This window comes from Choloepus didactylus, chromosome 3 (assembly GCF_015220235.1).
Source record: "Choloepus didactylus isolate mChoDid1 chromosome 3, mChoDid1.pri, whole genome shotgun sequence".
Taxonomy (NCBI): Eukaryota; Metazoa; Chordata; class Mammalia; order Pilosa; family Megalonychidae; genus Choloepus; species Choloepus didactylus.
Window position 1 is genome coordinate 140988765 of NC_051309.1, and position 72089 is coordinate 141060853.

Here is a 72089-nt window from a genome sequence, read left to right on the forward strand (position 1 = left end):
GCGTCTCCCCACTGGGAACAAGACTGTGCGTTCTGTGTGGGGCTGGAGGAGCCACACCTGGGCTCCACAAGGATGCCGGGAATGGGTTGAAGTCAGGTCCAAAGGGCTGTAGGTCTTCAGGATGTGTGTTTCCTGACCTCTGTCAGTCAGCACGGTCCTACAGCACCCAGGTTGGCTGCACTGAAAAATGTCTCCCCTCACCTAACATTCAGAGCACTCCTGCACTGGAAAATTTGACCATTCTTTCCCAAGTAGGCTCCCAGCTCTGTTCTCTGATTCATTTAGTGGTTAATTATTTGGAATCCCTTACTCAGATCCTGCCAAAGAGGTGATGATGCTGCCTGTGGGCTCTCTCTCTGTCCTGTGTCTGACAGGAGGTGCTCCCAGGCTCTCTGTCTAGCCCAGGTCTTTGGTTCCTTGATATTTAATGTAAGAACCTGCATTAAGTATGTGGATTATTTCTCCTGATCTTCCTGAAGAGCTGGGTGATCATTAGATGACCTATTTTGTGCTCAGAGGAGAAACAGGAGTTATGATTGTCTGCTTCCATGAAGCATAACCGTGAGTACTGGGGCCAAGTTCCTGGTATTGGAATTCCCTGCCCTCGGAGTCAGATTCAGCCCAGCTCCACAGAGATGTTTATTGAATTTTTTCTTTCCTGTGTGGAGATTCTGATGATGACTTGGGGATTGCTAAAACCACAGGAGCCCGGCCAAGGTTTACAAAAGGGGAATAATAACTACAACTTCGAGCCCTCTCTTTACTTCTGCCTCCATCTGCCATTCACCCTCCCACCTGATAAAACTGTGACAAAGTCACGGCCAGTTCAAGAATCGGATTAATTTTTCATGTTCCATGGATATTTCCCTAAGTACTTGCAGGGAAAGGCAAAGGAGATTGAGATTAACTTTAGGTAAACCTCACTTTTGTACCTGGTACAGAGTAGTCTCTGAAGAAATGTTTTAAAAGGATGGCAGAGCAATAGATAATAAAACATTGAATTTTAAAATTCTAAAATATATCATAATACTCGAGAGAGAGGGAAGAGGAGAGAGGAAACAAAGGAAAAAAAGGAAGAGAAAGATATGTTCTTCTTTACAAAAGAATAGCAAATAATAGCTAACAAAGTAGAAGAGATGATAGGACTAGAAAAAAAAAATCACTGTTTTGTGATACCTGATTTTATATTGGTTCAGGCAAAATTATCAATAAATGCTGAAGTTATTGGGTAAGAGGTTGTTAGAATCAAGTCGTTCACAAGTCTCAAAGTACCAACTATCACATCACTTATTAATTTTTACTTACAGAGAAAAGACACCTTTATAATAGAGAAAAATAGTGAAAAACATCTAAACTAAACTATTATACAAAACATCACCAATAATGGGACAAAGTGACATTTTGTACCTCCTGATAAGGTACAATATGGAGTACATGATATCACCTATTAATATTCTTGTCAAAAATATTTAAACTGAATCTAATCAGGAGAAAACCATCACACAAATTTTAAATGTTAGACATTCTACAAAAGAAATGACCTGGACTTTTTGGAAAAAGTAAATGTCATGAAAGACAAACAATTAAGGGGATTATTCTAGATTAAAGAAGTTAAAGAGACATAACCAATTCCAATGTGTGAACCCTGAATGAGTCTTGGATTTAAAAAAATTATAAAGGACATTTGGGGGACAATTGGGAAAATTTAAATACATAACATACTTTAAGTATTTAGTGAGAAAGTGTCATGATGTGTTCAATTTATGTTCAAAGTTTCGCTGTAAAATTATACATATAGTGTGTATATAGAAAATGTGTGTCTATAGAAAAAAAGACAGTAAACAACTCTAGCAAAATGTTAACAATTGCTGAATCTAAGTGAAGAGTATAAAGGTGTTCATTGTACTTTTTTTTCAACTTTTCTGTGGGTTTGAAAATTTTCAAAATAAAACATTGTGGGGGTGGGGGACTAAAGGAAGTAGTGAAAAACAAACTGACTTTCACTTTTTGAAAGAACTAGAAAGATTGGGTAGTTCTTTTCCTTATAGATGGGAGGAATTAGAAAGTTAGTAATTAGTAATTAGTTAGGAATTAGAAAGTTCTATTAAACCAGTAATAGAATCATAGGATGTCATGAATTAAAGGGTCTTTAAAGTGTAATGTTTGGACCGGTTCTGAGAAATATTCCATAAGAAGAAGTTTTGTGGTTACATAAATTAGGGAAAGAATTCATGCTCATCTCCCTCTTGGAGAATCACAATGAATATTATTAGCACACTGAGGTTCCAAGTAAAGAGATGTTTAATTTTGCTCAATGACACAATTCCTAAATGTATTTGACGATAGAACATCTTTTTAAAAACGCTACACCTATTAATTTCCTTAGAAACAAGGTCCCCCAGAAAGACCTAGAGAAACCCTTACCTAGCCCGACACCCTTATTTCACAGGTGAAGAAACAATCTCTGACTAGTTGATTTTCTCAAGTCACAGAGGAAGAGCTGAGTCCAGAACTCAGGTCTGGAAAAAGGTGCTACAAAGACAATGCTTATTGGTACTCGCAGCAAAGGAGAAAACATTTCTTAAAAAGATCATGTGGATTGAAATATTCAACATCATTCAACCAACAGAAACCTCATATTTTATCCCATTTATAGACGTTCTACATATAGGATCTGTTTTGCAAACATAACACCTTTGTTTATAACCATGGAGACATATGTTGTTTGCTCCTAATATTGTACCGTACGTGAGAAAATGATATGCCTTCTCTATGGGATGCTAATTTAGTTTCATCCTGTTATATGGACTAAATATTACATTGATTTGTGATAGAATTGCTCTTTCTTAAGTCACACTACTTACTCTAACAGTTGTGATAGGCTAAGGGGGAAAAAGCCACATTTTGTTGCTTTACAAGCCAACCACTTTAAAAAAATTCCAAACTACACAATTTCTTTCCTAGTGCCCAAGCAGATTTGCTCTGGGCTCAAGCAGCTATCAAACCCTGGCTCCTTCTCTGAGAGCTGCCATTTGCATTCCGAGCATGCGCACAGCCCTGGTGCAGGACAGGCTGTCTCAGTCAACAGATGTCAACTCCCCTTGTAAACGCGGCTGCTCTGTCTCACAACTGGCAAAGAGAACTGAAGGAGTTCCCTTCCCTTTATGGCTTTTATCTCTCTGGTTAATAGGGGATGATGCTTCAAGGAGGCAATTCTTGAGCAATAAATCCAGACTGCAAGTAAAACAAGGGGAGAGGGAGGAAAATTACAATGTAAGAAGTTCCCTTTGTTTACTATATTTAATTGGGATTCCACACATGAATGAAGAAGAGATGTTCTCTCCCAGGGTGACTGGGGAGGGGAAAAAAAAAAGTGGGCTTCCTCTGTCAGTGTGCTTTTCAATGTGCAAATTAGCCTAAGTGTTTCACAACCCAAGAGAGTTTGTAGGTCTGAGTGCAGGGCCCAGGATCTCAGCGGCTGCTCAGTAAATATTAATTGAAGAAGATGATGGCATTGAGGGTTGGGCTTAATTCTAGCACATTGTCTCCGGCACAGTTCTCCAGTGATACACGTAGAGGTCACTCTGCCCCTTGCCCCAGGCATGACCCCAGTGACCCCTTTGGTTAACAAGAAAGCTCTCGGCTCTTTAATTTGTCGTCTGCCTTATCTTCAATTCTCCTGCCCAACCCACTTTGCCTCTGCATTAAGAGGTGGATGAGAACAAAACATGGAAGTGTGGAAGCAATGGCTGCTCCAGCCTCACTTCCTGTGCCTAGTCATCTTCAGTGGAACTCTTCATAGTACCCTCTTCGAGCTGGTATTGAAGAGAAGGGGTTTAAGGGAATGGACTGTAATTGGATGGAGGCTGCAGCAAGGAACAGGGGGTAGTAGATTATGTTATTATTTCCTGCAACTCATAGTCCCTCAGAGAGAGGAGTATACAACTTGGGGTGCCTTTTGTGGGGAAATACACAACTTCTGCATTTTTGAAATCAGGCTTGGGTGTGTGACTACTCGGGCCAAAGGTGTGTGGCAGAACTTGACTGTGCCTCATCGAAGAAAAAGCTTTAAGAGTCATTGTGTATTTCTATGGGTTGTCTTGCTGTTTTCCCTCCTACCACTAGAAAGCTATGTCCACCAATGGACTGCTCTTTCAGTCTGGATCCGGAATGAAGACATGAGGCTAGTTTTGATGCATATGTCTTCTTCATTCTGATCTCTTTGTGGTTGTATCTGACATGTTTGGAGTTGTTTGTTACTGCAGCAAAGCTGGCTGATTCACTTTAAGAGTGGAGTAGGAAAATAAAATTTGTTACTTGAGTATCCCACCAATACTAATCTTTACCCATCAGACTACTAACCTGTCATGAATAAATAATAAGAGCTCCTTCAGGCCTTGTATCTGTTGTTTTGAGACTGCTCCCAACAATCTCCTTGAACTAAATAAAGCACATGTTGTATGATATGATCTTCCAACTGCCAACCAAGCAAGCAAGGGATTTCTATGTAAGGGTGTCCAGTCCAAGCTTAGAGAAAACTCTCCTTCTCCAGAGATCCTAAAAGACATTATATCTTTCACTTCTCCAAGCAGCAATCCAGATGAACCTTAGTGCCTCCTCCAACATTGGAGGCACCAAACAACCTTCTAGGAGTAGAGAAGGGCCTGTGATAGGGTCGTTGAACGACATGTATAACCTTGAATCATTTATCCTTTGTCTAAGTATATATGATCTTCCCCCCAAAGCATATGCTTAATATAAATTATAACTAAATACTGACTTAGATGACTGTCCTGAACAGGAAGCAACTGCCTAAAAATAAAATGTTCATGAATTTGAATTCAATTACAGCTTTGTGTTATTGTTATTAAGGATAATTACTTGTTGGCTTAAGTTAGCTCCATGCCTTTATGAAGATGCTTATATGAAAATATTGAATCACACAGCCTTCTTTACAATTTTTCTTCAAAATTTTTATAATTTTGATGATAAAATTCCCATACACTTGTGAAATTTAAGTAGATTATATCAGATTCTGATAGCGATATAAAATCAGGAGTTCAAACCAACAGATGATCATAACTGACAACAGAAATATAACTGTGAGCTTTTAAAGTGTGCTAATGCTTGTCCTGGCATAGAAATATTAGCTTAAGTTCTTTCTATGACATATGTGTATGTGTTTATGATCTATTTTTGTAATAGGGTAAAAAAAAGTCAGCTCCAAAAATATCACTCTCCCCTCTGACATTTATCAGTGATAGCATTAATGTCAGGGAGTATTAGTATACTGAAGAAGTACAGAGATGCTGCCTAAAGCATATATTCAAATTTTATTTTAAAGAAATTTGATATATTTACTGATTCCTGACCTAATTTTAATGATGCTTTAGATTAAGTTCCTATACACTGAGGTCTGGAATCAGGTCCAATTATTCTTTGTGGGCTCAGGGCATTGCATAAAGCTCAAAAAATAAAAGGGTCTTTTAAAAATTGGTTTGACTGGATGGATAGATGAATGGATGGATGGATGGATGGATGGAGGAATCGATGGAAGAATGGATAAATGGATCACCTTTCCTCCCCAAAATTGAATAAGAAAATAAAAATATGTAATTGTTTTTGAATTTAATCTGTTTCAAAAAAAAACCATATTTTCTTCTAATATAGACAAGGGCATCTAAAAATTAAATTGTGATAATCATTGTTATCATAGTAATAAATCAGAATGCCTTTCTCAAGGCATCTTTTGCTTTTAAGGACCTGTCTTCTATTACTCCTGGAGGATCAATGGGGATGAATAATGTTCTTCAGGTCCTTAAACTTCTCCTTGATAGCCTTTCTCTAGTGACCCCCGGTGAGATATGGCTTCATCAACTAGGAAGGGCATATGGTTTGGAGTTCCTCAATTACTCTAACACAGTCAAAGGCTGGGGACAAAAGTAGGTGTCATATTCCTGCAAACCATTTTTTAAGGAAGAGCCAAGAAAATTGTGATTGGAATATGGTTCTCCTGGGGAGATGTGATAAGATTTATAATTTTCTTAATGAGAATTTTGTTCCCTTAGTCACTAGTCCCATTTGGTTTCAAGTATCAACTATTTATATAAAATCATCTGATTTTCCCTCCTTTGAAAATCCTATATTGACCTTGTACCCCTATCTGGCTGTTGTCCTAATTCTGTAGCATTCAACCTAATCACCACTCCATCCTTCTTGAATTTGACTCCTCCGTTGGCTTCTACGACTTCCTCTTTGTTCTCTACCTATTTATCAAACCATTCTTTCTCAGAGTCTACTGCTGGATCTCTTCCATTATCCATCCTTAAATGTTGACTTTCTTCAGGGTTTGTTCTCAGCCCTCCTCAATTTTCAATTCTCACTCTAAGCCCTCTTCGTTGGTGCTCTCACCCACTTTCATAGTTTTCTCGCCTCTACATGCTGGTAACTCCCGGCTGTATACATTGAATCTTGACCTCACTTTAGCTCCAGACCTATAGATTGCAGTGATTGTCAAACATCTCGTTCATCCTGTTTCTCAGTTGGTGAGCACTCTTCATCTCTCCTCCAAGCCTACAATCTGAAAGTCATCCTCCCAGAGCTCAATAAACGGTAAACCAATACTTTAAACATTTCAGTGCTGTGATGCTTTGGAGCTATATTACCCCAGAAAATATGCTTTAAATTTAAGCCATTCCTGTAGGTGTGAACCCATTGTAAGTAGGACCTCTGGATGAGGTTACTTCACTTAAGTTGTGGCCCAACTGAATCAGAATGGGTCTTAATCCTATTACTGGAGTCCTTTATAAGCAGAATGAAATTCAGATAGAATGAAAGCCATAGAGGGAGCAGCCAGAAGCTGACTATCAATGGAACCCGGAAGAGAAGGGAGAGGCTGGAAGAGGCTGCCATGTGCATTACCATGAGACAGAGGAGCCCAGGACCAAGGGTCACTGGCAGCCAGCCCCAGAACGACAGTCTTCGGGAAGAAAGCCTCACCATGATGACACCTTGATTTGGAATTTTTTCTAGCCTCAAAACCGTGAACAAATAAATTTCTGTTGATTAAGCCAAACGATTGTATGGTTTTTGCTTAAGCAGCCAAGGAAACTAAAACTTGTGTTTTGCTCATGTCAACCTTATGCTGGATTTGGAGATACACAGATGGAAAAGACATTTCCTACCATGAGGAACTTGCATCGTAAGGAGAGAGGACGACAAGCAAGCAAGCAAACAAACAAACAAAAAAGGCAATATAATGGCAGAGCAAAAGTGACATTTAAGAGGTAAAACACAGTGAGTGTAAGGAGGAGGGATAGAGTGATTCTCCATGAGGGCTTCAAGAAGAGGCAGTAGCAAGTTAGGCCTGAAAGATGAGTAGAAACTTCCTCAATAATTATGGGGTGGCAAGAGGGGATGTATTCCAAAAAGTGGGGAAAATATGAGGAAAGGCACAGGGTATAATTGCATAGCTTATTTCATTCCTTCATTCATTCACCTAGTTGGAGCTCAGAAATTGTTTTAAGCTTGGAGGAAAGGGAAAATATGATGTGCTTACAGCATTTGTGTGCATGTGTTAGTGTGTGTGTATTGAAGAGATGCAGAGTATAGTAGAAAAAACTATAAAAGTAAGTTGGGGCCAGTCCATGAAAGCAGATGTTTGTTTTATTCACTTGAATGAAATGTACTTTGTACTTCCTGTGAGAAAGGTAGGCCCTAAATTTCAAGGCTGACATCCACTTATGTATTTACAAAATAATCCGAGTTGACACAAAGTTGGAAAACACTACCATGTGACTTCCTCCCACATACCAGAGAAATTCATAGCAGTAAAATAAGTATTTAGTGAGCCAATAGGTTGTGGATTCTTTCCCAAGCCTCACTGTTCCCCTGGCCCCCCTGGACAAAAAGGCAAGTCAGGTTAAGAAAAAGAAAAAGAGAAGAGGAAAGAGAAGGAAGAAATGAAGTGGGAGGGAGAAGAAGAAGGGGGGAAGGCAAAGGAGAAGAAAAGAAGGAGAGGGCTAGCAAGAAGAAGATGATGACGACAACTCAAGTGTTCATGTAGAATGTTCTAATACTTAGACAATAATGGGGGGGGATATAAAATCTGCATGATTTTTCTGTCTCTAATTAAAAAAAAAACAAAAACAATTTGATGAACCAACATTCCTTCTCCTGCTAAGATTGTCTAAGTATGAAAACACCTTGCATTAGTGTGATATATTTGTTACAGTTGATGAAAGTATATTATTATAATTGTACCATTAAACTATAGTCCATAGTTTACATTAGGATTCACTGTATTGTACAGTACTATGTTTTAGTCTTTTAAATTTTCATCCTAGTAACATATTTAGAACCTAAAATTTCCCCGTTTAGCCACATTTAAATATATAATTCAGTGCTGTTAATTCTGCTCACAATGTTGTGCTACCATCACCACCATCCATTACCAAAACTTTTCCATTGCCCCAAATAGAAACTCGGCGCAATTTAAGTTGCCAGTCTAACCAGAGGCAAATTCTGGGCTTCTCAATCACAGGTGATAGTTTTTCCTCTGCTAGTCTTAAGGGGACATAGGAGCATGATCACCCCTCTATCTGAGAATGGCTGGAAAATGGCTCATTAAGGAACCTCGGCCATTTTTCATTGGATAAGGAAAGCAAGACAATTTTCTTTAAAGAACAGCACCAACAACAGCTTTTAAAGAGACAGTGCAGAAATTTGAAAACCTTTCTAAACCCAGACTATACATAGCACCGAATCAGAGCTATGTTTACAAAGAGAGATGATATACAACATCTGAAAGAATCGGGGTTCAAGAAAGGAAGCAGCTAATGCGCTGGGTGGTTGGCTGCCATTATGGGGATGAAAACCTAGGTGACAGAACTCTGTATTAGGTTAATGTCAGCTGAAGAGCAAGAGGAAAATAGAAGAGGAATCAGAGGTTGGGCTTCTATAGGTTGCTGCCCAAAAGGATGGGAATAATGTTTGTGTGCAATGGTTGCTGGTGAGCAAAGAAAAGTCATTTCCCCTTTTTGAGGTAAGTGGTTGTGGGATATAGATGAGAAAATACCTCCTATCCATAGTAATGGGGTTCAGGTGTTTGAATTGAAAAAAAAAAAAAAAAAGTCAGTTATAGGCTCGATAAATGAAGAAACTTGCACCTCAAAGGGTGCATAGGAGGTTGTAAGTAAGTCTCGGGAATTCCAGAAATTAACAGAATTTAACATGGTGTATTTAAAGAAGATGAAATCCAAGGTAATTTGCCAGATTCAAGAGGAACTACTCTGTGTTTTATCCAAGCTGAACATTCCATTTTTACAAGGGCTCCTTTGTTGTCATGTTTATACACAGACTAATAAATACTTGACCTTTTTTAGTGATGAAGGAACAATCTGTGCCTAGGAAGCATATTATTTCAAGAAGTACAAATGAAGAGAAAATCCAAACCCCTTTGGGACAGATGGACTAAACATTCTGATCTTGGAACCACATGGGGAAAGGCAGGGATTGGGAAACCAGAGGCCAGATAAGGGAACGTGGAAACGGCATCAGTCTTCTCGGATGTTTCCCGGGACTCTAGATATGTGAGGAACTAGACACCAACCTCGTGTGAGGTGGGGATCACAATGATCTAGCACTTATCTTAAAAAAAAAAAAGGATCAATAAATGACAAAAATATCTGTGGTCTGGTAAAAGTGTTGATTTCTCAGATTTGGAGGTCTATATAAAAATGACTAACATCCATCAAATATTTACTATCTACCTAGAAATAAGTGTTTTAGATGAATTAACTTATTTACTCATCATATCAACCCTATAATGCAGGCACTATTATTTCCACCCCCACACTTTTTCTTAGATAGAAATAGTGGCACTGAGAGGTTAAGTTACCTTCAAAAGTCAAAAGTCACAGTGTTGGAGTGATACAGAGCCTAGTTAGTCTGATGCATGCTCACAAGCTCTTATCCTGCCTCCCAGTGACTTTAGCAGTCACTAGATTCTTATTTTCCTCCCTCCCCCTAACCCTGCTTTGTCCCCCTCATTCCCTGTTCTGGACAAGCTCGGCTGTTAAATTAAAGGCACACTCTAGAGCAACCAAGGTACCTGGGTTGTTGTCCTTAAAGTACCCCAAGCACTTGTGCATTTCAGGAATCATCAGTGCCAGCGACCATTACAATGGTGTGGGGCTTAGAATACAGTATTTCTTTAATCCTTGTTCAATGTTATTTCTAACAAGTTGTTAAGAATGATTCGAAGAGCAAAGACACTAATTGACGATGATCAAAATTTTATTTTAACATTTTCATATTACTTAACTTTTAATTCACAAAGCCTCTACTTTGCAGGGTCAGAGACCAGTGAGGACATGTGGGACTCCAATTACAGAGCTGAAACCACAGGTATCTAAAATGCAGCGGAAAGGAGCCATGAAAATGTGAAAGCCCTAAGTAACGTGAAGCGATTGGTCTCGCTGTGGGACATAATGAACTCCTCCCTGCACTCAGTGCCACGCGATGCAGAGTTTATGGCCCCTCTGAGACCGTTTGTGGAGACAGTGTTGTGAGGGACTGATTCGGTTCTGCTCGAGGACAGCTCTGTGCTCTTTGAGTCGGGACTACCCTCCCCGACTCCCAGGCATCTAGGGGCTCCAGCCTTGCCTCTATCCTCCTCACTGCCCTCACTGAAGCCCTGTTTTCAGAAGCAATCAGATAAACGCATTCATTCTGAAAAGTTTAATGTGTGATTTCTCCAGGGGGAGTTCATTTCAACAGAAAATCAAGCCTCAGAACAAAGGATGGCAACAAGTATCCCTCATTGAATTCACTAGACTCAGGAGTGTGAAAAGCAAAAGGTAGCTTCTTTTTTTTCTGCATAAATGATCCGATCTTATTTCTCCAGACTTCCCCACACTGGGTGACAGGAGAGGAGGAAATTGTTTAAATTGCCATTTAAAGCTATCCCAGTTTCGTCTGGTTTAAGAAAATCTTATTTTGCATAATTATTCAATCACTTATAATTGACTCCCTGTATTAGTCTTCATTGCTGCTATAAAAACTGACCAGAAACTTGGGGGTTTAAAAAAAGGTAAATTTATTATCTTGCAGTTCTGTAGTTTAGAAGTCTGAAATAGGTCTCGCTACGCTAAAACAAAGGTGTTAACAGGGCTGTGTTCCTTTTGGCGGCTCTAGGGGACAATCTGTTTCCTTGCACTTTCCAACATCTAGAGGCTGCCCTTGTTCCTCGGTTTATAGCTCTTTTCCTCCATCTTCAAAACAGCCACAGTGGACTGAGGTCTCCTTACATCTCATCATGTTGACCTGACTCTTCTGCCTCCTTCTTCCACATTAAAGGGCTCTTGTGATTACACTGGGACCACCCATAAATTCCAGGATAATCTATTTTAAGATCAGTTGATAAGCAACCTTAATTCCATCTGCAATCTTAATTTCCCTGTGCTGTGTAAGGTAACGTATTCACAGGTTCCAGGAATTAGGACATGGAGCTCTTCGGGGGTCCGTTATTCTGCCCACTACACCACCTTTCTAAGTTGTTTTTCTTCCTCCTGCTGCTCCTCCCCAGGATCACTCCTGGGTGCACGGGAAGTAGGGGAGAGAGAGCCTTGGATCCACGGGCTGTCTGTCCTCTGGATCCTTGCTGGCTTCTACTACAAAGTGCTTGCCTGGGCTGGTAATGGATAGGCAAATCCCACTGGTGCAATCCGTTGCTTGTGAACTTGTGTTTGTTACAGTTTTCTAACGCTACAGAGCAAACCATCTCAAAACTTGCTGGCTTAAAACCACGAAGTTTTAACAATCAAAATAACTACTACTTCTCATGATTCTGTGGATTGACTAGGTTCAGCTAGGCGATTTTTCCACTCCACATGGTGTGGTTGAGGTCACTCATGCGGCCATGGGAGGCTGGCTGGGGCTGGAACATCCAAAATGGCCTTTCATCCTCTGAGGAAAGGACATCTAAGGCCTTTTTCCTCACGTCCTCACATCATTATTCTGTAGTGTAGCCTGAGTTTTCTTTTTTTTACAGCTTGGTGACTGACTTCCAAGAGAGCAAAAGCAAAAGCTGCCAGGCTGGTCTCCAGATTGGCACAGCCTCACTTCTTCCACAATCTGTAGGTCAAAACAAGGCACAGGTCCAGCTAGATTCAAGAGGAAGGCAGACTCCATGTCTTCCCAGGAAGAGTGGCATGCACATGCAGGTATGGCAGGAGTTGATAGCAGCTGTGTTTGCAGGCAAACTACCACATAGTCTGTTCTCTTAGCTTGATTCAAGAGGCACTGCCTCTGTGAATCCCGAGTCTGGCTGAGAATCTCAGTCTGTTCCCAACCTGGGTGGGGTGCCCTGCAGTCCTTTGCCATGGGGTCACTTCATTTCTTCCTTGGCAAGCTCTCCAATCAGCCCATCATTGACATTCTGGGCTCTTGTGAGTCCTTTGGGGCTGCAGGCTGTTGAACAAAGCTTGAGAGTGCTAACTCAGCCTTCTCTGACTAACTTGGATGTGCCCTTCATTTTCACTCTGCCTTCCAGTCACAGTAGAGGCACCTTGCATGGTGGTCTCCTCCAGTAGTTGGAGTTGGAGATGCAGCTTGCCTGCTGATGAGTGACACAAGTAATACATTTCCTGATCACAGGAGTGGGCAAAAACCCTCTCTGCTTTTTGCATTTCTCCTTAAATCCATCTTATTGCTCCTTGCTCTAGAATTTGGCCCCAGAAGGTCAAGTCAGGACACACAAAGATGACTGCTTCATTCTCATAGTCTTCCTGGACAAAATGACTTTTTACCCCTTCCATTTCTTATCTGATAGATGCTTTTCTTACATCATAACTCCTTCGTAAAAGGTAGCCTTTGTCTGGTCCATTATTTAGGCTATTGGGGATGATAATAGCAAAAGAGGGAGATTACAAATAAAATGACTCAAATTTTTAAAAAATACCAACCCCATTAAGAAATGAATCTCTAATTAGGACATTTAAAACATCAGCCATGCTCAAAGGGACATAGTTGAGACATAAGGAAAAGGAAATATAGAATGCAAGCTTTGTATCATCGTTGAATCTCTTGTACTTCTTAGCTGCGCTTGATGGGATTGCATAAAAGAATGTTCTTGTTCATGGGAATTGTATAAGAGAATTAAAGTGTTTGTTCAAGGATGTGTGCAGCTAGCTCTCATATGTCCAGAAGACAGAGCAATAGATGATGGATGATAGACAGGGAGAGAGGGAGGGAGGGAGGGAGGGAGGGAGGAAGGGACAGAGGGAGGAAAGGAGGGAAAGAAATAGCAGTGAGACAACATGTTTAAGTTTGTGGATCGGGGGGTATCGGGGGGTATCGGCGGGGGTCAGGGAATGCTGGAGTTCTGTGTATGGGGTTTGTATGGTTTTTGCAACTGTTCCTATAACTTTGAATTTATTCCAAAATAAAATGTTAAAAAAAAACCACAAAAACATCAGCCATGAGGTTGGTAGACTGCAGGCTCTTCCCTGAGTCTCACTGCACTGTGACAGCAGCAGCCATTTCTTTTTGGGAGATAGCTACTGACAGTAAAGAGCTTTCAGGAAGCCAAGGCATAAAGGGATGTACAGAGCATCCCTTTCTGCCCTACACCATGCTCCTCCCAGGACCACGTGCCCAGCTACACACTCTGAAGGTCCTCATCACCTCCTCAGTCTAGGAACCATCCCCCTTCTGCTCGCCGTCCATGGGTCTTGCTACCCTGTAGACAGCAGGGGCCCCAGCTGCTGTTGATGCTGCCCAGTAAGCTGACATCAAGCATAAGCATGTAAGAGCTGGAAGTGGAGATTCAGTTTATCTGTGAGTTCTATAAGCAGTGTATTTCCAAAGACTTTAACCCTCTGCCTTTGTTGGAATGGTTGGAAAATCCATGATTCCAGACATATAGGATAGCTGGGAAATTCAACTAGGGATATATTCATGGTCCAAGGTACATGTGTTATTTGCATTTCTCATGAGAATCCTCCCTCATTTGGAAATAACTAGGCAAAATTGTATCCCAATGTGAAATATCATTGCTACCACATTTTCATCATACTAGGGGGCTCTAAACTTATGATATTATGTATTAAAAAAGAGAAGAATATGATAATGCTATAGACCTTAGCCATGGCAAAAATGATCGATGCTCTGATGTTCCTGGGACCTTAGGACTGATCCTGCATGTCTTACACAACACCTACACAGTCTTCCAAATTAGGAAATTTTGATTTGGAAGACTCAGGAATTGTACCCTGTGACATTTCTGTTCTCCTGGGGTCCAGAGACATGTTAGGGATTGCAGTGGTTAGCAGCTGTCATGTATTCCAGAAAAGGCCATGTTCTTTTAATCCATTCCTGTGGGTGCAGACCTGTTATAGGTGGGTCCTTTGGGTTAGGTTATTCCAATTGAGATGTGACCCACCTCATTCAGGGTGGATCTTGATCCTTTGCTAGAGTCCTTTATTAGAGGATAAAACACATACAGAAGCTAAGAGAGAAACACAGAGAGCTCAGGGAAGCCCCAGAGAAGTTGAGAGAGGAAGCCACTGAAGCCAGAAGCTGAAGCAACTAAACCTGGGAGAGAAGGACCAGCAGATGCAGGCCATGTGCCTTCCCAAGTGACAGAGGGTTCCAGATGCTGGCAGCCTTTCTTCAGAGAAGGTTTCATCCTGTTGATGCCTCATTTTGGACATTTTCATGTCTTAGAACTGCAAATTTGCAAACTAATAAATCCCCATTGTAAGAGCCAACCCATTTCTGGTATATTGAATTCTGGTAGCTTTAGCAAACCGTAACAGATGCTCAGATTTGCTGTGCATGCAGTCCTTCAACGCAGGTGGGATAAGAGGACCAGCAGCTAGTAATAACTATCTCTTAACTGGACACAGGATGGAAACCTAGGGGGTGAGAGTCAGAACCCAATGTGAGGGTCTAACAAATTTCATCCCCTAGAAGATACTTGCTTTGAATTTTGATTGGGCAGCAAGACTGTGTTAGTCAGAATTCTCCAGAGAAACAGAACTTACAGTATATATGTATATAATGTAAATGTTAAGAGATTTATTATAGTTATTTGCTCAGGCAATCATGGGATTGGCAAGTCTGGATTCCATAGGGCAGGCCACTAGTTGGAAACTCTGATGAAGGTGAAGTTGAATTCATCAGGAAAAGCTGACTGCTGAAATAGGAGCAGGAATTCTTCTTTCTGCCTTCTGAAATTCTTAGTTCTGGATAAAGAAACGCCCCTCATTGCTGAGGGCTGTCTCCTTTGTTGATTGTAGATGTAATCAGCTTTAATGCAATCAACTGACTATAGATGAAAATCCATCTATGAAATCCCCTCATAGTAACAAGCAGACCAGTGCTTGCTTGACCAAATAACTGAACACCACAACCTAGTAATGTAGATACATGAAATCAGCCATCACAAGGAGGCATCATGGTGCCCTGGCAAGAGCCAGGACAAGGCATCAGGCCACCTGGGTTTCAGGCCATGGTTCTGCCACTGTCTAGTTACAAGAGTTTGGATCACTCAGTTTCTCCGGGCCTATTTTTTTCTTTGTGTGTAGAATGAGAGAGGTTGGACTGAAGGTAGTTTGTGGCCTAAGGGTCTCCTCTGATAATGTACACACAATGACTATGCATTAGTAAGAAGGAAGAGAAGAGATAAGTCATTCTAAATCCTGTTCACACCTCATAGGTTGTTGTTGAAATCTTTGAAGCACCAAATGAGGAACAGGTCTCAGGCATCTATTAGGGATCTTAATATTGGTTTTATTGGTGGAAAAAAAAAAAGCTGGATTGGAGAATAAGACTATGCCTTAAGTCAGGGTTTCTACTCTTTTCATCAAGGCTACATCTTAGGACCCCTGGAAGGTGGGTGTTGGATCTGCAGTGCACACACAAGGCAGCTGAATGGAGGATGGGGATTCTGCTTCTCACACTGTGGTCCTCTAGCTTGGAATAGCTCATGGAGGCTGGGCAGAGGGGCAGCTTGTCTCACAGGCAGGATGGCCCTAATGAGATACCCCAGAGGGGCAGAGCTAGTTCAGTACTTTCTTAATACCTCTAATCAGATTAGTCTCTGCTCATTCCTTGGGGGAAAAAAATGAAGGAAGGAATGATGAGAAGGGAAGAAGTTGCATTTACAATTATTTTAGAGGGCAGAAGTTTCCATTTTGGAAGCCAAGACAGAAATGCTAGGAGAGAAAGAAAATGGTTTTCCCTACAAGTGCTTCCACCATTCTTGAATTTTGGGGTGTTTAAATGGGGAGAATATGTGACAGGTGGGAGCATGGTATCAAGAGACAAAGTTTGTGAGACATGGTCTCAAATACCATCCCATTCATAACGTATAAAGGGTAATTTATAGTTTTGCCTAACCCAACTCTCCCCTCTCCCCTACATACTTGGTGAGAATCTGGAAGTTCACAAAAATGCTTGAAAAGTATGGTTATACATTGCCTTAGTCAAAGCATGCAAAAATCTGGAGGATAATATCCTAAATGAGATATAGGTTAATTATGAAGAAAGGAAAAAAATGAAAGGGGATCAATATTTATTAACTTCTATGTGTCAAAAACCATACTGGGCACTCTACCTACATGAATTATCACTCTTGCAATGACTGCCTTATAGAGCATGATTGTTCTGTAAACCCACAACTTCTCTAATTTAAAAAATAAAAATAAATAAAAATAAATTTTAAGAAAAGAATCTGAGCCCCAGGAAAAGTTAAGTAAATTGTCAAAGTTTGCATGTTTAACATGGGACAGAACCAAGACTAGAACTCAAGTCTGATGCCAAAGTCTGGGCTTTTTTCAAAACTTCCACATGGCATCTAGAAACACTTTTGTCCAAGACAAAATCTAAAATAGCAGAGAGCTGGTATTTGGAGAGTGTTTGACTATGTAAAAGTTAGATAACAGATAGGAAAGCTGGATAACTTAATAAAAGCACCACAAGAGTAGTATACTTCATAAGCCTATAGTTTTAGTTTTAAGACTCTTAAATTAGAGGGCTTTAGCTTAGGGTGTGGGAATTTGGCTCCAAAATTGGACCTGTTGGATGATGTCATAAATGACATGGGACAAAGGACAGAGGAACCACTAATTATGTCCCACACAGAGACTGGTTTGTTGGCCCTCAATGAATGTTTTTAGGGACCAGAACTGTGATGACAATAATTATGCCATATCCAGGAAACAACAGTGAAGATGGACCGCAAGATGGAGGAGAATTAGGGGTTTGAGTGTGGCTGCATGCAGGCTTGCTAAAGAGGAACTCCTTCTGGATGCTGATCTAAAGAAATTGCTGAACAAAGACAACTGAGGGTCAATCCAGCACTTGCTGAGGAAGGGGCAGGGTGGTTAATGATGGCATCTGACCCAAGGGAACTGTGAACTAAAAACAGTGGAGGCCACAGAATGCTGACAGATGCTTAAAAAAAGCAACCACCACCATGAAGTCACATCAGCATCTATCTCCTGATTTGAACAAAGTACTGCTCTGTCCTCCACTTGCTGGACAACACTTCCTTTCTGTCTTTGGAAATTATTGTTGTGTTATAGTCTAAGAAGCCATTATAATGCCACATGAATAATGTCTAAATTAGCACCTCACCAATCGGTATCATCAAAACATGAGATGTCACAAAGAAGTGAGTTTTCCAGTGAGCTGAAGCTTTAAAACCTTTAAGGACCAAATTTGAAAAATTTAGCCATTTTCATGGAAGTCATAATAAAATGGATTTCATTCTTCTCAGCATCGTTAAGCAGAGTACATTGAACATCATTTAACATTTTCTTAATGCCTCTGAGTCCTTGCTGTGATCATCAACTATAGTTCTGCGCAATGGTACAAGATGCCCTCAGGGGTTCGTGAAATATACAGGGCTTGTGTGTGCTCCTACTGCAATGTTTCTTGGACTCAGAGGTGGTGATTTTCTTCCCTGCCTCGTACCACTGTGGTGGCTTCTGCTGTCAGCCCACATGAGTGCTGGTGTCTAGTCTTCTTTAACCAATAATGCTCCTAATATATCATTTGTAACCATTATACAAACTGATAGTTGCCGTAGATAACAAATCACAAATCTTTTAAAACTGCTACAATATTTTTACAGAATTCTGTTTCAGCAGGTTATGATATAAAGGCTTAGAAATGACCCCGTGCTTCTGCCATTAATAAATTATACACATATTATGACAAGGAATTTCCTTGTATTTGAGCATCTTTCACATTGACACTTGCCCAAATTCCCAGCTGTATTCTGGATGCTTGTGATTTTCAGAAGTCTTACGACCAGATACACAGGACATTATTGGTACTTGCAAGTTTTGTTAACCTTTGTTTTCTAAAGTGATGTCAACCAAGAGTCTCATATTGTTACTTCAGAATTAAGTTTCCCCACAGAATAGGTAGAAAGGAGTGAATTTTCATTGTATTAGCTAGCATTTGCTGTGTAACAAATCACCCCAAAATTTAGTGGTAACAAAGTTAACGTTTTTCACCATTCCAACGCTTACTAGGAAATTTTCCTAATCTGGGCGGGTTAGGTTCAACTGAGGTTTGAGTTTACCTTTACTCACATGTATGGGGCCTCGGCTGGAAGGGCTGGGGCATCCCCCCATGTCTGTTCTCTTCCTCCAACAGACCAGCCCAGGCTTGTTCACATGGTGGACAAAAAAGGGTGAACCCTGTTTTGCAAGAGATTTTTTAAGCCTCAGCTTCTGTCCTGTTTGCCAATGTCCCAAAAGCCAAAACAAACACCACCAAATCCAGATTCAAGGGAGAAACAGACTCAAGATCTTAATAGCACAAGATACAAAGTCACAGTACAAAGGAGCATGCATCCTGGGATGGAAGGACTTTTGTGCTCATTTTGCAATTTACAATATTCGTAGTACTCATGTCATGGCTCAGCCTATGCAACAAGGGAAGCTCCTGGCTCTGCTACCCACCTCTTCTTCCTACCACTGTCATCAGATCACTCTTATTTTTTTAAATGCAATTTTATTGAGATATATTCACACACCAAATAATCCCTCCAAAGTATACAATTGATGGCTCACAGCATCATCATATGGTTGTGCATTCATAACCATATATTCACAATCAATTTTAGAATATTTACATTACTCTGAAAAAAATAACAAAAATCTTTAAAATTAAAAATAAAAATAAAAAAAAGAACACCCAAAACATCCCATAACCCTTATCCCCCCCACCCCCCACCCATTATTTATTTATTTATTTATTTTGTCTTTATTTTATTACTCATCTGCCCATACACTGGAACCAGGGACTGTCAGTCACAAGGTTTTCACAATCACACAGTCACCTGATAAAAGCTATAGAGTTACACAATTATCATCGGGAATCAAGGCTTCTGTGTTACAATTCAACAGTTTCAGGTATTTCCTTTTAACTGTTCCAATATACTAGAAACTAAAAAGGAATATATATATAATGCTTAAGAATAACCTCCATAATGACTTCTCAACTCTCTTTGAAATCTCAACCACTGAAACTTTATCTTGTTTCATTTCTTTTCCCCCTTTTGGTCAAGAAGGCATTCTTAATAGTCAAGAAGGCATTCTCAGCTAGAGGGAAATACCTGAAGCTGTCGAACTGCAACCCAGTGATCTTGATTCTTGAAGATTGTATAACTATGTAGCTTGCACAGTGTGACCATGTGATTGTGAAAACCTTGTGGCTGGCACTTCCTTTATCCAGTGTATGCACAGATGAGTGGAAAACTGGGGAGAAAATTTAGATGAAGAATAGGGTGTGGTGGAGGGAATGGAAAGTTTTGGGTGTTCTTTTTTGCTTTTATTTTTATTTTGGAGTAAGGAAAAGGTTCAAAAATTAATTCTGGTGATGAACACACAACTGTATGATAGTGCCATGAATAACTGATTATACAATGTGGATGACTGTAGGGTATGTGACTATATCTCAATAAAACTGTACTTGAAAAATGAACAGTGAGGGAGAGGAGGGGAATGGGATGTTTTGGATGTTCTTTTCTATTTTAATTTTCATTTTATTTTTTGTAGTAATCAAAATGTTCAAAGATTGTGGTGATGAATGTACAACTATATGACGATACAGTGAACAACTGATTGTACACTTTGGAGGACTGTATGTTATATAAATATATCTGAATAAAATTGCACTAAAGAAAAAAGAAGACATTCTCAGTAAATTTCTTGAAAGAGTAGCTTTTCTCATCAACTTCGTTTCCTTGTCTCAGATACACTTCTTCATTCTTGCAAGCTAGTTTCTGCAGCAACTTTTCTCATAACTAGATTAACTAGTTATATCCCAATTACCGATGACTCCACTCAGTCTTTGTCTTCCTTAAATGTTTGTAGTTTTTAACACACTTGATTAACCCCTTTTTTGAAACTCACTTCTTGTTGCTTCTATTACAATTAAATAGACTGTTTTTCTTCCTAGTTCATTGACAGTATTTTCTATTTTCTTTTCATAGTTCTGTTCCTTTGAATGTGAAGTATGGGCCTCATTCAGCTTCTATTTCTTACCTTCACAACAGACTCATTTCCATGGCTTCATTACAAACCTCTATGTAGACGATTTTACAATCTTTATGCCCAATTCCTAAATTTATTTGGAGATTTTTTCAATGGTGCATTGACTATTTCCACCCAAATGTTTTATCTATAGTTGCTCTGAAATTTATTGTGGCTGGAAATAAGAGAATAGTGCTGGTAACTGCATAATGCTCTTGCAGCCTCCAGATTTCTAGGTTTTCCTTCAGGTAAAGGGGACTGGGGCTGGTGGGAGGAGGTAGGGTGGGGCTAACCAATATTTTCTGAATGCCTACTATGTGTAAGGCACTCTCCTCTCTCATAATTGACAGAGGTGGACAACTTCTAGGACAGCTTCCAAATAGTGGATAAAGTGGCTGATCAGACCACTGATGTGAAATTTGCATGGGTAGCACTGCAGACAGCCACTGATATCTCACTGAAGGTTGGAAGTGAGGCTGTAGAGATCCGTTTGTTCCAATAAATAAGAGACATCTGACAGTCTCAAACGACCTTCAAAGAGTTTCTGCTGAAAGTATTTTAGGGTTTACAAAAAGAAACATTCTTCCCTTAAGAAAGGTCTGGTTTCTGGGGGAAATAGATCACACAATACAATTGCAGTTCTCCTTTTCCCCCTAATAAAAAAGCCTAGAGATGTCTAGGGTCCAAACTAAACTCTTGGTAACGTTTCTTGTGTTCTATGAGTAGATTTCACTCAATGAAAGTGAAATTGCTGGTGGTCATAAGATGAGTTTATCTCCAGTTATTCCCTGTTCCAAATTCCTTGATGGAGCCCTCACTGACAGGCTCAGAACTGTGTTTGTTTGTAGTCATACCTGCTACTCTGGCTTCACTTCTCTGTGGGAACTCTGATAACCAGAATTATTCAAGTCATCAGGCTATAGCACATTCTATGTGGATCAGATTCTGAAGATAATATTAGAGGACACTTATGGCCCCAGGAATGGGTTCTGCAAATATGTTTTCTAGGGTAAATTTCAAAAGTGTAGCTGTATCTTTCCTAAAAGAATAAATAAATAAAACTATTTTTTCTCTGTTTTATTTTCATATCAATAATGCACGAAGAAATTTCCCAATACCAAAATGGAACATGGTGTAGAGTGCAGGCCAGAAAGAATGAATGAAACACTATTCTACAAGAAGAAGCAACCTACTATGTTGTTATATGGCTTGAATTATATTAGTTAATCTCTCTTTGTTTTTAATTGTATTGCATAAGAGTTTGTGAGTGCTACTGCTTCTTTTTTAGCTCCTTTTTGGGTTTATGTTGCCCTAAATATTCTTGTAGAGCAATTGAGACTTTTCTCATTGACCATAGTCTCTAGGGGCTCATTCTAGGAAAATGCTGTTTGAGTATTGTGTATTGGATATGAATTATCCTGTATTGTTCATGCCTCTTACTGCATTGTCTTTCTTATTGTCAATGTCTACAAGCACCATTGCTTGTGAATTTGGCTAACAGTGAAGCAGATGAGATTTTAACTCCAGCCTTGATAGCTGCATTGGCTCAGTCTAAGCTAAAGCCTTATTTTCATTAAAGGGAGCAGACATGCTGAGGAAGAAGGTGCTATTTTTACTTAGGGACTTTTTCTACTGAAACCACATGATAACACTATGCTGTTAAAATGATCTTAAGCATGCTGAGTTAGCTGAAGAAACAATATGCATGTTGCCAAAATCAAGGCAGTGCTATTCTGAGCCTCCTCTCTAAGGTCCTCTAGCTCTCCTTGGTGGTCATGAAGTGGAGACCGGGAGAGGGGCTGGTGAGAGTACACAAATTACAGGTAAAAATGGAGGTCACTTACAGTTAACTATAAGCGATTATTCAAATTCTTTCTTGTTGCCAATCATGAGATATGAAAAGTTTTGTTAATCAGATATTTGCAGATCACTGATATTTGTTGAGTGGTGTTTGTGGCTTTTTTTTTTTTTTTTTTTTTTTTTTTTGTATTCTAGAGTTATATTTTTTCAAGTAAAACCATCATAAAATAGTTTTAAGACTAACTTTAGGACATTATAAACATAGGGAGTTTAGGCAGAAGCCCTGCAACTCTAGTAAAGACAACAACAATAATAGCTATTATTGTTGTTATTATTATCATAGATTCACATGGTTGAATACTATATGTGGCAGATACTGTATCAAACATTAAAAAAAATTATTTCATTTAGTCCCCACAGTAGTGTTGCAAAGTAGCTAGTATTTCCATTTGCAGAAGAGAAATGGGCTCAGAAAGCATGCTTAACAAATGTTTGCTTTCTGGCCCTGATAATAACTGTTGTGCTATCAGTTATACTCAGCTAGAAGGTAACTGAGCTGGGATTCAAGCTTAAATATGAATTTCTAGCTCCAAAGACTGTGCTCTTTTCACCAGGTCATGCAGCATCTCTGAGGATGAAACATAGAGTTAATTTAAGGAAACTAGCCCTGGATCGTATAGCACTTTTATTCTTCATTATTCCTCCCCCATCTTCAAAAAGTAGTAATGAGAAAAAAATTGATGCTCTAAAAACGAAAAATGAAAATTTGTCATCTTGGTAGTTTTCAGTTGCTAAAATGTAGATCACTATCGGATTTGGCTTCCTTTGCCCTCAGTTACTAGAAGATTCTCTCCTCAGTCACACAACAGAATTTGAACCAACTACTTGGTCACAGACAGGTTTACACTTGGCAGAGAAAACCTTTGGGAAAGCTCTTGAGCAAATATAGATGTCAAGAAAGAACTCACACCACTTCTCCCTTCTATGTGGAGAGCAGAATTCCTTTGTCAGCCAACATATTTCCTAGGGTCTTATGCAGAATTGGGATTTTGGGTTAAGAAAGCACCAGAGCTGCTTAACTGGAAAAGCCAGAGTTTATGGACACCCAGAACTGAATTGCTCTGAATATGACAATGGAAAGGAAGATGAGTCCAAAGCCACCAGGCTTTGGATTTGAGAAGAAATTTGGGGAGTTTGGAGAGTGGAAAGGAAGGATTTGGGGAGCAGCTGCAATTATGGAAAAAAAATTTTAAGACATTTACCGAGTGTTGATATAATCCCACTTCCTGCGTCATTTTTCTGAAAATATGTCCAAAAACATGTTAACTGCTCTTCAACAATTTTTTGAAAACTAGACTAATGTTTCCTTGCTAAGACAAGAGCCACAAGGTAGATGGAATTCATACAGATTATACTCTCAAAGAACCATGAAATTTTGAAAATGATTGCAAAGAAGCCAGCAAAAATTTTGTGATGGATGTGAAAGCATAGATTTAAGGAATTCTGGCCCATTAGGAAAGAGGAATGAGAAGTCCGGTAGCATTTTGCAGGCTCTATGCATATGCAGAAAGGATTGGATTGATCTCCTGGATAAGGATACACTTTCCCTAGCAAATCCTGTGATAGTGGGAAAGGCTAGGGAAGGTGGGGGAAAGTCTCCTTTCTGGAAGGAGATTGTCTCTGAATCTTCTTCTTGTGGCAAGAGTAGGGACCTTTATAACCGTAATCAATATTCTCCCAGGCCATAACAAGTGTGGATAAAAACAGAGGCATGATAACACCAGTAGGAAAGATAGAAGATAAAGAATGGGACTGTATACTTAGTGAAACCTAGAGTGGTCAATGGTCATGATTAAAGGTACAAATGTAAGAATGTTTTAACATGAGGGAGAACAAATGGATGTCAGTTTTGCAAGGTGTTAAAAATGGGATGGTATTTGGGAAAAAAATACAATCAATGCAAACTAGAGTCTATAGTTAATGGTAACATTGCAATATGATTCCATTAATTGTAACAAAGGCAATATAGCAAAGCTAAATGGCTATAAAAGGAGGATATAAGGGTGCGGTATGGGATTCTTGGCATTGGTGGTGGTGTCTGATTTTTTAAAATTGTATTTTATTTTAATTATTTTTCTTTTGTTGCCTTTTTTTTTTTTTTTTTTTTTTTTTTTTGCCTCTTCCTCATTCTTTGTGTGGAAGAAATGGAAATGTCCTTATATAGATAGTGGTGGTGGTGAATGCATAACTATGTGATGATACAGGGAACCATTGATTGCTTACTTAGGATGGAATGTACAGTGTGTGAATAAAACCATCTAAAAAATAAAAAGAGGTATACAAGTGTTGGGGAAAATGTGGAGAAGGGGATGTACCTAATCACTGTTGGTGGGGAAGTAGAATGGTGCAGCCCATCTGGAGGGCAGTGTGCTGATTCCACAGGAAGCTAAGCATGGGGTTGCCATATGGTCCTGCAACTCGGTTATTGGGTATATACTTGGAGGAACTGAAAAGAGGGACACAAATGGACATTTGCACCATGGGGTTTATGGTATCAGTATTCACGATTTGCAGTGGATGGAGGTGACCTAAGGGTATTTCAACTGATGAACAGAATGGCTAACTGTAGTGAATACATACAATGGAATATTAAGCTGCTACAAGGAGTGAAGTTGTGAGGTGAATGGACATTGAGGACAGTATGTTGAGTGAAATAAACCGGAAATGAAAAGAAAAACATTAAACTGCCTCACTAATATGGACTAACTACAATGTGCAAACTCTGAGAATTGAATCTGAAAGCATAGTTTATCAGGGGAACACTTACTGTAAAGGTTCCTAGATTGCAGGCTCTTATGCTAGTTACATCTATTCTTGAGTCTTAATGGCTATTTCTAAATTCTGAGATGCTGAGCTCTTTGTGTAAACTTGGTTGGTCCCTGGAACTTTGGGCATCTGTGTGACACCTGAGACTCAGAGCCAGAGTCCGGCAGCTATGAATGTCAGCATCACCCCATACAGCAAATGTTAAAGAGTCTGAAAAAGAGATCAGACTTCAATTAGAGATATGAATGAAATGGACTTGGTTAAGATTAAGGTAAATCAGACTAAAGGGCAAAGGACAATATTGATGGTGTTTTTAAAACTTCAACTTCTGTGTGACACCAAAGGAAAAGATGTTTATGAGGTGCAAAATCTACATTTTTGGTAACACACTATATAATTTAACTTGTATGGTCAGTTTATTCAAACGACATAATTACATGGAACATTGAATAGGGAGTGAAATCTTCTTGGTTTATACAGGTTAGTGTGAGCCCCAATACATCCCAGAGTAATTTGGGCAGAGAATACACATGTATTTGCAAAATCCCCTCAAGGGACTGGGGGGAAATGTGGAAATATTAAATTTCCCCACCTGGGGAATTAATGATATTCTCACAAGCATAGGGTCTACCAATTTAGAATTCTGAGCCCTCAATCATGGGGCTTGCCCTTATGAAGTTTGTTACCACAAAGAAGAGGCTAAGCCTACTTAAAATTGTGCCCAAGAGTCTCCCAAGAACCTCTTTTGTTGCTCAGATGTGGCCACCCTCACTAAGCCAACTCTGCAGGTAAACTCACTGCCCTCCCTGCTATGTGGGACATTACTTCCAGGGGTGTAAATCTCCCTGGCAACCCATAGCCTTTACTCTTGAAGATGATTGTATAACTATATAGCTTATGCTGTGTGACTATGTGATTGTGAAAACTTTGTGCCTCCCATTTCCTTTACCCTGTGTGTGGACAGATGAATAGAAAAATGAGGACAAAAAGTAAATGAATAATAGGGAGGGATGGGGGTATGGAATGTTTGGGGTGTTCTTTTTTCCTTTAACTTTTATTCTTATTCTTTATTGTGTGTGGTAATGAAAATGTTCAAAAATTGATTATAGTTATGAATGCACAGCTATATAAGGATACTGTGAACAATTGATTGTACACTGTGGATGATTGTATGGTATGTGACTATATCTCAATAAAATTGAATTTAAAAAAACTCACTGTGCTATCATTATTTATCATAAATCAAAAATTTAAATACAGGACTTTATTAAAACAAACATGTAGAACTGAGTCCATGACTATTGAAGGCTAACTGGTTGGTTGGGAGTTCTCTGAATTCATATCTATATAGAATACAATATTTATTCAAGGAAATGTAATAAAAATGTGCTAATTTGAAGCTTACTCATAAATTAAATCTCAACGGTGACTGCAGCAATTGCTTAGAACTTAGACCAACAAAAGATTGTTGTAGGGAGGACAATTTTATCACTGACATTGCTCAGAATTGCAGAGAATGTTGATAATAAAAAGCAGACCAACTCTTAGTCAGCTTTATTATAGTTTTTAAATTCTCTAGACAAGGCTCCCCATTTGTGCCTGGCCTGGGGGGAACTGCCCTTGGATTGCTGCTAGTAAGTTGCATTCTGAGAGCTTCAACGTTTGTGCCTGAAGGATTTCTGCAAAAGGAAACTGTAGATACTTTTGAAATTAAAAATTATAATAAATATTTAGTTATACATACATTTTTTTAAAAGGTTGAGTCTGAGGTAGTAATTCAGTGATAAAAAATCAAAAGAAAGTATTTTCTCAATTTTTAAGATTTTAGTTATAAGCCAACTTTTTGTGAGTGAGAACAAGAGTCATTAAATATGTATTATAAACCCTCTGTATGGGATTGAAGCATCCTCTTGACTGTAAATTGAAGGGGTTGGTCTAAATTATCTTTAAGGCCCTTTCAGCTTTTAAATCTGTGATTTTTAAAATGTTTTTTGTGAATGAAAAATATTACCGTCCCCCGTCCCCCCCCGCCCTTCATTCCTCACAATTTTCCCCACTTCCTGCCTTCCCTAGACCTCAGGGGTTTGCTTAGAGAGAAGATTAAACCCTCTCATCTTTATGCCTTCCCATAATCTCCACACCAGAAAGATGTGAAGGACTGGACGAAATAGTACAGGAAAAAAAAAAAAAAACATAAGTATTATTAAAGCTTCTTCTGGGTCTTTGTGAGCCTAAGGGTGTCCAGGGAAAGGTAGATTGTTCCATTATGGACCCCATTTCTCATGCAACAGTAGGTCTCAGGACACACACAGTCTGAGAACAAAGAAAGGGAACTGACATTACTCTGCATAAAAATATCAATTGAGAGCTATATCCTTTGTGGGAAGAAGCAGCTCTGAAATTATCATGCATATGAAAAAATTGATTTTGACTTGGCTGTTCTGAAAATTAGTTTTTGTCCTTGAAAAATGTGTGTCTCTGTGTGTGTGTCGGGGGGAGCGGGGTCTGTGTCATGCAACAGACACCAACTGTACGACTTGAGGGGATGGATGTGAAAGTGTGTCTTCACCTCACACTGGCAGGGAAAACTTGAGGTGGATCAAACTGGGAGTGCCAAAGCCCTCCTCCAGCTGTCCTGCTGAAGGTGCCATGATACTGCTCTTGACAGAGTAACTCATACCTGGGAAAATATACTGCTGGAGATTGCTGGATCCCAAACTGATTGTTAAGAGGCCAAGTGACTACCTCTACTGTAAATCTTTATATTGGGTAAAGCACAAAACTAGTGGTCAATAAGATGGGGTGGTGGGGGGAGATAAGTGATATGAGATGTGTGGGATTTTCTTGTTTCTTTTTATTTCTTTTTCTGGAGTAATGCAAATGTTCTAAATATGACCATGGTGATGAATGCACAACTGTGTGATGATACTGTGAACCACTGATTGTATCCTTTGGATGGATTGTATGGTGTATGAATATATCTCAATAAAATTACATTGAAAAAAATGAGCCTGTGGAGAATGCAGGGGTATTGGCCTACCCCACCTCGATGGTTGCTAACATGACCACAGACATAGGGGACTGGTGATTTGATGGGTTGAGCTCTCTACCATAGGTTTTACCCTTGGGAAGACGGTTGATGCAAAGGAGAGGCTAGGCCTCCCTATAATTGTGCCTAAGAGCCTCCTCCCGAATGCCTCTTTGTTGCTCAGATGTGGCCCTCTCTCTCTAGCTAAGCCAACTTGAAAGGTGAAATCACTGCCCTCCCCCTACGTGGATCAGACACCCAAGGAGTGAATCTCCCTGGCAATGTGGAATATGACTCCAGGGAGGAATGTAGACCTGGCATCATGGGACGGAGAACATCTTCTTGACCAAAAGGGGGATGTGAAAGGAAATGAAATAAGCTTCAGTGGCAGAGAGATTCCAAAAGGAGCCAAGAGGTCACTCTGGTGGGCACTCTTATGCACAATTTAGACAACCCTTTTTAGGTTCTAAAGAATTGGGGTAGCTGGTAGTGGATACCTGAAACTATCAAACTACAACCCAGAACCCATGAATCTTGAAGACAATTGTATAAAAATGTAGCTTATGAGGGGTGACAATGGGATTGGGAAAGCCATAAGGACCACACTCCATTTTGTCTAGTTTATGGATGGATGAGTAGAAAAATAGGGGAAGGAAACAACAAACAACAGAGAAAGATACCCAGTGTTCTTTTTTACTTCAATTGCTCTTTTGCACTTTATTATTATTCTTGTTATTTGTGTGTATGCTAATGAAGGTTTCAGGGATTGATTTAGGTGATGAATGTACAACTATGTAATGGTACTGTGAACAATCGAATGTACGATTTGTTTTGTATGACTGAGTGGTATGCAACTATATCTCAATAAAATGAAGATAAAAAAAGAATGAATGAAAGTTAAAAAAATTACATTAAAAAATGAGGTCAGGGTGAAGAGAGATGAATACTAGGCTAACACCAGATTTCAGTGGGTGTAGTTCTTTCTTTCTCCTTCTCTTCCTTATTTTTTTAATTATTAAAGACATATGCAAAGGAAGACAGAATGGATTAAAGCCTCCAATGTGTTTTCTTTTTTTCTAAATGAAATTTCATTGAGATGTATTCACACACTATAGAAACCATCCAAAGTATACAATCAATGGCTCATAGTATCATCATATAGTTGTGCATTCATTACCACAATCAATTTTGGAACATTTTCATTACTCCAAAATAAAGAAAAAAATAAAACTAAAAGTAAAAATGAACACCCAAAACATCCCATATCAGTTATCCCCCTTTATATTTATATATTTTTTGTCTTTATTTTATTACTCATCTGACCATAAACTGGATAAAGTGAGTGTCAGTCTCACAGTTTTTCACAATCACACAGTTACCCAATAAAAGCTATATAGTTATACAGTCATCATCAAGAATCAAGTCTACTGGATTAAAGTTCAACAGATTCAGGTATTTCCTTCTAGCTATTCTAATACAAAGGAACTAAAAGGAATATCCATATATAATGCATAAATTTAACTCCAGAATGATCTCTTGACACAATTCAAAATCTCTTAGCCTTTGAAACTTTATTTTGTTCCATTTCTTTTCCCCCTTTTGGTCAAGTAGGCATTCTCAATCCCATGAAGCCAGGGCCAGGTTCATTCTTGGGAATCATGTCCCACGTTGCCAAGGAGAGACACAACCCTGGGAGTCATATACCATGTAGGGAGGAGGGTGGTGGGTTTGTTTGTTGTGTCGGCCGAGAGACCACAGCTGAGCAGCCACAGAGGTTCTCCGGGAGAGACTCTTAGACATAATATAAGTAGGCTTAGCTTCTTCTTCTTTGCAGGAATAAGTTTCATAAGGGCACGTGCTAAGTTCAAGGGCTTGACTTTTGAAATTGGGAGTCCCCAATTCTTGCAAAAATATCAGGAATTACCCAGGTGGGGAAATTTGTTACTTCCACATTTTCCCCCAGTCCCTCAAGGGGACTTTGCAAATACTTTTTTCCTACCCCAAACAGCTGGGTTGTATCCGGGTATTACACTGGACTGTACAGAATAACAAGACCTCATTCCCTAATCTAGTTTCCATGTAATGATGTTGTTTAAAAAAATAAAATAAAGCAAATAAGCCTCCATGTTTCCATCACTCATTCACAGCCTTTGGCCAAGCCTACCCTTTCCATACCCTCATACACCACCATTCCATGACTTTAAAGCTAATCTTAGACATCATATTGTTTCATTTTTGACTAAAAAATAACTTTTTATATGAACACAATACTCTTATTTCACCTAAAATTAATAATTCCTCAATATCATCAAATGTCTAGTCAGCGTCTCATGACTGTAATTTTTTACATTTTGTTTGTAATGTAACATTTACATTTTACATTTTATTTGATTTGAATAAGGTTTACACATTGTTAATGGTTGCTCTTTCTTATAAGTCTCTTTGATGTACAGTCTCCCTCCATTCCATTACCCCACCCACTCCCTAAATTGGAGGTGGGACTTCTTAAAGGATGGTAGAGATTTGCATTGAGGAGGTTCAACAGAAAAATGATATCTAATAATTATGGATGTAGTAATAATAATTACTCAATGCAACTTGCACTTTGCATCTGTACTATACAAAGTGCTTTACATTTGTTAACTCATTGAATCCTCAGAACTCTATGTGCTAGGTACTACTACTCCCCAGTTTCACATTTGAGACACTAGGGCACATGGAATTTAGTCACTTGCCACAGGATACATAGCTTATAAATGGTGGAGCCAGGATTGAATCCAGTTCTTAATCACACACTGTTTCTTAACAGCTAACATTTACCTAGCACTTACTAGTGTCAGGCACTATTCCAAATGCTTTATTTGAGTTAAATTATTTAAACCTCACTACATCCCTGTGAGGTTAATAGAATCCTGGTTCCCATTTTATAGATGAGTGAGCCAATACACAGAGTTTAAGCACCCCCATCCCTAAGATTACACAACTAACAAATCATAGTTCTGGGATTCAAACCCCAGGTGATCTACCACAATCTGGGCTCTTAAATATCAAGGTGCTTTGATTTCCTTTAAAATAGTACATTTTCAGAGAGCTGGAAAACTAAGATAGGATCTTGAGAATGCCTGGAGCTTTTCCCTTGGCTTACGGGGACAGTAAAATTTAGCTAAAAGCTTACAAATGTTGTTCCGGTTTGCTAATGCTGCTGTTATGCAAAATACCAGAAAAAGATTGGCTTTTATAAAGGGGATTGATCAAGTTACAAATTTATAGTTCTAAGGCCATAAAAGTGTCCAAACTAAGGCATCAACAGATGATAACTTCACTGAAGGGTGGCTGATGGCGTCCAGAACACCTCTGTCAGCTGGGGAGGCAAGTGGCTGGCGTCTGCTGATCCCGGGTTGTGTTTCAGCTCCTCTCTCAGCTCTTGGGTGTTCTTGGTTCTTTCTCCCAGAAAGGTTCTCTCTAAGTGCCTGGGGGTACTGTCTCAGCATATCCCAGGGCAAACTCTGGGCTTCATCTCATAGCTAAACATCCTTCTGTCTGCCTTTCCAAGTATCTCTAAGTGTCAGTGTCAGTAAGGGTCTGGGCCTGTGATGGCTCTTTTTAGAGGACTCCAGTAAACTAATCAAGACCCACCTGAATGGGCAGGTCCAAATCTCCATGGAAACATTCAGTCAAGAGGTCACACCCAAATCAAAAAGATTAATCAATCTGCCACCACAAGATTGCATTAAGAATACGGCTTTTTCTGTGGGACATAATATATCTAACCAGCACAAATGTCCTCTCCATATTGCCGTTTCCTTCAGTCAAGTGTGACCAACATGGTCTGAACCCCCTAGTGAGTCCCTACGGAGATGCATGAGGAGGTAGCAAGGCTGTGTGGACAGGACTGTACAGATGGAGAGGTTCCATTTTGGGTCACTCAGGACATACATGAGAAGGAGCAAATCACAGATGGACTACTCAGGAGTAGACTCAAGAGACTACTCCTCCTTACCCCAAAATACTAGAGGAGGGGGCCTTTGCAGGTACTAAAGGAGGTTGGCATTTGCATTACCTCCTTTTTCCCCTCTCAGTTCACTTTTGGACCCTATCTTGTCCTTCTGCAGAGATCTCTTCATTCTGATACCGAAGGGAGGGATCTGGACAACTTTGAAAGCCATGCTATCAATCTGAATGTCATTCTCTCCATAAGTCCACTCTAAACATGCATTCAAGACATTTAGAAACTTAAACATTTAGATCTTAATTCTCTAAGGCCCTGGACCCTTTTTCCACAGAGGTCCCTACCACAAAGAGGGAGAAGCAGAGAACCTACCCCCAAAACATCACTTTTTCTTAGAATGAAAAGGAAGAACTGTGGAGTCCTCAATTTTATCACTGCCCCATATATTGCTCTTTTTCATTTCTTCTATCTTTTCTCTCCATTTTCCCCATGAATTTTGAGTACTTGTAAGGGTTTCTATGGGCAGGCACTGCTGGACTCATGTTCTCAGAAGCTCCTGAAAGTCAGGCTTAGTCTAGGCAAATCTCGGCCATCCCTTTGCATTACAGCAGAGCGGACAGGGAGACCTACTCACCTTGGAGGCAGGAGAGGTATATTTCGGTCCTGGGACCTTGTCTCCTTTTACAGATGCCAGAAAATATCTGGGGGCTCCCAGGAAGAAAACATTATTATTGGCGGCTAGAAAGTATGAGTACATATTTAATGGAGACTGGAGTTGTTAAAGCACAGATTTTTTGTTTTTTAAGTAAAATCATGAATGTCATACAAATATAAAATGAATATGTGCCAAAGATTTTATATAACCCTTTCACTAATGATGGAACCAATAAGATGATACAACTAGTTTAAAGGGAAAATATGAGGAACATATATAGGAAATCAGGAAAGTTGAAATGAAAATGCTAGTAGATGAAAAGCTGGTTAATATCTATAGCCCAATAAAATGTAATGGTTGGAATCATCTTTTCCACAAGGGAAAATCAAATAAAATTCTACTGGACAAAAATCATTTGCATCTCTATGGACAAGAGTCATTTGCATCGCTATCAGCTTTCTACAACTTACAGAGTTGTAAAGTAGCCTAGTCAAAGACAGTGAAAGGCACAGACCCCTATAAAATCAGATAAGCCCAAAGGGTCTTCTAGACAGTGCTTAACTTTCCATTGAAAGGTTACCCACTAAATCTTTTGCCCATTTCAAAGTCTTTCACAATTTTTCCTGACAGATTCATGCTTATTTATCAAGTACAGCAACTAGGGCAATTTCTTGAATAGATTTCTTAAGACACTGATGACATTCACAGAGGATCTCCGTTAGTCACTAGCTGCTTTCCTACTCTACCTCCCTTTGTCCCTAAATCAAAATTTTCTCTTTTGTCTTTTTGCTTCAAGCTGCCATTGTGGAAGATGTGGAACTGGAGTAATATAGAAAACCTTAATATTGCATACAATAAAGCTTGACTTAAGGAAAGTGAATAATTGTTTGTCTACACCTGTTAGCAGGTGTTTTACTCCTGACACTTTCCAGCTCCCTACAGAAAACTGACCAATCCCCTCCTCCCCCTGCTGCCTGCAATGTCCTCTCAAAACCAGGAAAACCAGGGCAGTTTGCTCAGTATACTTTATTTTCATTAAATTGTGCTGACATTGGCCAACTCTAAGATAAAAAATATTGGCAAAAGGGCAGTTTATCTGGAAAGCCCACACTCTTCTCTATCTTAATGGCAAAGCCCATAACTGGTGTGCAAAATTTAACCCCTGGAGTAAGGTTCACATTTTAACCCTGGCATCTCTTCCCAGGCTCCAGGCTCTAGTCACAAATTGTTTTCCCCCTTGTCTATCTCTAGACATACTTGGGGCACTGTTTTATCCTGCTGGCTCAGAGCTTCAATTGTTCCAACCAATACCTGTCCCCTCCCATTCATCTGGATACTCCCCTCATACTAGGGGCCAGAAACTTTCAGGATCACAGTGTTAGAACCTCCAGGAACTTCCCTTGGCTCAGAGACAAGGGATCTGAACCACCAGCAACTGAATATTGAAGCCCATGCTCAGGAGGGATTTTTATCAAAACAAAAGTGAGCACAAGATATCAAAATCTCAAGTTGCAGCAAAGGAATAACCTACTGGAAATAATTTCAAGTGAAAGTACAAGATACTGTTCTGTCATGAAATTGAAAAATGCTGAGGTAAAGTAGACCTCCCACACAATGAGGGTGTGGTTGGTGTATGGTGGTAACGCCTTTCAAGAAATCCAAATGGCTCCATGATCAAGAGCCTTAGAATGTCATACCCCTTGACCCACCAAGTCGTCTTCTGGGGATAATTCAAAATACGGTGACACCAACAATATAAAAGTCCATGAAAAGATGGCAGACTGGTGAGCTGTATGTTTTAGGTACTCCTCCAGGAAAGTAGGTAAAAAGCCAGGAACTGCGTGGACTGGACACCACAGAGCAATCTGTCTTTGGGCATACTTCATACAACACTCATGAAAACGTGGAACTGCTGAGATCAGCGAAATCTGTAAGTTTTTGCGGCCAGGGGACCCGCGCCCCTCCCTGCCAGGCTCAGTCCCGGGGGAGGAGGGGCTGTCAGCTCCAGGAAGGAGAAGGGAGAATTGCAGTGGCTGCTCTTACCGGAAACTCATTCTACTGATTCAAACTCCAACCATAGATAGACTGAGGCCAGACACCAGAGACTCTGAGAGCAGCCAGCCCAGCAGAGAGGAGACAGGCATAGGAAAAAAACAACACGAAAAACTCCAAAATAAAAGCAGAGGATTTTTGGAGTTCTGGTGAACACAGAAAGGGGAAGGGCGGAGATCAGGCCTTGAGGCGCATATGCAAATCCCGAAGCAAGGCTGATCTCTCTGCCTTGGGCACCTTTCCTTAATGGCCCTGGTTGCTTTGTCTATTAGCATTTCAATAACCCATTAGATCTCTGAGGAGGGCCGTTTTTTTTTTTTTTTTTTTTTTAAATCCTTTTTGCTTTTTCTAAAACAATTACTCTAAGAAGCTCAATACAGAAAGCTTCAAAGAATTGAAATTTGGGCATGTCAAGTCAAGAGCAGAACTAAGAGAGCTCTGAGACAAAAGGCAATAATCCAGTGGCTGAGAAAATTCACTAAACAACACAACTTCCCAAGAAAAGGGGGGTGTCCGCTCACAGCCACCATCCTGGTGGACAGGAAACACTCCTGCCCATCGCCAGCCCCATAGCCCAGAGCTGCCCCAGACAACCCAGTGTGACGGAAGTGCTTCAAATAACAGGCACACACCACAAAACTGGGCGTGGACATTAGCCTTCCCTGCAACCTCAGCTGAATGTCCCAGAGCTGGGAAGGGGGAGCAGTGTGAATTAACAGAGCCCCATTCAGCCATCATTTGAGCAGACTGGGAGCCTCCCAACACAGCCCAGCAGCCCAGAACTGCCCTGGGGGACGGCACTCACCTGTGACATAGCACAGTCATCCCTCAACAGAGGACCCGGGGTGCACAGCCTGGAAGAGGGGCCCACTTGCAAGTCTCAGGAGCCATACGCCAATACCAAAGACTTGTGGGTCAGTGGCAGAGACAAACTGTGGCAGGACTGAACTGAAGGATTAGACTATTGCAGTAGCTTTAAAACTCTAGGATCATCAGGGAGATTTGATTGTTAGGGCCACCCCCCCTCCCCGACTGCCCAGAAACACGCCCCACATACAGGGCAGGCAACACCAACTACACACGCAAGCTTGGGACACCCAATGGGGCCCCACAAGACTCACTCCCCCACTCACCAAAAAGGCTAAGCAGGGGAGATCTGGCTTGTGGAGAACAGGTGGCTCGTGGACGCCACCTGCTGGTTAGTTAGAGAAAGTGTACTCCACGAAGCTGTAGATCTGATAAATTAGAGATAAGGACTTCAACTGGTCTACAACCCTAAAAGAACCCTATCAAGGTCAGCAAATGCCACGAGGCCAAAAACAACAGAAAATTATAAAGCATATGAAAAAACCAGACGATATGGATAACCCAAGCCCAAGCACCCAAATCAAAAGACCAGAAGAGACACACCTAGAGCAGCTACTCAAAGAACTAAAGATGAACAATGAGACCCTAGTACGGGATATGAAGGAAATCAAGAAGACCCTAGAAGAGCATAAAGAAGACATTGCAAGACTAAATAAAAAAATGGATGATCTTATGGAAATTAAAGAAACTGTTGACCAAATTAAAAAGATTCTGGACACTCATAGTACAAGACTAGAGGAAGTTGAACAACGAATCAGTGACCTGGAAGATGACAGAATGGAAAATGAAAACATAAAAGAAAGAATGGGGAAAAAATTGAAAAACTCGAAATGGACCTCAGGGATATGATAGATAATATGAAACGTCCGAATATAAGACTCATTGGTGTCCCAGAAGGGGAAGAAAAGGGTAAAGGTCTAGGAAGAGTATTCAAAGAAATTGTTGGGGAAAACTTCCCAAATCTTCTAAACAACATAAATACACAAATCATAAATGCTCAGCGAACTCCAAATAGAATAAATCCAAAAAAACCCACTCCGAGACATATACTGATCACACTGTCAAACATAGAAGAGAAGGAGCAAGTTCTGAAAGCAGCAAGAGAAAAGCAATTCACCACATACAAAGGAAACAGCATAAGACTAAGTAGTGACTACTCAGCAGCCACCATGGAGGCGAGAAGGCAGTGGCACGATATATTTAAAATTCTGAGTGAGAGGAATTTCCAGCCAAGAATACTTTATCCAGCAAAGCTCTCCTTCAAATTTGAGGGAGAGCTTAAATTTTTCACAGACAAAGAAATGCTGAGAGAATTTGCTAACAAGAGACCTGCCCTACTGGAGATACTAAAGGGAGCCCTACAGACAGAGAAACAAAGACAGGACAGAGAGACTTGGCGAAAGGTTCAGTACTAAAGAACGGTATGGGTACAATAAAGGATATTAATAGAGAGAGGGAAAAATATGGCAAACATAATCCAAAGGATAAGATGGCCGATTCAAGAAATGCCTTCACGGTTTAACGTTGAATGTAAATGGATTAAACTCCCCAATTAAAAGATATAGATTCGCAGAATGGATCAAAAAAAATGAACCATCAATATGTTGCATACAAGAGACTCATCTTAGACACAGGGACACAAAGAAACTGAAAGTGAAAGGATGGAAAAAAATATTTCATGCAAGCTACAGCCAAAAGAAAGCAGGTGTAGCAATATTAATCTCAGATAAAATAGACTTCAAATGCAGGGATGTTTTGAGAGACAAAGAAGGCCACTACATACTAATAAAAGGGGCAATTCAGCAAGAAGAAATAACAATCGTAAATGTCTATGCACCCAATCAAGGTGCCACAAAATACATGAGAGAAACATTGGCAAAACTAAAGGAAGCAATTGATGTTTCCACAATAATTGTGGGAGACTTCAACACATCACTCTCTCCTATAGATAGATCAACCAGACAGAAGACCAATAAGGAAATTGAAAACCTAAACAATCTGATAAATGAATTAGATTTAACAGACATCTACAGGACATTACATCCCAAATCAACAGGATACACATACTTTTCTAGTGCTCACGGAACTTTCTCCAGAATAGATCATATGCTGGGACATAAAACAAGCCTCAATAAATTTAAAAAGATTGAAATTATTCAAAGCACATTCTCTGACCACAATGGAATACAATTAGAAGTCAATAACCATCAGAGACTTAGAAAATTCACAAATACCTGGAGGTTAAACAACACACTCCTAAACAATCAGTGGGTTAAAGAAGAAATAGCAAGAGAAATTGCTAAATATATAGAGACGAATGAAAATGAGAACACAACATACCAAAACCTATGGGATGCAGCAAAAGCAGTGCTAAGGGGGAAATTTATAGCACTAAACGCATATATTAAAAAGGAAGAAAGAGCCAAAATCAAAGAACTAATGGATCAACTGAAGAAGCTAGAAAATGAACAGCAAACCAATCCTAAACCAAGTAGAAGAAAAGAAATAACAAGGATTAAAGCAGAAATAAATGACATAGAGAACAAAAAAACAATAGAGAGGATAAATATCACCAACAGTTTGTTCTTTGTGAAGATCAACAAGATTGACAAGCCCCTAGCTAGACTGACAAAATCAAAAAGAGAGAAGACCCATACAAACAAAATAATGAATGAAAAAGGTGACATAACTGCAGATCCTGAAGAAATTAAAAAAATTATAAGAGGATACTATGAACAACTATATGGCAACAAACTGGATAATGTAGAGGAAATGGACAATTTCCTGGAAACATATGAACAACCTAGACTGACCAGAGAAGAAATAGAAGACCTCAACCAACCCATCACAAGCAAAGAGATCCAATCAGTCATCAAAAATCTTCCCACAAATAAATGCCCAGGGCCAGATGGCTTCACAGGGGAATTCTACCAAACTTTCCAGAAAGAACTGACACCAATCTTACTCAAACTCTTTCAGAACATTGAAGAAAATGGAACACTACCTAACTCATTTTATGAAGCTAACATCAATCTAATACCAAAACCAGGCAAAGATGCTACAAAAAAGGAAAACTACCGGCCAATCTCCCTAATGAATATAGATGCAAAAATCCTCAACAAAATACTTGCAAATCGAATCCAAAGACACATTAAAAAAATCATACACCATGACCAAGTGGGGTTCATTCCAGGCATGCAAGGATGGTTCAACATAAGAAAAACAATCAATGTATTACAACACATTAAAAACTCGAAAGGGAAAAATCAGTTGATCATCTCAATAGATGCTGAAAAAGCATTTGACAAAATCCAACATCTGTTTTTGATAAAAACACTTCAAAAGGTAGGAATTGAAGGAAACTTCCTCAACATGATAAAGAGCATATATGAAAAACCCACAGCCAGCATAGTACTCAATGGTGAGAGACTGAAAGCCTTCCCTCTAAGATCAGGAACAAGACAAGGATGCCCGCTGTCACCACTGTTGTTCAACATTGTGCTGGAAGTGCTAGCCAGGGCAATCCGGCAAGACAAAGAAATAAAAGGCATCCAAATTGGAAAAGAAGAAGTAAAACTGTCATTGTTTGCAGATGATATGATCTTATATCTAGAAAACCCTGAGAAATCAACGATACACCTACTAGAGCTAATAAACAAATTTAGCAAAGTAGCGGGATACAAGATTAATGCACATAAGTCAGTAATGTTTCTATATGCTAGAAATGAACAAACTGAAGAGACACTCAAGAAAAAGATACCATTTTCAATAGCAACTAAAAAAATCAAGTACCTAGGAATAAACTTAACCAAAGATGTAAAAGACCTATACAAAGAAAACTACATAACTCTACTAAAAGAAATAGAAGGGGACCTTAAAAGATGGAAAAATATTCCATGTTCATGGATAGGAAGGCTAAATGTCATTAAGATGTCAATTCTACCCAAACTCATCTACAGATTCAATGCAATCCCAATCAAAATTCCAACAACCTACTTTGCAGACTTGGAAAAGCTAGTTATCAAATTTATTTGGAAAGGGAAGATGCCTCGAATTGCTAAAGACACTTTAAAAAAGAAAAACGAAGTGGGAGGACTTACACTCCCTGACTTTGAAGCTTATTATAAAGCCGCAGTTGCCAAAACAGCATGGTACTGGCACAAAGATAGACATATAGATCAATGGAATCGAATTGAGAATTCAGAGATAGACCCTCAGATCTATGGCCGACTGATCTTTGATAAGGCCCCCAAAGTCACCGAACTGAGCCATAATGGTCTTTTCAACAAATGGGGCTGGGAGAGTTGGATATCCATATCCAAAAGAATGAAAGAGGACCCCTACCTCACCCCCTACACAAAAATTAACTCAAAATGGACCAAAGATCTCAATATAAAAGAAAGTACCATTAAACTCCTAGAAGATAATGTAGGAAAACATCTTCAAGACCTTGTATTAGGAGGCCACTTCCTAGACTTTACACCCAAAGCACAAGCAACAAAAGAGAAAATAGATAAATGGGAACTCCTCAAGCTTAGAAGTTTCTGCACCTCAAAGGAATTTCTCAAAAAGGTAAAGAGGCAGCCAACTCAATGGGAAAAAATTTTTGGAAACCATGTATCTGACAAAAGACTGATATCTTGCATATACAAAGAAATCCTACAACTCAATGACAATAGTACAGACAGCCCAATTATAAAATGGGCAAAAGATATGAAAAGACAGTTCTCTGAAGAGGAAATACAAATGACCAAGAAACACATGAAAAAATGTTCAGCTTCACTAGCTATTAGAGAGATGCAAATTAAGACCACAATGAGATACCATCTAACACCGGTTAGAATGGCTGCCATTAAACAAACAGGAAACTACAAATGCTGGAGGGGATGTGGAGAAATTGGAACTCTTATTCATTGTTGGTGGGACTGTATAATGGTTCAGCCACTCTGGAAGTCAGTCTGGCAGTTCCTTAGAAAACTAGAGATAGAGCTACCATTCGATCCAGCGATTGCACTTCTCGGGATATACCCGGAAGATCGGAAAGCAGTGACACGAACAGATATCTGCACGCCAATGTTCACAGCAGCATTATTCACAATTGCCAAGAGATGGAAACAACCCAAATGTCCATCAACAGATGAGTGGATAAATAAAATGTGGTATATGCACACGATGGAATACTACGCGGCAGTAAGAAGGAACGATCTGGTGAAACACATGACAACATGGATGAACCTTGAAGACATAATGCTGAGCGAAATAAGCCAGGCACAAAAAGAGAAATATTATATGCTACCACTAATGTGAACTTTGAAAAATGTAAAACAAATGGTTTATAATGTAGAATGTAGGGGAACTAGCAGTAGAGAGCAATTAAGGAAGGGGGAACAATAATCCAAGAAGAACAGATAAGCTATTTAACGTTCTGGGGATGCCCAGAAATGACTATGGTCTGTTAATTTCTGATGGATGTAGTAGGAACAAGTTCACTGAAATGTTGCTATAGTATGTAACTTTCTTGGGGTAAAGTAGGAACATGTTGGAAGTTAAGCAGTTATCTTAGGTTAGTTGTCTTTTTCTTACTCCCTTGCTATGGTCTCTTTGAAATGTTCTTTTATTGTATGTTTGTTTTCTTTTTAACTTTTTTTTTCATACAGTTGATTTGAAAAAGAAGGGAAAGTTAAAAAAAAAAAAAAAAAGAAAAAAGACAAACAAGGAAAAAAAAAAAAAACAACAAAAAACGATGTAGTGCCCCCTTGAGGAGCCTGTGGAGAATGCAGGGGTATTCGCCTACCCCACCTCCATGGTTGCTAACATGACCACAAACATAGGGGACTGGTGGTTTGATGGGTTGAGCCCTCTACCATAAGTTTTACCCTTGGGAAGACGGTTGCTGCAAAGGAGAGGCTAGGCCTCCCTGTATTTGTGCCTAAGAGTCTCCTCCTGAATGCCTCTTTGTTGCTCAGATGTGGCCCTCTCTCTCTGGCTAAGCCAACTTGAAAGGTGAAATCACTGCCCTCCCCCCTACGTGGGATCAGACACCCAGGGAAGTGAATCTCCCTGGCAACGTGGAATATGACTCCCGGGGAGGAATGTAGACCCGGCATCGTGGGATGGAGAACATCTTCTTGACCAAAAGGGGGATGTGAAAGGAAATGAAATAAGCTTCAGTGGCAGAGAGATTCCAAAACGAGCCGAGAGATCACTCTGGTGGGCACTCTTACGCACACTTTAGACAACCTTTTTTAGGTTCTAAAGAATTGGGGTAGCTGGTGGTGGATACCTGAAACTATTAAACTACAGCCCAGAACCCATGAATCTCGAAGACAGTTGTATAAAAATGTAGCTTATGAGGGGTGACAGTGGGATTGGGAATGCCATAAGGACCAAACTCCACTTTGTCTAGTTTATGGATCGATGTGTAGAAAAGTAGGGGAAGCAAACAAACAGACAAAGGTACCTAGTGTTGTTTTTTACTTCAATTGCTCTTTTTCACTCTAATTATTATTCTTGTTATTTTTGTGTGTGTGCTAATGAAGGTGTCAGGGATTGATTTTGGTGATGAATGTACAACTATGTAATGGTACTGTAAACAATCGAAAGTACAATTTGTTTTGTATGACTGCGTGGTATGTGAATATATCTCAATAAAATGATGATTAAAAAAAAAAAAAAAAAAATACGGTGAAAAGTTCATGCATAAAAGTGATTTCTCCAAGATTACCTATAATAATAAAAAAGTTCAAGCAACCTAATCCCATAATAGATAAGGAAATAGTGATTTGTGTATATTTTTTAATAAGATATGGGTATTTAAACAATGATTATGAAGGGCTCAAAAAACACAGAAAAAGTTGTGATAGTGGGATTTTAAACAAATTTTTAATGAAAAAATTTCAAACAAATACAAAATAGAGAGACTAGCATGATGAACCCTTATGCTACTGTCCCTTAGCTTAGCAATTATCAACTCAGACCAAAATCATTTCATCTATTTCTATCCACTTCTCCTCTCCCCAGATTACTTTGAAGCCAATCCCAGACGTTTCATCTGAAAATGTCTCAGCATGTATCTCTAAGATATAAGAATTCCTTTAAAAGAAAATAACATCAATACAGTTACCATATGAAAAATTAATAAGCTTTTGGTAATGTGAAAATTCTTATGTTTTAATTTTAAGTGAAAAAAGAAAATGTTATATAGTAAGTAAACATTATACACTTACATACACACACCTATATGTTATCTGTGTGAAAATATACACAGAACAATAACTTAACTAGAAAGAATTCCAGAATATATAATAGTGGTTATCTCCGGGTGGTGATATTAGTGTTTTCTCCTTCTTTAAACTTTTTGAATTTTCTGTCATAGCTATTATTACTATTATAATCAGGATGAATATAAATAGATTAAAATGGTGATTATAGAACAGGTGTGAGGGAGAAACTATGTAGACTTAGGAAAGTACAGATTCTTAGTCCTCTCTATAGAATAACTGACAGGTTGTTACCAACTTCTCCTAAACCCTTCCTTTCCACAAGAAACTCAGTACTTTACAAGGTAGCCTATTCTATTTGTGAACAGTTCTTATAGTTGGAAAGCTTTTCCTTACACTGAGCCAAAAATCTATGTGCCTAAACATCTAACCAGAAGGTTTATTCATGCTCTCAAGAAATGCACACAATAAATCTAATCTGTCCTTTGTTCAATAAATTTTCAGTATTGAGTACATATATCTTAGGATTTTAGAGCAAGTCCAATTCATTCATTTTACAAATAAAGAAACTGAAATGCACAGAAATTATATGACTTTCCCCAATTCATATAGCTGATTTGTCATGTTTGATGGAATCAGAGATAAATCTTTAAAAATGCCACAGAACATCTCTCTCAAGTCTGAGTTATTGACTATTCTATTAAAACTTCATCTAACATGCTTTCAAGACCTCTCATACTAGTTGCCCTTTTCTTGCATGTTTCTATTTAGACAGTGTCACCATAAAAATGAGACACCCAGAACCTAATGAAATGCCACAGATGTCAGCTGAATAGTGTAGAGTACAGTATGTTCTGGATTAATGATATTTTATTAACCATTTGGACAAACATTTCACTTTTTTGACTCAGGTCTTTGTCAAGTGTAATTTTCTAAATTTAAAAACATGTCTTTCATACAAATATAGAATAAATACAGGTGAAAAATTTATTTGACACATTAATTAATGAGGAACCTACTAAGATGGAAAATCTGATTCAAAGAGCATTTGAGGAACTGTGGTTTGTATAGTCCATCAGAAAAGAAGACTGAAATAAGTTTTTTTAGGTTAGAGATAGAAGGGTTAATACCTTACAGGGCAATAAAACCATAACTTTCGCAGTTATCTTTTCTACTGGACAGAAATCTTTTGCATCTTTACTGGGAAAAATCTACAATATATTATTTACCTTCATAGTATCTGAGTGCTAATCAATAATAAACAGCAAAGAAAATTCAGTAATCTTTGAATGGGCCTGCTAAAAAATACCATTTATGACATTGGAAAGACATGAAGCCTCTCTCTCTCTCTCTGTTTTTGCATTCAAATTATGGGGTGATTTTTCTTAATAGTTCTCCATTTGATCATAATAGTTTCAAAAAATTATTCTTGATCACTAAAGAGGCTGGTGTTATTATATTTTGACCTGATTATTTACAAGGTGCAGAGTTTCCTGGGATTTGCTAATCCAGGAGTAGTTGAATTCCTCCAAAAGAACTAGGAATAGATGAATCTAAGCCACCAACTTTAATGAGAAGCTTATAAAGCAAAAATTTCTCTGAAGACATCTTACTTCTACATAAAGAAAGAAATGATCTGCATCTAGGGCTTTAAGATGTGTGAAGATTGGAGTTGATTATTTTAAGATTAGATGCCTTGTGGATGCTGTGAATGAATACAATAAGATTCTAGAAACTGGCAAAAAAACAGTGGAAGCTTTGGTTACATACAATGAAAGGAAGTCTGAACAAAGCAATAGAAGAGTTTGAGCTTGCATTGGAAAACTGTCCAACTCACAGGAATGCAAGAAAATGTCAGACACTTGTACAAGGAAGAGGGCAGTTAGAAGAAGAAACATTTTTAAATGCTGAAAGTTACTATAAGAAAGCTTTGGCTTTGGATGAGACTTTTAAAGATGCAGAGGATGCTTTGCAGAAACTTCACAAACATATAGTTTCTTCTTCACCATCTTCTTTCACAGAAGACATAGGAAAGGGAAGAGGAACTGTTGGGAGTCTTCCCACAGTCCCAAAAGGCATTCATCCAAGGCATCCTCAAATCAGATCAATCAGAACAGAAAAGATGAGTGCTGTCCATTTCCATCCTTAGGTCGGCATCTTTTCTTAACCAAGAACAAGAAGTGGAAAAACTACTGGAAGAGCAGAATAGGTTACCATATCAAAAGATACAGGTAATAGAGAAAGATAGATATCCTGTCTTTATTTTCAGTTGAAGTACCAGATGATTTTGGAGGTAGGTCTGAAGATCCAAGAGATATTTACAATAGCTATAAAGCTCAAGCAAGTAGTAGCAAAACAAAAGCCACATAAATCAGAAAGGCATTTTTCTTGTAGAAGAAATTCCTCAGATTCCTTTTGTAGGAATTCAGATGACAGGATAAAAAAAAAAAAAAAAAAAAGAGCACTCTGGAAGTGGGATCCGGTTTCAGTGAGGTATTCCACTTCACCAGCAAGCCCAGACTACTCTTGGAAGTCAGTTGACAAATATAAATATATAGTTATTCTGGATCACATGATTTTAGTAGACACAAGCAAAGATATCAACTAACTACAAATCATGGAGCATATGAAGGTGAGGACAGTCTGGAGAGGATGTTAAAACAGAGGTTCCAGAAAATGGGCTAAATAGCAAAGAGCCCTCAGAAAGCACAACTATAAAAAAAAATTACCTCAAAGTTTACTTAATGTATTTAATCAGATAGCTGAATTTGAAAGAATAAAGGAAATAAGCCAAAAAAATTATGTGCTGATGAAATCAGCACCATCACATGAAAGACTTTTTTAATTGTATTTTAGTCATAATAGTCTAGTACAGAAGTCTCTGCTCCTAAAATTATTTTATTTGTAAAGATTGAAGAGAGCAAATGCTTTTTGGCTTTTCTCAGATTGTGTCAGTTATAGATCCCTTTTCACAGCTTGATTTTAGACTTCTCATGTGCATGTTTATGTGCAGTATTTCTTACCCTGACTGACCATTTAAACTTCTTCTGAAGAGAATTCTCTAGAAGTATTGTTTCTTCACTGTATGATGATGTATTAAGAACTCCTGGATCTACCTTATCCTTCCTGCTGGTTTTTAAAATTTGTACATCAAACACTTGAATCATTTCCATCAAAAATTACTTCATTCTCTTTTCTGTTGAATTAAAAGCCCTCATCTTTTGAAAGAAAAAAAATCATAGACATCATAAAATCAACCCAAAACACAGAAAATGATTCTGGTGCAATACAAATCTCTGTTATCTGGACAGATTGCACAAAAGGTAAATAATAATTGCTTATCCCCCCTTGTTAAGAGCTCTAAGACCACTTTAAAAGAGAGAAAGCCAAATTCTATTTTTGCATTAATTTAATATTTGGCAATAAAGGGTTCCAAGTTCCTTTTTAAAATTTGCCTTGTGAATAAACCCATCAAAGCTGAGAAAGCTTTGCCAAAATTTTAACATATTCTATTGCTTCTTTTCAGATTACCAAGACAAATATGATTTACTTTCCACAAATCTTCTATAATTTTCTATATTCATTCAAGTTTTATCTTTACCTATCCTATTTCACGTTCTGGAACAAACAGACACTTCCCTTTAGGACAAAACTACTCATTTTTTCCTTGAAAAACAAAAACACATTATGTTACCTTGGAACCATTGTACTTCTCTGTTACTATTGCTACTAATATATTCTTAATTGCCTGTATTAACTGCAACTTTAAACAAATTAACCTCTGTTTCACAGAGAAAACTGGGAGATGGATAATTGGAAATTGTATGTTATATACAAGCATTTTTAGGTCTAGGAAAGCCCCTGATCACAAAAAATATGGCTATCACAACTACACACATCACTTTTATACCTCCTTAAATGGCAATAATGAACATGTTTATTAACATGATCCAAAGGTATAATGCTCTAGAGAACAGTAAAATAAGGAAAAAAGGTACATATATTTTAAAACTACTAATCAAGTTTTGTATTCTATCTTAGCAATTATCTAAGTATCCAAAGGTTTACCATTAATTAGTTTAGTAACATTAGTCTAAGATTTTAAAGTTAACTTAAGGATCTTGGAAATTATGCTTCAGCTAACATACTATAGAACATGTCTGTTGATATAAAAAAGATTGTCAGAATTGTAATTCAATTTTGTTAGACATATAATTTTGCATTTTTCATAATCCTAAACATTATTAAGTGATAATGTTAATTTACTTCATCAATGAACCAGTATACGAAGTTGAGCAAATTCAGAAAACAGATCTAAATCTTCTAAAAAATAAAATACACAAATATATTATACATAGCACTACTGAAAATCAGGGAAATATAGAAAAAAATTGTAGATTTTTTTCTTGAACTAAAATAATTAAAGTATTCTGATGTATCCAAAGATACACCTTAATTATGTAAATTTAGATTTTTATGGATTATATTTTATATATGTGATATATATTTAAATTATTAAATTAAAATTCTTTGGAGGTAGGAGTTTCTGAGAGAAGTTTTCTTTTTCTTAAAAGGCTGGAACATTTAAAGTATTAGAATTTATTTTCTAGGAATTCTAGGAATAATTAGATTTATGTAAGTGCTTATTATTCTTTATAAATTAATTAGGACAGAGTTCCTTTAATTTAAGAGACCTTATAATCTAATTTCTTAATACCCTCCAGAGGTAAGAAAATATTTCATGCTCACACATGGAAAGATAATAGCTTTTCTCAATTACAGACACAGAGAGCTTGCTGCTTCAGCTCTACAACGTCAGCTACAGATTAGGAGTAAACATAGAAACATAAAAACTCACCAGTCCAGTTCTCAAATGTCTGTTTTCCTTTCCATTGGGCCTACATATTTTCTTAATTAATTTGAGCTCACAAATAGATAAACAAAAAGGCTGGCAATCTGAATTACTATAATCCCTTACCTGATAGAAAATAAATCACCATTATCCACCTGCCATAGATCATCAAATGATCAGCTCATAAGACCAAATTCTCCGTAATAATCTCCCTGTGCATATCAGAATTACATACACACAGGGTCATCTCTTAACCATGCAATGGAGAACTGCCTAACTGTCCTAGGTCTAGCCCTAGAAAGGGACACAACCAAAACACAAGTTTTACAAAGGTGCTGTGATGTTTGGAGCTGTATGTGCCCCAGAAAAACATGTTCTTAAATTTAATCCATTCTTGTGGGTATGAACCATTGTAAGTGGGACCTTCCTTTTGATGAGGTTACTTCAGTTAAGGTGTGGCCCAGGATGGGTCTTAATCCTATTACTGGAATCCTTTATAAGCAGAATGAAATTCAAACAGAGAGAGAGAAAGCCATAGAAGAAGCCACCAGAAATGGAACATCAACGGAATCAGGAAGAGAAAGCAAAGGCCAGGAGAGGCCACCATTGTATGTTGCTATGTGACAGGGGCGCCCAGGTTGAAGGATCACCAGCAGCCAGCCCCAGAATGCCAGTCTTCAGGAAGAAAGCATTGCCTTTGATGACACCTTAACTTGAACTTTCTTTTAGCCTCAAAACTGTGAGCTAATAAATTCCCATTGTTTAAGTCAATCCATTGCATGGTATTTTCTTGAGCCAGCAAAAAAACTAAAACAGGTGACATCTGGATTATGGAGTTAAGACAGAGCTAGTGTACCGAGACAAGACATGGAACACAAGTCCCTAGACCTGTCTGTGAAAAGAGATGTAAGCTCTCTGGAAATAAACAAAACAAAACAAAACCAAGCCCTGATGTGCAGTATGTGCTGATTTCCATAGTGTAAATTTCTCCACTGATTTCAAGCTACCAACGTGATGTCACCAAATGCAGAATTGGGAAGAGAGTGTATTTGATTCTCACAAGCCAGTATGATCTGGCTCTAGGACACTACTGTGCCTTCCCGTAAGTTAGTCAAAACACAGACAGACTAACCAACTTTGCCAAGAAAGAGAAACAACAACAACAAAATACAAAATCAGAAAGAAAGCAAGAAGACCTTGAGGAACCGAGAGTTCTCTAGTTGGGATTCACTCTGGGAGACAAGAAAAGACACACCTGGGTTAATCTGGCTGTGAAGTATACTTTTCAATCTGTGTTGTTTAATGGCAGGTTAGTCCACTTAAGCACCTCAGTGGGCCCTCCAAAAGGATCAAAGTACAATTTTCAAAAGCTAAAACATTATTCTCTTCAAATATAGAATGAATACAAGTCAAAAATTATTCAACTCATTGATTTATTAGGGAAACAGTAAGATAATAAACCTGGGTTCAAAAAACATTAGAGGCAGTGAAGCCGGCGGCCCTGGCGCGTGACCAGGGATTGATTCGGTTGTCTGGTGGTTGGGTCTGTCTGTCCATCCGTCCGCGGGTGCCATCATGGCGGACGCGGCCAGTCAGGTGCTCTTGGGCTCCGGTCTCACCATCCTGTCCCAGCCGCTGATGTACGTGAAGGTGCTCATCCAGGTGGGATATGAGCCTCTTCCTCCAACAATAGGACGAAATATTTTTGGGCGGCAAGTATGTCAGCTTCCTGGTCTCTTTTGTTATGCTCAGCACATTGCCAGCATCGATGGGAAGCGTGGGTTGTTCACAGGTTTAACTCCAAGACTGTGTTCAGGAGTCCTTGGAACTGTGGTCCATGGTAAAATCCTACAGCATTACCAGGAATGTGAAAAGGTTGAGGAATTAGGACCTGGGAATGTACAGAAAGAAGTCTCATTATCCTTTGACCGAGTTATCAAAGAGACTACTCGAGAGATGATGGCCCGTTCTGCTGCTACCCTCATCACACATCCCTTCCACGTGATCACTTTGAGATCCATGGTACAGTTCATTGGCAGAGAGTCCAAATACTGTGGACTTTGTGACTCCATAGTAACCATCTATCGGGAAGAAGGCATCCTAGGATTTTTTGCGGGTCTTATTCCTCGCCTCCTAGGTGACATCATTTCTTTGTGGCTCTGTAACTCACTGGCCTACCTCGTCAATACCTATGCACTGGACAGTGGGGTTTCCACCATGAATGAAATGAAGAGTTACTCCCAAGTTGTCACAGGATTTTTTGCCAGTATGTTGACCTATCCCTTTGTGCTTGTCTCTAATCTTATGGCTGTCAACAACTGTGGGCTTGCTGGTGGATCCCCTCCTTACTCCCCAGTATATACTTCTTGGCTAGATTGCTGGTGCATGCTACAAAAAGAGGGAAATATGAGCCGAGGAAATAGCTTGTTTTTCCGGAAAGTCCCCTTTGGGAAGACTTATTGTTGTGACCTGAGAATGTTAATTTGAAGATGTGGGGTGGGGGAGACAATGACATTTCTGTAGTTCCAGATGCACAGAATTATGGGAGAGAATGTTGATTTCTATACAGTGTGGCACACTTTTTTAATAATCATTTAATCGGGAAAATGGAGGTGTTTGGTGTCTGCCTTTTTTGTTCTTTTCCCCAACACAAGCTAATATACCAAGATTCCCCTATAGTTTTTCTTCAAACTCTTTTTGCTTCACTCTTATTTTACTTAAACAGGAAAAAAAAAGTTGCATTTTCCTAAAGCTGCAGGCAGATTGTTGTGTGATTTGAATCTCAACTTTAAGATTTTGTAAAATGAAAAGTAGAATCCCAAGAAGAAAGATAAACTATTTAGAAGGTTATGAATTACCTTTCTTGAACAGGCCCTAAAAAGAATAGGCAGCATCCACTAGGGTCTGCCTCCCATTATATGCTTCTAAATACATATGATTGTCTCTTTCATACCTCAAAAAGAACAGTTATAGACAGTGAGCAAGATTTGGAAAGGAAGTTTAATGACTTGTGTTACCAGAAGAAGTTCTTGTTTTCACATAAAATCATAAAGGCAAATACTGCAGCAGTAGTTCTCTTCTCTAAGAACTAAGTCTTCACCAGTCCCTAAATTATATTATCATACAGTTCTAATTGTGTATAATCTTTTGTTCCTCAGTTCTTGTTTTTCTTTCCTTTTTGTTGTTGCAGAAGGTGAGTAGTTTGTATTTCATTCCTAATGACACCCTTGAAAAGTGTTTTTGTAACTCTGCATCTAATGATGCAAGCTTAAGCCGAATCTATGGGACTCAGAATATTGAACACCTCGCATATCATACCTTCAGTTAGGCATCTTGACAAGCATTTCTAAGAGGAAATAAAATTCAACTCAAGCATAAAACTCCTGTTTACTCAGGCCTTTTAAAAACAGATTAAAATTTTGGAAAATGGAAAATACATGTTTGCACTTACTTAAATAATTGACTGGAATGTTGCCAAATGAGTAAGCACTTAATCTGCTGCTTCTCAGATTTCTCTATTAAAGCAGCAGCACCCATAATATTCAAGGAGAGTGAGCACTCAGGGATCCTCTCTCTCCCCCAGTGTTTAGGAATACAGCCTGAAGCTCAAGTAGCTCAGCTAAAAATGTCTTTGTCTCTTACTTTAGTCTCAAAAAGTAATGTAACTTTTGTATCCTGTTCAATATTATCTGCATTTATTTTGATATAAAAATGTTTTGCATTACCTGCTTTTTTCCCAAAGAAATCTTCAAGTAAAGATGATCTAGAAAAATAAAAAAAAAAAAAAAAAAAAAAAAAAAAAAAAAAAAAACATTAGAGGAACTGGGTCTTATATAATCCATCAGGAAAGGCATATTAAAATATATATATATATTTTAAGTTAGAGACAAATTTGGTTAACATCCTACAGAACAATAAAATGTAACTTTGAGGTTATCTTTTCTACCAAAAAGAAATCATTTGCATCTCTATCAGATAAAAACCTTCAAGTTAACATTTATCTTCACAGTGTCTGTCTGGGCCTCAGTCAATAGTAAATGGTACAACTGAGGAACCAAATGGTGAACTGTGGTGAGTACATACAATGGAATATTGAGCAACTGCGAAAAGGAGTGAAGCTGTGAGACATGCAATGAGGTGAATGGATCCTGTGGACAGCATTTTAACTGAACTACACCAGAAACAAAGGCAAATACTATAATGCCTCACCAATATGGACTAACTACAATGTGTAAACTCAGAATTGAATCTTAGAGCACAGCTTATCAGGGGAACACTTATTGTAAGGCTCCCTAGATTGTAAGCTCTTACAGCAATCACATCTATTCCTGAATTGTAATGGCTGTCTGCAGATTCTGAGATGCTGAGCCCTTTGTGTATGACCTGGTTGGTGTCTGGAACTTTGGGTATCTGTGTGACACCTGAAACTCAGAGCTAGAGCTCGGCAGATATGAATGTCAGTATTAGCGCATACAGCAATTGTTAAAAAAGTTGAAAAAGATTCTAGACTTCAATTAGAGATATGAATGAAGCAGATTGGGTTAGGACTAGGGCAAATCGGGCCAAAGGATAAAGGACAATACTGACTGTGTTTTAAAACTTCAATTTCCATGTGAAACCAAGGGAAGAGATGGTTATCTGGAGCAGGATCTACATTTTCTGTAGTACAATAAACAATTTAGCTTGTACAGTCACCTTGTTCAAACACCAGGATTACATGGAACTTTGAATAGGAAGTGAGTTCTAGTGGGTCTGTACAGGTTGGTGTGAAATAGCAACATATCCCAGAGTAATATGAGCAGAGAATAAAAAATACATGTGCAGGGCCCCCATGAGGAGCTGGGGGAAATGTGGAAGTGTTGGACTTCCTCACTTGGGTTGTTGCTGATGTTCTCACCGACACTGAGGACTGATGGCTTGGTATGCTGAGCCCTCTGTCTTGGGGCTTGTCCTTGTGAGGCTCATTGCTGCAAAGGAGAGGCTAAACCTGCTTATAATTGTGCCTAAGAGTCTCCCTCTGAGTGCCTCTTTGTTGCTCATACTTGGCCTTCTCTCTCTAGCTAGGCCAACTCAGCAGGTGAACTCATTGCCCTCCCCGCTACATGGGACCTGACTCCCAGTGGTGTAAATCTCTCTGACAACACAGGATATGACTCCTGGGGACGAACTGGGACCCAGCATTGTGGGACTGAGAACATCTTTTTGACCAAAAAGGGGAAGCAAAATGAAACAAAATGAAGTTTCAGTGGCTGAGAGATTTCAAATGGAGTCAAGAGGTCACTCTGGTGGGCATTTTTATGCACTTACAGATATCCCTTTGTAGGTTTTAGTGAATTGTAATAGCTAGAAGTAAATATCTGAAACTATCAAACTGCAACCCAGTGGCCTTGACTCTTGAAGATGATTGTATAACAATATAGCTTACAAGGGTGACAGTGTAATGGTGAAAACCTTGTGGATCACCCTCCCTGTATCCAGTGTATGGATGGATGAGTAGAAAAATGGGGACAAAAAACTAAATAAAAAATAGGGTGGGATGGGGGGTAATTTGGGTGTTCTTTTTTACTTTTGTGTTTTATTTTTATTCTTTCTGGTGTAAAGAAAATGTTCAAAAATGGATTGGGTGATGCAGTCACAACTATATGATGGTACTGTGAACAACTGATTGTACGCCATGGATGATTGTATGGTATATGAATATATCTCAATAAAACTGAATTTAAAAGAAAAGTTGGAGGACTTACTCTGTCAGATATCAAGGCATTTGGGTTGTTTCCAGTCTATTGCAATTACACATAATACTGTACTGAATTGACTTTTTGATACATCTTTTGGGCAATTTTGCAGTGTATTTCTGGGAGAGATTTCTATGAGTATGGTTGAGCACCTTTTCATATAGTTAAAATCTATTTGCAGGAGGAACCTAAGATGGTAGCTAGGTGAGACAGGGCAAAAAAAACACCTCCATGAAAAATCCTAGATAAAAGCCAGAAAGTGACCCAGAACACCAGTTCCAGTTGTGCACCAGCCAACAAGTTCTGCTAAATCCACAGGGAACGTGCATTTGGTGAAACTGAGAGTCTGCATTCTGAAACAAGTGAGTGAGCCGCTGAAAGTTCCATGGCCACACTGCGGTGTGGGGAAATCGTGGGTTGGTGTTTGGAGACAGACTAGTTCTTTTTAAAAAATAAATAAATAAATAAAAACCAGGAGTGGCTGTGGTTACGACAGTGAGAACTGTGCAGTGAAGCACAGCAGGAGTGGGCTGGGCCAAGTCTCAGTGTCTAGAATGGAGGATGCCCACTGCTGATTAACCCGGGGCCAGGGGGGCAGAGGGGAGCCAAAAGGAGAAAGAAACTGTGCCCCTTGCAGCCATCTTCCTGGCAGGCTGGAGACACTCCTGCTTGGGGCTGAAGTCATAGCCCAGAGCCACACCAAGGGTCCCAGTGTGACAGGGAATGATTCTCGCACCACTGTGCACACGCCACAATATTGGCCGTGGTCAGAGGACTTTAGTGTACCCACAGCTAATTGTCCCAAAGCTGGGAAGGTGGAACTATGCAAAAAGGGGGAAATTAACACCCCCCATTCAACCATCTTTAAAGTAGGCTGGGAATGCCCCTGCACTACCCGGCAGCCCAGGGCTTCCCAGGAGGTTGGCGCACACTTGTGAGGTGCAATCTTCCCTCAGCAGAGGTTCTGGAAGAGCACAACTGAGAGGAGGGGCCTGCTCAGAAATCCCAGGGACCCTACGCCAAAAGCCTTGGGAGGTTTGACTATTAAAGCTGCCCTGCCTCCCTAACTACCCAGACACACGCCCCACATTCAGGGTGGACAGTGCCAACAACACACCCAAACTTAGTGCACCAACTGAACCCACAAGAACCAGACCCCCATACACCACAAAGACAAAGTTGAGGAGAACTGACTTGAGGGGAATAGGTGACTCGCGGATGCCATCTGCTGGTTAGTTAGAGAAAGTGTATACCACCAAGCTGTAGATCTGACAAACTAGAGATCGGTATTCTTTATATCCTGAAAGAACCCTATAAGTAAAGCAAATGCCAAGAGGCCAGAAACAACAGAAAATCTTAAAGCATACGATAAAACCAGACAATATGGAGAACCCAAACCCAAATACCCAAATCAAAAGATCAGAAGACACACAGTACTTGGTGCAATTAATCAAAGAACTAAAGACAACCAGAGCATGGCACGGGATACAAAGGACATGAAGAAGAGCATGGCACAAGATATAAAGGACATAAAGAAGACCCTAGAAGAGCATAAAGAAGAAATTGCAAGAGTAAATAAAAAAATAGAAGATCTTATGGAAATAAAAGAAACTGTTGGCCAAATTAAAAAGACTCTGGATACTCATAACACAAGATTAGAGGAAGTTGAACAAAGACTCAGTGTCCTCCAGGACCACGGAATGGAAAATGAAAGAACAAAAGAAAGAATGGGGAAAAAAATAAAAAAAATTGAAATGGATCTCTGGGATACAATAGATAAAATAAAACGTCCAAATTTAAGACTCATTGGTGTCCCAGAAGGGGAAGAGAAGGGTAAAGGTCTAGAAAGAGTATTCAAAGAAATTGTTGGGGAAAACTTCCCAAACCTTCTATACAATATAAATACACAAAGCATAAATGCCCAGCAAACTCCAAATAGAATAAATGCAAATAAACCCACTCCGAGACATATTCTGATCAGACTGCCAAATACGGACGAGAAGGAGCAAGTTCTGAAAGTAGCAAGAGAAAAGCAATTCACCACATATGAAGGAGACAATGTAAGACTAAGTAGTGACTACTCAGTGGCCACCATGGAGGTGAGAAGGCAGTGGCATGACATTTTTAAAATTCTGAGAGAGAAAAATTTCCAACCAAGAATACTTTATCCAGCAAAATTCTCCTTCAAATTTGAGGGAGAGCTTAAATTTTTCACAGATAAACAAATGCTGAGAGATTTTGCTAACAAAAGACCTACCCTACTTCAGATACTAAAGGGAGCCCTACCAACAGAGAAACAAAGAAAGGAGAGAGAGATATAGAGAAATTTAACAGACGTATATAGAACATACATTCCAAATCACCAGGACACACATTCTTCTCTAGTGATCACAGATCTTTCTCCAGAATAGACAATAGGCTGGGACATAAAACAAGCCTCAATAAATTTAAAAAAAAAAAAATGGATTTATTCAATGGACATTCCCTGACCACAATGGAATACAAATAGAAGTCAATAACCATCAGAGACTTAGAAAATTCACAAACAACTGGAGGGAGAAATGAGAGGGAGATGAAAACATTCCCAGATAATCAAAGGCTGAGGGACTTCATCACCAGTAGATCAGTCCTATGAGAAAGGCTAAAGGGAATTGACCAGGTTGAAAGGAAGAGACACTAAACAATTGACTGAAACCACATGAAGAAATAAAGATTTCCAGTAAAGATCACATGGTAAATATAAATACCAATACTACTGTATTTTTGATTTGTAACTTCACTATTTACATCCTACAGGATCCAAGATACATAAACTGTAATGATAAATCAGTGGTTTTGGACTCAATGTAAAACATGTAGTTTTTGACAAGAATTACATAAAGGTGGGGGAATGGAGGAGTATAGGAGCATGGTTTACATGTCCTATTGAAGTTAAGCTGGTATCAAAGAAAAACAAGATTGTTATAGATTTAAGAGGTTAAATTTAAGCCCCACAGTAAACACAAAGAAAGTATCAGAGAATATGACCATAGAGATGAAAAGTAGGGTATGGGTTATGGGAAGTGGGGGAAGGGGCAATGGGGAGTTAAGAAATGAGTATAGCGTTTCTGTTTGGGGTGAAGGGAAATTTCTAGTAATGGATGGTGGGAAGGTGATAGCATTGCAACATTCTAAATGTGATTAATCCCACTAATGGAATGCTAGGGAGGGGTAGGAATGGGAAGATTTAGGCTATATATATGTTTCCACAATTGAAAAAAAAAAGAGAAAAAGACAGTCTAAATAGGTAATGACAATTAAACGCCAAGGATGATCCTGGATGGGATCTGAGGATGGAGGAGAGGAGACTCAAAGGGACACAGTTGGGACATAAGAAAAAGAAAAAAAAGGAAATATAGAATATAAACTTTGTATCAATGTTGAATTTCTTGAACTTCTTAGCTGTGCTTAATGGGATTGCATAAAAGAATGTTCTTGTTCATGGGAATTGTATATGTGAATTATATTGTTTGTTCAAGGATGTGTGCAGCCTGCTCTCATATGTTCAGAAGACAGAGCAATAGATGATGGATGGTAGATAGGGAGGGAGGGAGGGAGGAAAAGAAAGAAATGGTGTGTGACAGGATGTTAAAGTTGGTGGATCGGGGTATTGGGGGAGGGGGGTCAGTGTATGCTGGAGTTCTGTGTATGGGTTTTTTATTGTTTTTGCAACTGTTCCTGTAAGTTTGAATTTATTTCAAAATAAAATTTAAAAAAATTTAAATTAAAAAAAATCTATTTGCACACTGTGTATCAATTCTCTAATGCATTCTTCTGTGGGAATATTGTCCATTTTCTTTATTTTTAGAAGGTCTTTATATACTAGATATTAAGTTGAAACATAAGAAATTGCCATTTTGTTAGGATGAAAATGGTCAAATACCCGTAATTTCAAATGGCTCACTCTAAATGTTAATCCTTTGGTGTGCAATAAAGATTGTAAATAATTTTTCAAAAAGAAAAAAAATAGTAGGTGGTATTCCCTTCTACATGGTACATGGCACTCAGGGGCATAAATCTCCCTGGCAACGTGGACACAACTCCCGGGGATGAGCCTGGCCCTGGCATCGTGGGATTGAGAAAATCTTCTTGACCAAAAGGGGGAAGAGAAATGAAACAAAATAAAGTTTCAGTGGCTGAGAGATTTCAGATGAAGTTGAGAGGTCATTCTGGGTATAATGCATTATATAGCTATCCCATTTTTAGTTTTTTGTGTCTTGGAATAGCTAGAAGAAAATACCTGAAACTGTTGAACTGCAACCCAGTAGCCTTGATTCTTGAAGATGACTGCATAACTATATAGTTTACATTTTGTGACTGTGTGATTGTGAAAACCTTGTGGCATAAAAATGGGAACAAAAATTAAATGAATAATAGGGGGAATTGGGGATATGGGATGTTTTGGGTGTTCTTCTTTACTTGTATTTTTATTCTTTTTTTTTTTTTTTTTGAGTAATGAAAATGTTCAAAAATTGATTGTGGTGATGAATGCACAACTATATGATGGTACTGTGAACATTTGATTGTACACTGTGGATGATTGTAGGGTATGTGAATATATTTCAGTAAAACTGAATTTAAAAAAAAGAAAAAAAAAAAAGAGAAGCAGACCCAGAAAACAAATATTCTTAGGGCCCATTTGCCCCAACCCTTCTGGTTCTCTTTTTCCCTATCTTTCGTCACTTGGGTCACTAGAGAAGGGGATTTGAAGGGAACCATAATTAATTCTGTTTTCTTTTATGATCACAAGAATCCAGGTACAGAAATATAGTATCTGCTAAAGACATTTAAAAAATCACTCAAACTTCTCATATTTAATGTTTTGATGGTATATTTTACGATCTTTTTACAAAAGGAATTTAGCAAAATGAATCAAGAACCTCAAAAATGTCCACTGAAGGGAATAGCCTAGAAATCCCACTTCTGTGAATACCTCTTAAGAATCATAAACATGGAAAATTTCAAACATAAAGATGTTCATCACAATGTTATTCATAATAGCAAATAACTGTCATATGCGTAAAAGGTAAAGTAACATTAAATAATCTGAAATGATGTTTACTAAGTTTATATGTTAATTTGGAACAAACCTTATGATATAACAAAACAAAAAAAATCAAGATATAGAATTACAAATACAATATAAAATGATTGGTAAAATAAGGACTAGAAGGAAACAAACAAACAAACAAAAAATAGTAAATGGCAAAGTCAAACAAGGCATACTCTCCTGGAAAATTAAAAAGTCTTAATGTGCCTCTTAAAGAATGTCCCACATGATATTGAACTGACGTGCAGTTCTCTCTTTTGCTTTAAGTATCACATGTCTTTCATGTGAACTATTTTTTTTCCAGACTCCCATGAACTGTTAATGGGCAAGAAGACAGGACTTTACATTTTTTCATATGAAGTTATTTCTGTTTATTATTCCAGTCTATTTTCCTTACCAATGCAGGACTCTTTTCTATAATATCCATGGTAAAGCAACATTCAATATTGAGGAACACTCTACTTTGCAAGATAGCCCAATATATTGTTGGAAGCTCTTGTTCTTAGTGAGATCTTGGTTATACTGGCAGAAGTATGCTCACTGTAGGTTTTACCCACTGCAGATCTGGATTGAGGCGTAGACAAGACAGGCCATTGCCCGAGCACTAATCAAAAAAAGGCCCTACCAAAGGGTAAAGAATGATACTGACTGGGTTTTAAAACTACAACTTTTGTGTGAGCCCAAGGGAGGAGATGTTTATTTGGTGCAGGATCTATATTTTCTGTAGTATATTAGGTAATTTAACTTGTACGATCAGTTTGTTTGAATACCATAGGTGCATGGAGCTTTGAATGGGAAATGGGATTTGGTGAGTCTGTGGAGGATGGGGTGAAATCCCCATACATCCCAGAGTGATATGGGCAGAGAGTAAAAGTGTATTTGCGGAGGTGCCCCCGAGGAACTGGGGAGAAATGCGGAAATGTTGGACTTCCCCACCTGGTTATTGCTGATTTTCCTGCAAACATTGAGGACTGCCAATTTGGTGGGCTAAAGCCTCGATCTGGGCTTGTGAGGCTAGTTGCTGCAAGGGAGAGGCTAAGCCCACTTGCAATTGTGCCTTGGAGACCCCCCTGAAAGAGCCTCTTTGTTGCTCAGATGTGGCCTCTCTAAGTCCACTTGGCAGGTGAACTCACTGCCCTCCTCCCTACGTGGGACCTGACTCCCAGGGGTGTAAATCTCCCTGGCAATGTGGGAAATGTCTCCTGGGGATGAGCCTGGACCTGGCATCATAGGATTGAGAAAGGCTTCTTGCCCAAAAGGGGGAAGAGAAATTAAACAAAATAAGGTTCTACGTGGAATATGACTCCCGGGGAGGAATGCAGACCCGGCATCGTGGGACGGAGAACATCTTCTTGACCAAAAAGGGGGATGTGAAAGGAAATGAAATAAGCTTCAGTGGCAGAGAGATTCCAAAAGGAGCTGAGAGGTCACTCTGGTGGGCACTCTTATGCACACTTTAGACAACCATTTTTAGGTTCTAAAGAATTGGGGTAGCTGGTGGTGGATACCTGAAACTATCAAACTACAACCCAGAACCCATGAATCTCGAAGACAGTTGTATAAAAATGTAGCTTATGAGGGGTGACAATGGGATTGGGACAGCCATAAGGACCACACTCCACTTTGTCTAGTTTATGGATGGATGAGTAGAAAAATAGGGGAAGGAAACAAACAGACAAAGGTACCCAGTGTTCTTTTTTACTTCAATTGCTCTTTTTCACTCTAATTATTATTCTTGTTATTTTTGTGTGTGTGCTAATGAAGGTGTCAGGGATTGATTTAGGTGATGAATGTACAACTATGTAATGGTACTGTAAACAATCGAAAGTACGATTTGTTTTGTATGACTGCGTGGTATGTGAATATATCTCAATAAAATGAAGATTTAAAAAAAAAAAACAAAAAAAAACTACAGAAACAAAAACTGACCATATTTTAGACCACAAAGGGAATATTAGCAAACTCCAGAAGGCAGACATCTTTACAGGCCATTTTTACTGACTTTAAAGCAAGAAAACTGGATAGTCACTTTGTAGTTTTCAGTGTGTCAGAATGGCTAGAGGGAAATACATGAAACTGTCAAACTGTAACCCTTCATTCTTGAAGACGATTGTTTAACTATGTTGCTTACACAGTGTGACTGTGTGATTGTGAAAACCTTGTGGCTCACACTCCCTTTATCCAGTGTATGAACAGATGAGTGGAAAAATGGAGACAAACATTAGATGAAGAATAGGGTGGGATGGAGGGGATGGAAAGATTTAGGTGTTCTTTTTTGCTTTTATTTTTTATTTTGGAGTAAGGAAAAGGTTCAAATTGAGTCTGATGATGAATGCACAAAGGCATGATGGTGCTATGAATAGCTGACTATAAACTGTGGATAACTGTAGGGTGTATGAATATATCTCAATTAAACTGTATAAAAAAAGTAAATGAACAATGAGGGGAGGAGGGGAATGGGATGTTTTGGATGTTCTATTTTAATCTTTATTTTAATTTTTGGATAATGAAAATGTTTAAAGTTTGTGGTGATGAATGTACAACTATATGACAATACTGTGAACTGATTGTACACTTTGAATGACTATGTTACGTGATTATATCTCAATAAAATTGCATTAAAAAAAAATAAGGTTCTAGTGGCTGAGAGATTTCAAGTGGAATCGACATGTCACTCTGGAGGGTATTCTTACGGTCCATACAGATACCACTTTTTAGTTTCTGGTGTGTTGGAATGGCTAGAGGAAAACACCTGAAGCTGTCGAACTGCAACCCAGAGACCTTGATTCTTGCAGACGATTGTGTAACTTTGTAGCTTGCACAGTATGTGCGATTGTGAAAACCTTGTGGCTCGCATTCCCTTTATTCAGTGTATGGACAGATGAGTGGAAAAATGGGAACAAAAATTAAATGAAGAATAGGCTGGGATGGAGGGGATGGAAAGTTTTGGGTGTTCCTTTTTGCTTTTAGTCTTATTTTGGAGTAAGGAAAAGGTTCAAAAATTGGTTCTGTTGATGAACGCACACTGTATGATGGTGCTGTGAATAATTGTACACTGTGGATGACTGTAGGGTGTGTGAAGGTATCTCAATAAAGCTGTATTTTTAAAAAAAAGACCATTAAAAAAGGGGCCCTAAAATAGCACTAAAATCAGCTGTAAAATGGTGCTAGTTAATACAAGCCTCCATGTATTCTTCATCACTTAACTGAAGTCATGCAAATTGAACTGTTTCATGGAAGTAGACAGTGCTTTCAAGGGGAAATTAAATATGCATATATTCCTCACCTGCACTAAATAATCTTTGTTGAATATTTTTGAAAAGAAAATGTGTGAGTGGCACAGGCAACTAAGGGCTATATCCTCAACCTCAACACCTGCCCACTGAAATCTGAAAATATGGATATCTTAGATTTCAAACCCCAATAATGCCATGTTGTTTACTGGAAATGAGTGGTTTATTTCATTATGTAAATCATAAACACTTAGGCCATACTTTTTCTACTCAGCCACTTGCAAAATACTATAAAGAGTCTATGTAATACAGTAAATGTTGGATAAAAGAAGGAAATAGTATGACACATAAAAATCAGATAAAGGAACTCATATATTTGGACAGGATTCATAATGATATCTGTGTTAAGTTACTTCTGTCCGTAGTAAGTGTGACTTATGCTATCCAGTTCTGGGTGACATATAAACCGGAAAAAATTTCCAAAAATTAAAATCATATTGCTGTGTGAGCACATAAAATAAATCCTTTATTTGAGTATAAAGAGCTATCCACATTTTATTAGAAGGAAAATTGGTTTCTCCCCAATCTTGCCAGATACATGTTTAACAAATATTTAAAGGGTACTGATTTGCATGGTTGCCAAATTATGAGCCCACATGTCTCATTCTGGCTCTGCTGATTGGTTCCAGTTCTAACATCTGGAGCCACACAAAATAACTTTAATCCAGTTTCCATATGACTGACCTTCAAATACTTGAAAACAGTTGCCCCATCCTCCTGCAGTCCTCTCTTCTCCAGATTGAGTAAGCACGCCTCTTCTTGGGAATGGCTTCAAGATTTGTCACTTTCATTATTACCTTCCTGCAGAGGCATTATAGTTTGCCAATGTGTTCAAGTGTAACTCCCAGTATTGAACACAACGTAACAAATGTTTGATGCTACATTTATAACAGGCAGTCATCTTGCTCAACCTGTCTTGCCAACTCTGTGGCAAGGGAAGCTAAGGGAAAAGAAACATCCCACAACCTTTTAATAGAATGGCCTAGTGTCTTAAACTTCCTGGAGCAATTAGAGGACTCACATAGCTCAGGGGCAGCCAGTCAAGACCCAGTCAGGAGACAGAATCTACTCCAGCTATTTGATAAGGAAGGATTTCATATATAGAATTATCAGCAAGATATAAAGTTGTTTACTAGGTAACTAAAAGGGTAAGAAGGAATATTAAAGCATCACAGAGTAGCAAATGCAGGAAGTTGCTGACCACCGTGTGTTCCTCCTTGTTAGATACCAAGACAGGATTAAACATGCTAGGATTTCATTAGGGGAAATGCCTGTGTGAAAAGAAACAGGGAGAGTGCTGGGAGAACTGTCAGGCTGTCCAGCAAGTATAACCTGAGTGAAGGAGAGTGGGACTGGAAAATCTAAGGAAATTTCAGCAAAGCCATAGGGAAGTCATTGAACCAAAGTCCCCTGTCAGTGGAGTCCCCCATCTCCCAGGAATGGGTCTTCCTTAAAATCCCTGCGTGCTAGTAACTGGTGGGAGCAGACTATGGGACGCATGGCCTGAAGGCAGACACAGCAATGGATGGATTTCAAAGCAGAGCAGTTGGGGCCCTTGTCAGTTAAGCAAAGGTTTACCAGATAAAATACAGCATACACAGTTAAGTTTGAATTTGAGATAAACATGAGTAATGTTATAGTATAATGATGTCCTAAACACTGCATAGAATATATACTTATACTAAAAAAACACTTGTTATTTATCTGAAATCAACATTAACTGGATCCATTCTATATTTTTTAAAATAATACCTTTATTGAGTGTTGTACAATTTAACCGTTTAAAGTGTACAATGGCTTTTAGTGTTTTCAGAGTTGTGCAGCCATCATCACAAGTTTAGAAGCTTTTCTTCATGCCAAAAAGAAACCCTGCACCCCTTAGTCCTTACCTCCCAATCCACCTATACCCCTCTGCCCTAGGAAACCACTAAGCAACTTTCTATCTCTATAAATTTACCTGTTATGGACCTCTCATGTAAATGGAATCATAAAATATGTGGTCCTTTGTGACTGGCTTCTTTCACTTAGTTTAATGGTCCCAAGGTGCATCCATGTTGTGAAATGTATCATACTTCATTTCTTTTTATTGTTGAATATTACTCCCTTGTACAGATAATATTTACCCATTCATTAGTTGATTGGCATTTGCATTGTTTCTACCTTTTTACTCTTATGAATAATGCTGCTAGGAAAATTCATGTGCAAGGTTTTGTGTGCACACATGTCTCATTTTTCTTGGGAGTGGAATTGCTGGATCATATGAGAACTCTATGTTTAACAATTTGAGGAACTTCAAGATTGTTTTCCAAAGTGGCTATATCATTTTACATTCCCCTGGCAATATATGAGGGCTCCAATTTCTCTACATCTTCATCAAAACTTATTGCCTGTTGTTTTGATTATAGCAATCCAATGGTTGTGTGTGAAGTGGTATCTCATTGTGGTTTTGATTTGCATTTCCCTAGTGGCTAATGATGTTGAGCATCTTTTCATGTGCTTATGGACCTTTTGTATATTTTTCTTAAGAACTGTCAATTCAGATCCTTTGTTCATTTTTAATTGGGTCATTTGTCTTTTATTATTGAGTTGTAATATTATTGATATAGTCTAGATAAAAGTACCTTATTCAGTTATAAGATTTGCAAAACCTTTCTCCCTGTGGGTTGCCTTTTCATTTTCTTGATGGTGCCCTTTGATAATATCCAGTTTACCTATGTTTTCTTTTGGTACTTGTGCTTTTGGTGTATATTTAAGGAACTGTGCTTAATCCAAAGGGTCATGAAGATTTGCATCTATACTTTCCTTTAAGAACTTTATAGTTTTAGTCCTGCATGTAGGTCTTCGATACATTTTGAGGCAATTTTGTAGATGTAGTACACAAAAGTTGTAAGTTTACAAAAAAATTATGCAGCAAATACAGAGTTCCCACCACCTCACACACTCACTTTTCCCTATTATTAACAATTTGCATTAGTTTGTTATCTTTGTGTTTTGGTTTGCTAAAACTGCTGGAATTCAATATACCAGAAATGGATTGACTTTTACAATGGGGTTTATTAGTTCACAAATTTACAGTTCTAAGTCCATGAAAATGTCCCATTTAAGGCCTCAACAGGATGATAACTTCTCTGAAGAAAGGCTGATGGCATCTGGGGTTCCTCTGTCACATGGGAAGTCACATGGACAGTCTACTGGCCCTCTCCCAGGGTTAGCTTCTGGTTTCCATTGCTTTCTACGAAATGTCTCTGGGCTTCTGTCTTAGCTTCTTTCTTAGGTCCTCCCAGAGGCAAACTCTGGATTACATATTTTAACTTCTCTGGACTCTCTCCAAAATGTGTCTACCTTTTATCCTCTCATAGAGGACTACAGCAAGGGGATTAAAACCCACCTTAAATGCGTAGGGTCACATCTCCATGAAAACAACCTAATCAAAAGGTACCACCCACAATAGGTCTGTTCCCACAAGATTAGATTAAAAGAACTTAGTCTTTTCTGGGGTACATAACAGATCCAAACCAGCACACATTGTAACAATTGAAGAAACAATACTGTTCTATTTTGCCAATGCTGCCAGAATGCAAAACACCAGAGATGGATTGGCTTTTATAAAAGGGGGTTTATTTGGTTACACAGTTACAGTCTTAAGGCCGTAAAGTGTCCAAGGTAACACATCAGCAATTGGGTACCTTCACTGGAGGATGGCCAATGGTGTCCAGAAAACCTCTGTTAGCTGGGAAGGCATGTGGCTGGCGTCTGCTCCAAAGTTCTGGTTTCAAAATGGCTTTCTCCCAGGACATTCCTCTCTAGGCTACAGTTCCTCAAAAATGTCACTCTTAGTTGCACTTGGGGTATTTGACCTCTCTCAGCTTCTCTGGAGCAGGAGTCTGCTTTCAACGGCCATCTTCAAAATATCTCTCATCTGCAGCTCCTATGCTTTCTTCAAAGTGTCCCTCTTGGCTGTGGCAAGCTCGCTCCTTCTGTCTGATCTTATATAGTGCTTCAGTAATTTAATTCAGACCCACCCAATGGGTGGTCCCAACACCTCCATGGAAATTATCCAATCATAGTCATTACCCACAGTTGGGTGGGGTGCATCTCCATGGAAACACTCAAAGAATTACAATCTAATTAACACTGATAGGTCTGTCCACACAAGATTACATCAAAGATAATGGTGTTTGGGGGGACATGATAAATTCAAACTGGCACAAATACTATTTTAATTATACTAATAACTCTAGTCCATAGATTGTATTAGAGTTTGCTGTTTGTGTTGTGCACTCCTATGCTGTTGTTTTAAAATATTTATTCAACTAACATATATACCTAAAGTTTCCCCCTTTTAACCACATTCAACTATTTAATTAAGTGGTGCCTTTCACACATATAATTCAGTGGTGTTGATTGTATTCACAATGTCCTGCTACTGTGACCATCATCCATTACCAAATCATTTCCATCATTCCAAACCAAAACTCGGGACCAATTAAGCTTTAACTCCCCATCCCCTACCCCCAACCTGGCCCCAGTAATCGGTATTGTAGTTTCTGACTCTGACTCTATGAACTTGCTTATTCTAATTATTTCATATCAGTGAGATGCAATACAATAATTGTCCTTTTGCGTCTGGCTTATTTCATTGAACAAGATACCTTCAGGGTTCATCCATGTTGTCGCATACATCAGAATATTCTTTCTCATGGCTGAATAATATTCTATTGATTGTATATACCACATTATTGTTTATCCGTTCATCGGTTGATGGACACTTGGGTTCCTTCCACCTTTTTCCAATTGTGAATGATGATGATGTGAATGTCAATGTACAAATATCTGTTGGAGTCCTTGCTTTCAATTCTTTTGGGTGTATACTTAGAAGTGGATTGCCAGTCATACAGTGATCCTATAATTACTTTCTAAGGAACTGCCAAACTATTTTCCACAGTGGCTATACCATTTTACATACCTACCAACAATGAACAAGTGTTCCTGTTTCTCCATATCCTCTCAACACCTGATATTTGTTGTTGTTGCTGTTGTTGTTTTTAATATATTAAATAGCCATTCTAGTGGGTGTGAAATAGTATGTCATTGTGTATGTGTGTGTGTTTTTGAGAGGTATTCCATGTTTTAGTGAGCCAACATATTTATGGAGGAAAGAAAACAAAATTTAAAAAGCTAAGAGATACTCCAAATGAGACACCATAATCCTAAAACATTTAAGTATCATACACAAGGTCTTAAAAAAACTCTACTAAGGAGTCCCATGTTTCCTTGGCCATTCTTTCATAGGTAGTCTCAACTAGAAAACGTGGATCACCCAAAGTTCCCTTTTTCCTCAACTCTATCAAATGAACACTGCTTTTTTGGCATCGAGAATCTGGTTGAGGCAGTGAAGGTTCAAGCTGTCTTGGCTAGGCAAACAGGCCACTGGTGGTCCCACTGTGCAGACCCCAGTGGCCACAAAGTGGGAGATGGCCTGGGCCAGGCCCAGGGGTGCCACCTGGGGCAAGAAGCCATGGTTGCACAGCTTCCGAGCACCTCCACATCTCATTGTTTTAATTTTCATTTCCTTAATGACGATGTTGGGCATCTTTTCATGTGCTTTTTGGCCATTTGCATTTCTTCTTTGGGGAAATGTCTATTCAAGTCTTTTGCCCATTTGTTAATTTGGTTGTTTTTTTTTTTTTGTTATTGAGTTGTAGGATTTCTTCATAAATTCTGGATATTTAACCTTCATTGGATATGTAGTTTCCAAATATTTTCTCCTATTTTGTATGTTGTGTTTTTATATTCTTGAAGATCTTTTATGAAAAAATTTTTACATTTTGATGAAGTTCCATTTGTCTATTTTTTGTTGTTGCTGCTCATGCTTTTGGTGTAAAGTCTAAAAAATAGTTGCCTAACCCAGACCCTGCAGATTCTTCCATATGTTTTCTTCTAGGAGTTTATTGGTTTTGGTCCTTACATGTAGGTCTTTGTTCCATTTTTAGTTAATTTTTGTCTATAGTGTGAGGTAGGGGTCCACCATCATTGCTTTATATATGGATAATCCAGTTTTCCCAACACCACTGGTTAAAGAAGCTATTTTTTTTTCCCATTGAGTGGACTTAGCAACATTATCAAAAATCAGTTGACCATGGATGTGAAGGTTTATTTCTGAATTCTTAATTTGATTCAATTGGTCTATTTGTCTGTCCTTGTGCCAGTACATGCTGTTTTCATTACTGTAGCTTTGTAATAAGTTTTAAAATCAAGAAGTATGAGTCCTCCAATTTAATTTTTCTTTTTCAAGATGGCTTTATCTATTCATACCCTTCCATATAAATCTGATGATTGGATTTTCCATTTCTGCAGAAAAGGCTATGGGAATTTTGATTGAGATTGCATGGACCCTATAAATAGCTTTAGGTAGAATTGACATCTTAATGATATTAGTTTCTGTGACAGTTTGTATATATTATGTCCTCCCAAAAAAGCCATGATCTTTTTTTTAATTCAATTTTATTGAGATATATTCACATATCATACAATCATCCATGGTGTACAATCAATTGTTCACAGTATCCTTATATAGTTGTGCATTCATTGCCAAAATCAATCAATTTTTGAACATTTTCATTACCACACACAATAAAAAATAAGAATAAAAGTTAAAGGAAAAAGAACACTCAAAACATCCCATACCCCCCATCTCTCCCTATTATTCATTTACTATTTGTCATTTTTCTATTCATCTGTCCATACACTGGATAAAGGGAGTGGGATCCACAAAGTTTTCACAATCGCATGGTCACACAGTGTAAGCTATATAGTTACATAATTGTCTTCAAGAATAAAGGCTACTGGGTTGCAATTCAACAATTTCAGGTATTTCCTTCTAGCTATTCCAATACACTAACAACTAAAAAGGGATATCTATATAATGCATAAGAATAGCCTCCAGAATGATCTCTCAACTCTATTTGAGATCTCTCAGCCACTAAAACTTTATTTTGTTTCATTTCTCTTCCCCCTTTTGGTCCAAGAAGGCTTTCTCAGTCCCATGATGCAAGGGCCAACCTCATCTCCATGAGTCATATTCCACATTTTCAGGGATACCCCTGGGAGTCATGTCCCATGTAGGGGGGAATGCAGTGAGTTTACCTGCAGAGTTGGCTTAGAGAGAGAGGCCACATCTGAACAACAAAAGAGGTTCTCTGGGGGTGACTCTTAGGCACAATTTTAAGTAGGCTTAGCCTCTCCTTTGCAGTAATAATCTTCATAAGGGCAAGCCTCAAGATCAAGGGCTTGGCTCTCTAAATTGGTAGCTTCTAAGTTTGTGAGAGTATCATTAATTCCCCAGGTGGGGAAATTTAATATTCCCAGATTTTTTCCCAGTCCCTGAAGGGGGCTTTGCAAATACATCTTTATTCTCTGCCCAAATTACTCTGGGACATATTTGGAGCCATGATCTTCTAACCCAATCTTGTTGGGAGAAAACTTTTGATTGAGTGTTTCCATGGAGACATGAGTCACCCAACTGTGGGTGATACCTTTGATTAGATTATTTCCATGGAGGCGTTACCCCGCCCATTCAGTGTGGGTCTTGATTCAATCACTGGAGTCCTATGAAAGCTTACAGACAGAAGGAGCTCAGTGCTGCAGCTAAGAGAGACTCTTGGAGAGATGCTTAGCAGCTGACTGCTTTGGAGATGCTAGCCCAGAGTTTGCTAAGAGAGCGCAAAATGCCCCAAGAGATGCTTGCTGATGCTTAGAGGTTCTTGGAGATGTAGACAGGACATTTGGAGATGCTAAGCTAAGAGAAACCCAGAGACATTTTGGAGAAAGCCATTTCGAAACCAGAACTCCATAGCAAAGAATCAGCAGACACCAGCCACATGCCTTCCAAGCAGACAGAGGTTTTCTGGGTGCCATCAGCCATTCTTCACTGAAGGTATGCTCTTGTTGATGCTGTAATTTGGACATTTTCATTAACTTCAGACTATAAATTTGTAACCAATAAACACTCTTTATAAAAGCCAATCCATTTCTGATATTTTGCATAATGGCAGCATTAGAAAACCGGAATGGTTTCCATTCCAGGGACACAATATGTCCTTCCATGTATTTAGGTCTTCTTTGACTTACATTAACAATGTTTTATAGCTTTCCATGTATAAGTCTGTTACATCTTTTAAAAACTTATTTGGTTCTTTTAGTTGCTAATGTAAAAGGAATTTTTACTTGATTTCTTCCTCAGAATGTTCATTACTAGTGTATAGAAACAGTGCTGATTTTGGTGTGTTGATCTTGTACCCCATCACTTTGCTTAACGCATTTACTAGGTCTAGTAGCATTGATGTGATTTTTCAAGGTTTTCTCCACATAGAATCATGTCATCTTCAATTTGGAAAAGTTTTACTTCTTCCTTTCCAATTTGGATGCTTTTTAGTTGTTTTTCTTACCTGATTGCTCTGGCTAGAACTTCCAGTACAATGGAGAACAAAACTGGTGACAGAGGATATCTTTGTCTTCTTCCTGATGTAGAAGAAAAGCTTTCCATCATTCACCTGTATGTATGATGTTAGTTGTGGTATTTCCATATATGTCCATTTTCATGTTGAGGAAATTTCCCTTGTTACTAGTTTTCTAAGGGTTTTTATCAAGAAGCGGTGCTGAATTTTGTCAAATGCCTTTTCTGCATCAATTGAGAGGTGGTTTTCTCCCATCATTCCATTAAGTAGCATATTATATAAATTGATTTGCTTGTATTGAACCACCTTTGCATACCTGGGATAAATCCAACTTGATCGTAATGTGTGATTCTTTTAATGTGCTGTTGGATCCAGTTTATTGAGGATTTTTGCATTTGTATTCAGAAGGTGTATTGGTGCATAAATTTCTTTTTTTGTGTGTGGTATTTTTATCTAGCTTTTGTGCTAGGGCCATGTTGGCTTCATAGAATGAGATAGGGACTATTCCCTCCTCTTCACTTTTTTAGATGAGTCTGAGCAAGATTGGTGTTAATACTTCTTGGAATGTTTGCTAAATTCACAAGAAAAACCATCTGGTCTTGGGCTTTTCTTGGTTGAGAGGTTTTGATTAATTATTCAATCTCCTCACTGTTGGGATCTCCTATTTTTTCCTGAGTCGGTGAAGGTAGTTTGTGTGTTTCTAAGAATTTTTCCATTTCATCTAAGTTATCATAGTGTACTTCTACAACACTTTTTGTTTCTGTGGGTTCCATAGTAATGCCTCTCCTTTCATTTTTCATTTCATTTATTTGTATCTTTTGACTTTTTTTATTCTTCAGTCTAGCTAAATTTTTGTTGATTTCATTGATCTTTTCAAAGAATCAACTTTTGGTTTCATTGATTCTCTCTATTTTTTTTTTAATTCTCTATTTCATTTATACCCATTCTAATCTTTATTAGTTCCTTCCTTCTGCTTGCTTTGGGTTTCATTTGCTCTTCTTTTTCTATATCCTTCCATTGTGAGGTTAGGTCTCCAATTGAAGAACTTTATTCTTTTTTATTGTAGGCATTTAGAGCTATGAATTGCCCTTTCAGCACTGGGCACTGCATCTCATAAGTTTTGGTATGTTGTGTTTTCATTTCTGTTTGCCTCAAGATATTTCTTTAATCTCCCTTGTGATTTTTTTTTTTGACCAATTGGTTGCTTAAGTGTGTATTGCTTAATTTCCAGATACTTGTGAATTTCCACTTCTCTTACTATTATTTGTGTCTAGCTTCATTACATTTTGATTTCAATATTTGTGAGTTTATTGAGACTTGTTTTGTGACCTAACATATGATCAATCCTCGTATGCTGGTTTGGATGTATTATGTCCCCCAAAATGCCATGTTCTTTAATGTAATCTTGTAGGGCAGACATATTAGTATTGATTAGGTTGGAATCTTTGGATTGAGTTGTTTCCATGGAGATGTGACCTACCCAACTGTAGGTGATAACTCTGATTGAATTATTTCCATGGAGGTGTGGGCCATCCATTCATTGTGGGTCTTGATTTAATCACTGGAGTCTTTTAAAAATGCTGGCACAGACCCAGAAGCTAGCTGGCTTAACTCAGAGATGCTTGGAGTTGTGTACACAGCTGCAACTTAGAGAGACTTTTGAAGATGGCTGTTGAAAGCTGAGGCTGACATTTTGGAGAACGCCATTTTGA

General features: G+C 38.6%; 1 protein-coding gene and 1 pseudogene across 1 annotated transcript; both read left to right on the plus strand.

Annotated features, from left to right (window-relative positions):
- Positions 1-3045: 3045 nt before the first annotated feature.
- On the plus strand, positions 3046-45797 carry LOC119530459 (annotated as a pseudogene).
- Positions 45798-49299: 3502 nt separating this feature from the next.
- Positions 49300-50415, plus strand: LOC119528821 (mitochondrial carrier homolog 2-like). The gene has a single exon (XM_037829068.1). It carries the CDS (start codon positions 49380-49382, stop codon positions 50289-50291), a length of 912 nt encoding a protein of 303 aa, XP_037684996.1. The 5' UTR covers positions 49300-49379; the 3' UTR covers positions 50292-50415.
- The last annotated feature ends 21674 nt before the right edge of the window (positions 50416-72089 follow it).

What these genes read in the sequence shown, in the direction of transcription:
- LOC119528821 (XM_037829068.1), top strand. Translation starts at nt 49,380, where the DNA reads ATGGCGGACGCGGCCAGTCAGGTGCTCTTGGGCTCCGGTCTCACCATC.